At 41.3% G+C, this 72,089-nt stretch overlaps 1 protein-coding gene across 5 annotated transcripts; it reads right to left on the bottom strand.

Moving 5' to 3' along the window:
* Positions 1 to 36,134: 36,134 nt before the first annotated feature.
* Positions 36,135 to 66,119, bottom strand: SPATA18 (spermatogenesis associated 18). 5 transcript variants are annotated; one of them, XM_019927996.3, is made up of 13 exons: positions 65,779 to 66,119; positions 57,530 to 57,635; positions 57,295 to 57,410; positions 55,769 to 55,881; positions 50,502 to 50,597; positions 48,639 to 48,893; positions 46,653 to 46,953; positions 44,998 to 45,156; positions 43,993 to 44,168; positions 41,408 to 41,531; positions 39,535 to 39,618; positions 36,664 to 36,709; positions 36,135 to 36,364 (listed from the first exon to the last, which is right to left on the bottom strand). In XM_019927996.3, exons 1-13 carry the CDS (start codon positions 65,863 to 65,865, stop codon positions 36,357 to 36,359), a joined length of 1,671 nt encoding a protein of 556 aa, XP_019783555.2. In that variant the 5' UTR covers positions 65,866 to 66,119; the 3' UTR covers positions 36,135 to 36,356. The 5 variants fall into 5 exon arrangements, 3 of the variants coding, with proteins under 3 accessions (XP_019783555.2, XP_073661342.1, XP_073661343.1); XR_012331997.1 differs by lacking the exon at positions 50,502 to 50,597 and having other exon boundaries at positions 41,358 to 41,531; XR_012331998.1 differs by lacking the exon at positions 50,502 to 50,597 and having other exon boundaries at positions 41,403 to 41,531.
* Between the last annotated feature and the right edge of the window lie 5,970 nt (positions 66,120 to 72,089).

The raw sequence follows: 72,089 nt of genomic DNA, 5'->3' as shown, positions 1-72,089 counted from the left end.
GAGTGGGGATAAGACCAATATGGTATATGTGCTTATTATACAAATGAGTACTTTATAATACATGGTTATTATATTTACGTGGAAATTGTGGCACATATGGTTTACCTAAAACCTTGTAACTTTGAGTGGTGTGATAACAGAATAGCATAGTAAGAGATTTGTAGTCAGAAGACATGAGTTTGCGTTCTAGCTCTCTGTCAGATGTGTGCTCACAGACAAGCTTTGAGCTCCTCTTTCGCTACGTGTAAAAGGGAAATAATACTACCTATTCCTCCTAACTTACAGATTTCTTGAAGAAATAAATAAGATGGCATATGTAGAAGCACCTGTAAACTCTATATAGATATAGGAAGATTCATTTTATCTTTATCAATGAGGCATACGTCCCCTGGCTTTGTTATTATCTAGGGACAGCATGTTGAGGTGATAAATTAGGGCTTTTCTCTTCCAGATTTTAGGATACCAGTACTAGCCCAGCATCCTTTAACATGAAGCTGCTTTTCCTTTTTTTTTAAATTAATTAATTTATTTATTTTTGGCTGCGTTGGGTCTTCGTTGCTGCGCACGGACTTTCTTTAGTTGTGGTGAGCGCGGGCTACTCTTCCTTGCAGTGTGCAGACTTCTCATTGCGGTGGCTTCTCTTGTTGCAGAGCACGGGCTCTAGGCGCACGGGCTTCAGTAGTTGTGGCACATGGGTTCAGTAGTTGTGGCTCACAGGCTCCAGAGCGCAGGCTCAGTAGTTGCGGCGCACGGGCTTAGTTGCTCTGCAGCATATTGGAATTTCGCGGACCAGGGCACAAACCCGTGTCCCCTGCATTGGCAGGCAGATTCTTAACCACTGCACAGCAAGGGAAGCCCCTGCTTTTCCTTTATGTGGCCCATAAAATCTGAACCCTTGGGGAAGGCCTGACTTTAGCATATGGCTCGAAACCAAAAGATGGGGAAGATGGGGCCAAAGGCAGTCAGGGAGCATGGAGACTCGGTGTCCCTTTACAGCATCACCGCTTGCCAGGAGGGCAGGTGTGGTGTCCCCTGGGGCCCAGGTGAGGGTCTGAGACTCTGGAAGAGGAGGTGCAGGAGTAGAGGGGAACGTGAACACCAGGCAGGTCCCAGCTGGGAAATAAAATGGGTCAAACCAGGAGCACTTCTTACTCACAAATCAAAGGGAAAGTCTCGGTGGGCAAGTCACCAGGAGCGTGCTGGCCGCCCGTCAAAGGAAAAACGGAAAGGCTTATAGACTTCCATGAAAACACATGCCCAGGGCTTCCCTGGTGGCGCAGTGGTTGAGAGTCCGCCTGCCGATGCAGGAGACACGGGTTCGTGCCCCGGTCCTGGAAGATTCCGCATGCCGCGGAGCGGCTGGGCCCGTGAGCCATGGCCACTGAGCCTGCGCGTCCGGAGCCTGTGCTCCGTAACGGGAGAGGCCACAACAGTGAAACGCCCGTGTACCGCAAAAAAAAAGAGAGAAAAAAAAACACATGCCCAGAAGTAAGCAGAGTTGTTTTCCCTGATGAGAAGATGGGAGAAGGAGGCAGTGCTGCCTCTGTTCCCTCAGGAGCATCTCACTCATTGTAGCACATTCTGCAGGGCAACAGTGTCTCATCACACATGCCTTGCAGCTCCAAGCATAACAGCTCATACTTGTTGTAAGATTTGAACTGAATCAAACTCAAGGTGAACAAAAAGAAATCAATTCATAACTGTTTTCTGAGCACACAACATGTACAACGAACTCTGTCGAGTGTGTCCAAGGTGAGACTGTAAAGAAAGGAGGATGTAATATATTTTATTTAATACGTTGTTCATTGATTTATACCTTATTTATAATTTTTCAATATTTAGACATATGGTACTGGGTCTCCATCTGTACCCTTACCACAAGTCCTGCAATGGTGAAGAGAAAACTTGGCCTCAGAGAATTATTTTAAGTAGCACCATGATAAATTAGTGCTAGCGAGAGAAGTTCCACAATCTAGCAGGCTTACTAATTGCGTCCTTAATGTATATTGGTGAATTAAGTGTTTAGAAGCCAATATTTATGATAGCCTTTTTCTGACAAAATGCCCATTAACAGAATGGGAATTTATAGAAAGTACTTTTTCTTTTAAAATATTTAGATATTCAATAAAGGTTTCTTGATATCGCCATTAAAAAAAAAAAAGCAAAGAAAAGGCTAGGCCTTTGGTGCTAGAGGCAGAGAAACAGGCAAGGCCTCACCAGATCATTTGGGGCACAGTTTGCCAAAATTCTCTACCTGCTTAATGCCCCTGCTGCGCACGCTCTAAGCCTCATTCTCTCACCTTGCCAGCAATTGTCTTTCAGCAATGTTGTCTTTTGCTTAAATCGGTCAGAATTCATGTCGGTGGCATGCAACTAAGTACACTTAATGCAGAAAAGACTCTTCAGCGGCCTGTGAGTTAGCCGAATGGCACGGAACCATCTCAATAAAATAAAGCTCCTTCGTCTGCTAGCAGCTTCTATTCAGGATCCTGATTCTCAGTTTATGAAAGCTGCAGCCTTTCCAGGGCTCGCATGATCCAGGGAGAGTAAACTGCTCTCTGTAATCAGAGGCACAGTCAGAGGCCTCTGGGGATTGGAACCTGCACAGCTGTGGGTCTGGGAAATATTGTTCTGGCTGTTTCCAGCTAAGGCCTTAAGCCTGAGTCACCTTTGGGACTTATATGCAAAGGATCACTCTCTAGTCACAGGTTCAGACATCCCATCTCTGGGAGGTCTCAAAAGTGAAAAGTTGGAGAGACTTAGACCCAGAAGAAAAAACAATTGACAAGAGCGTACCATGCCTTGGTAGGGCCTCTCTCACCCAGATTTCAACTAAGGTCTTCCCCATCTTGTGCCATGATCCCAAATACATTAGGGATCCCTATCTTATGGCATTATAAACTATTCTAGAACTGTACATAAAAACACACACACTCTTAAATACACCCCACTCCACACACACACACACACACACACACACACACACACACACATACATTTTATTTACATAAGAGGAAGGCAAAGACCATCAGGAAAGTCGCCCATATGTTCCTTGTGATTATTGATTAGTGGTAAGATTATAGGTGATTTTTTTTTCTCCGCTTATTTGTACTTCCTACCTTTTCAACAATAAACAGATTGTATTTATGTAAAAGTCAAGAAGCATGAAAAAGAGAAAAGGGAAAAGGGAGGAGTTCAAATCCTACAACTGAGAGTTTAAGATTTACACATGAGCACTAGATTAACACTCATGAGTCTCCTCAACTGATAAACTCGGGCAAAATCTTATTAGTTCCATGTGTTGAGAACTTCAGCATTCTAACAGACTCAAAGTTGCCCTGGAATCACCCCCTTGATTATGTGTCAATATTTCCCTCAAAAACATAGTTAATAATCTTGTCTCTATCATTGTGCCAATTGTGTTGACTTGTACGTGTTTTCATTCTACGGAGCTTTATTGAGGATTCTTGGACGCATTATAAACATGCATCACTCGATCTCCCATACAGAAGCCTTTTTTTCTCACTCTTTATTAATCTGAAGAATATTAGAGGCCCTTTGTCTTCAGCTAGAAATTATTTATCAGGTTGCAGAACAAGCAGAGAATCCTCACTTGGTGTGTTCTCACCTAAAGTTTGGAAGCTAACTTGAAATTCAGGCCTCAGTCTTCCTTCCATTCAACTTCAGGGACATCCTCATGGCTCTCAGAGAGATTTTTTTCTCCCCTTCTATTTCAAAGAAGTTTGTAATCATTTGCCAAAGCTAATATGTTTATGATGGAAACATATTATAAGTTCTCAACCTAAATTTGCCTCATTGTTTGTAGGGACAAAAAGTCAAGATGCCAAATAAGCTGGTATTCTATACTAAAAGGAAATCTGAAATCAGTCTCTACAGTTATGGAGCCTGTAGAGTTCTCCATGTGGGGCTCAGAGGGAGAATGAAAAGTCCAGAAGAATAAGTATCTGCAGAAGGTGGGCACAGGAAGAGGCAAATCATTTTTCACAGTTTCATTTAAGCAGCAAGAGCTAGATGTAGGAAGTATGGGAGGAGACTGGTTACAAGCATGATTCTGGCAATCAAACAGATCTGGATGCAAAATCCAATCCCACCGTACATCAGCCTTATGATCTTGAAGAAAGTACTTCATCTCTCTGTGCCCGGACTTCCTCATCTATAAAAAGGGAATTCTAATAGTATCTGTTTCAGAGTTCTTTTTTTTCCTGTTTGCTTTTACACCTTTGTTTTGTTCTGTTTTATTTTTAAGGATGCACTAAGACATACCACATAGAGTACCAAGCACCAGATCGTAGTTCTCAATGAACATTGGTCTTTCAAACTCTATCTGGGGGATACTTCCAGTCGTCATGGATTAACAGGAATCAGGTTTACCCTCCTGCCTGGACAACTTAAAAACCAGTCAAAATTTTTTTCTTTTGTTTTTTTGCGGTACGCGGGCCTCTCACTGCTGTGGCCTCTCCCGTTGCGGAGCACAGGCTCAGGACGCACCGGCTCAGCGGCCATGGCTCACGGGCCCAGCCGCTCCGCGCCATGTGGGATCTTCCCAGACCGGGGCACTAACCCGCGTCCCCTGCATCGGCAGGAGGACTCTCAACCACTGCGCCACCAGGGAAGCCCCCAGACAAAATTTTTGAAGCAAAACTTTCAAGACATTGGACACAAAGCAACAAAGGACAATGATCCCTAATTTGATCATTCCAATCAAATTTCCCAGGTGTTTTTTTTTTTGTTGTTGTTGTTAAAATTTACAAACTGATTCTCAAATTCACATAGAAATAACTTTGACAAAGAAAAATAAATTTGGAAGACTTCTATTACGTTAAGACTTATTTAAAAGCTACAGTAATTAAAACTGTATATTATTGGTGTCCAAGTAAACAAAGATCAATGTAACAAAATATAGAGTACAGAAATAGACCCACACATGTATGGTCAACTGGTTTTTTTTACAAAGGCACAAGGGAAATTCAGTCTGGAAAGAATAGTATTTTCAACAGATATTTTGGCGTCAAGTGGATATCCATATGCCAAAAAAAAAAGCTAACTTGAATTCATATCAAATCTCACACCAAATACAGAAATTAACTCAAAATGGATCATAGATCCAAGTGTAAAACCTAAAACTAAAATTTCTAGAAGAATACATAGGAAAAAATATTTGTAACCATGAGTTAGGCAACAATTTCTTAGGTAACATCAAAAGCAAGAGCCTTAAATGAATAAAAATGTATAATTTTTTTGATCTGCATCAAAATTAGGAATGTCTCTCCTTTGAAAGACACTGTTATGAGAATAAAAAGAAAATTCACAGATTAAGAGAAAATATTTGCAAATCATATATCTGATAAAGAGTTTACATCCACAATTTGTAAAGAATCTTCTAAACTAAATAGTAAAAAAATAAGCAATCAAATAAAAAGTCAACAAAGAAACCAAGAAACTTCATCAAAGAAGATATATGGATGCAATAAAAAGAAAGAAGAAAGAAGAGCATATCCTCAGCATCCTTTGTCATTAGTGAAATGTGAATTAAAACCATGGTGAGATACCACCACTACATACCTACTAGAATAAGAAAGACTGACCTTACCAAGAGTTGGTAAGAATATGGAGCAACCAAAACTCTCATACACTGCTCAAGGAATGTAAGACGGTATAACATTTTGGAAAGTAGTTTGTTAGTTTCTTAAAAATTTAACCATCCAGCTACCATATGACCCAGACATCTCACGCCTAAGTATTTACCCAAGAGAAATGAAAGCATATGTTCACAACAAAGACTTGTACACAAATGTTTATAGCGTTATTTGTAATAGCCCAAGACTGGAAACAATCCAAATGTCTAATAAGTGAATGGATAAACAAATTGTGGTATATCCATACAATGGTATACTACTCAGCAATAAAAAGGAATGCACTATTGATATACACAAAGGATGAATCACAAAATAATTATACTGAGTAAAATAAGCTATACCAATAAAAGAGAGAGAGAGAAAGATGCTGTATGATTCCATATATATAAAACTCTAGAAATTTAAATGAATTTATGACAGAAAGCAGATAAGTGATTGCCTGGGGGCATGGAGAGTGCTGTGATGGAGGGATTATAAAGGAGCACAAGGACACTTTGGGGATTTGTAGACATGTTTATGATTTTGATTGTAATGATAGTCTCATGGGGATTTACATATGTCAAAAACTCATCAAAAGAGGGAAGAGATATGGGGATATATGTATAGCTGATTCACTTGGTTGTAAAGCAGAAACTAACACACCATTGTAAAGCAATTATACTCCAATAAAGATGTTAAAAAAATTTTAAAAATTTTAAAAATGAAGCAACATGGTAAAGAAAAAAAACTCATCAAATTGTACACTTTAAATAACTTTGTTCATAGTTAGTTATATCTCAATGAAGATTTTTTTTTAAACTCGTCTAATCATTTTTTAAAAGTCTGTGAAACGATGACTGTGCAATTTATTCACTGTAGCATTATTTTTAATAGAAAATTGAAAACGATCCATACCATTAATAAAGTTCTGGATAAATATGTTATGGGGCATCTATAAAGATCTCCAAGATGCTCTGATAAGGGCAAAAGACAAGGTCAGAAGATTCTTCTAGAGCTCTGATCTTGAGTAGACATTCACACTCCCTTCCATGAGTACTGAATGGGGAAGTCTGGAGGCTCCAGAATACTAGGGAACTATATTCAAGTGTTTATTTAAAGAAGCCCATTGATTTGGGATCCTGACTTTTGTCCTCTGCAATTTAAATTAAAAGTTTATATTTACATGTGTGTGTTTAAATGTTAGAGATAAGAATCTGTATTCATTACCAATATATTCGATATATTATATATTTGCTCATATATATATAAAGATATTCTAGAAGGATTCCAAAAAGTGGAAAACCATGGAAAAGAAATAGGCAGATGGAATAAGTACAGCAAGGAGCTTTTAAAAATTAACTTGATAATCTATATCAAAATCTTTCTGAATCTTTAAAAAAATAGAAAACTTCTGCCTAGGGACTGAGGAAAAGGAGAATTTCTAATGAAAACTCTGAAAAGGTATATTTATTCAGAAATCTGGAACTAAGACCTCACAGCTTCCTCATCCAAGAGAAAAAGTACATAAAATAACGAGACTTCAAAGATGCAGAATCTTTTTTGGGACTTTTCCGCCTAGTTTCTTAGACCTTTTACTGAATTTCACAAAGCTTATTTCAGTTCCAGTTTTCTGATATAGCCTGCTGAAATTTTAGTCTTGTAATACCTTCATAAAATGGATTAAAAGTGCTAACCACTTCATAGTTATTGGTATATTCCTAATAGATAATGACCAATATTCAAGACGTTTATCTGTTCTTCTCTTTTTCTGTTTCTCCCCCTCTTGCCAGCCCCTGTCTTACTTTCTTGTAGGTCAGATATTAAACAGTCAATGTCAAAAGTTACTTGCAGGCAAATAAGGAAATAAAATCATTGTTATTTTTTTCAAACAATTGTTTAGTTCCAGAATCCATACGAAAATGAGCGGTCAACTGTGCTTAACCTTATTAAATGAAAAAAGAAAGGATAATGCAAGCATCACACACACAAAAATAAAGGAATTATTAAATCTCATTTATAGTACCATGAAATCTATACAATTCAGCTGAAAAACATTTGCCCACGGATGGCTGCCTCATTGTGAGCAGATGTTGCCTTCAAAGAATTTTAGACAACAGTGCGTGAAGAGCTTTCCAAATACAATTTAAATGTATACATCTATATTTATATGTTACCCAATGTCCAGTGGCATAGATACATTTTTTTATCTGGGATTCAATTTCTTCATGATTGCCTTGATCTGTGTAATAAGTTTCAAGTAATTGTGACCTTCACCATATCCCAAAACTAAAAGGATTTGGCAAGAAATAAATAAAAGTTTGATTTTTCTCTTCATTCATCACTCATCAAGGTTATTATTTGCAATTTGTTTGGTTCTTTATTTCTTTGGCTCAACATCTGTTTTATTGGAAAGACATATGTGATGTAGAGAAAATTAAACCAGGATTATTTCCTGGCAATCAACAACCAAGAGTGAATACTAAATTTGTTGGTCGTTAAAGCCTTAAAGAGTATTTGGAGGAAGGAGTATTTCTTTCTCTTATTTCATTTACAGTGGAAAATCAAAAAGTGGATTCTGAAGGAATCATCTCCTAATGATTTTTTTTTTTTTATGTTTTTATTTTCTCTGTGAATCTAGTGGAGACTGCACATTTCAGCAGAGATGGCCAACACACTGAGTTTTATAAAGGGACAATTCGGAGTTTATTTTCTTAAATGGGTTTATACTTCATATATAGTCCCCCTTTTTCTTTTAAGAAAACAAATGTCATTGGCTTTTGCCCATGTAGGAAAGTGTATAAGTTTATTTTGTACATAGGTTTTTTCTGAAACCTAGTTTCTATAACTTGGTTCCAGAGCCAGCTTCATGGGTGTGTGATCTGTCCAGTAACACAGGGCCCCTCACTCTGAAGGGCCCAATGCTTGAGTTAATGCTCTGCTGTCGCCATCTTAGTACTCTTAATAATTAGAACAAGGGACCTCACATTTTCATCTTGAGCTGGGCCCCCCAAATGATGTAGCAGGCATGCTCAGTTCATGTAAACAATCATCAAAGTTCTAGTGAAAGAGTATCCTGGGCCTTATGAAGTAAAATAGAGGACATTTATTGAGCATTAGGTGCTGTTCTAAGAACTTTATGGGTATTAATTAATTTGAGCCTTAAGAAAACCACTACAAGGCACCTGTGATTGTAGGCATCATTTTACAGATGCAGAAACTGAAACACAGAGGTTCATGAAATTAATCACTTGCTGAGTAAATTGAGGGGCCAGAATTAGATCCCAGACAGCCTGACTCCAGAGCCTGCTATGTTAAAAGTAGTGAGAGCAGTTAAAGATCATTTCAGAATCATGTGGCTTCCGTAACAGAGTGCCAATCTTGTTTTGTGCCTCTATTTCCCATTTCCCTAGTTTCAGACTTTATCTGGGTAACCAGTATGCTGTAGATGTTTGATTTAGCAGAATTTATAGGATGCCCCCATTTCTTTGATCCATGAAGGATCCCACCTGGAAGTATATCCACAGACCAAAGGATCACATTCTAATTCTTTTGGGAGCACCCATGTTACCATCAAAGCACCTGGGGTGTTTAAGGTTAACTTCCTAATTCACATATTTGCTAATCCAGAAGATATTCTTACTTTTTACTTCTTATTTAAGATGGACTCAGTTCTTTGGCTGAACTAAAAATGCATATTGCCCCATAAAACTTGCTTCAGCAGACTTCTAATTAGTTTGCCTTCTGTCAGCAATGGGGAAACCAGCTTCTGGACACTAATATTTTTCAGGCAGGGAAGGTAATAAAATCTGGCAGTCAGCAACTATGAATAAAAACAAAGAAAGCAGAAAGGAAGTCCCATTTTGTGAGACATGGCAACTCAAGGCCAAAACATCCATGTGGTAAGGGATTTACTTAAAAGTATTTTCTAACAAAGAAAAGAAGATGTAACATAAATACCTCACTGGAGGGAACATGATTGAAGGTGATAAAAAAGATTGCCAACATACATCCAGTGAAGGCAATGAGAAGAGTTTAGCCTGGTGGCTATGAACTCTATAGCCTTAAGACCCGGCTTTAAATCCTGGCTTTATCACTTAATAGAAAGTGAAATCTTAGACAAGGTTTTATTTTTTTTGGCTGTGTTGGGTCTTCTTTGCTGCACGGTCTTACTCTAGTTGCCGTGAGCAGGGGCTACTCTTCATTGCAGTGCGTGGGCTTCTCACTGCGGTGGCTTCTCTTGTTGTGGCATGCGGGCTCTAGGGCACTCGGTCTTCAGTAGTTGTGGCACGCGGGCTTCAGTAGTTGTGGCTCGAGGGGTCTAGAATTCAGGCTCAGTAGCTATGGTGCACGGGCTTAGTTGCTCCATGGCATGTGGGATCTTCCTGGACCAGGGCTCGAACCCGTGTCCCCTGCATTGGCAGGCGAATTCTCAACCACTGCACCACCAGGGAAGTCCCGGCAAGGTTTTCTTTTATGTAAAATGAACACCTACTATGTGCCAAGAGTTGTGCAAGTGTCAGAAAAGAAAAAGCAACCCAACATGTTGCCTGCTTTTAAGACGTTTCCATCTAGAGTGATACTAGTAGAATACTACTATTGCACATATATACAATATGTATAGAAGATGGTGAGTTCTAGCATCACTCAGTAGTCCACCTCTCTGAGGAACTGGTTATAACCTTGCCGAGGGTTAATAGAACGACTTGCAGTGGGATGTCCATTTCTGGCTTCTGAGACCTCACTTCCAATGACACAAAGAGCTCATTCTGCTTAAACACTCCTCAGGAGTGCTTACCAGGGCAGTGGTAGACCCGACACTGGGCTTCAGCAGCTAATGGTGTTTAGGGTTCTTCCCTTGAAGCATCTGAAGTACGGGGTTCATGAAGATGATGCTAAATATTCTCTTAGGGCTAAGACCATAAATTCAACTACAAAACTGGAACATTTTCAACCCTATTTCCCCATAATGTGAGTGTTTGGGGTTTTTTTAAAGTACTTTTCCAGTAAATTGCACACTGCTTGTCCACAGAAGTAAACAGCAGCTCAAGGGCAAATGATGAGCACCCGTGGCCTTCGGTGCATAAGTTGTAAGAACACTTCCCCCTCAAATGTCACCGAATTTCTGCAGCCAAGTTAAGCACCATATGTGTGCCACATTTATTCCCAGGGCAGCTGTTACTCTTATTGCCCCCAGCAAAGGTTATGAGTCACGTTTGGGTGACTCAGGGCTTCACAAATTGTGGTAAATGGAGTCAAATTTTCTTTTTCCTATGTGATTGAGCAACAAAAATCACTGTTCTTGATAACACAAACATGAGTGTTATGACATATGTTCACAGGGCCTCGAATAGGTTAATAGGTCCCTTTCAGGACATCTCCCATATTTTAAGGTCCATGTTTTTTCCAGCACTGACTTGGGTACCAGGCTTGAGTGATTTTTGTATTCCCTTGGTCTCTCCGCATTAAAATCTTAGGCTCTGGTCAAGTTCAGCTTTCCAATCCAAACCTCCAGCTAGATAAAAGAAAATGTGCTAGAGATGTAGCTAACCAAATCTGGAAAAGGGGTCTTAGGAGTGTGGATGAGGGGTGACCTCACTGGGATGGGTAAGAAGAAAATCTTCTTTATCATCGGTTTGGTGGATGTCTGGAAAACAAAAGGGCTGCAGTTATTCCCCTCCCTGCATCCAGGCCCTTTGCAATGTGATGCTGCAGCTCCTGCCATCATCAAGATACAGCCTGTTTCCCCAGTCCTTGGATCTGACCTGGCCTTGTAACTTGCTTTGGCCAATAGAATGTGGAAGAAGTGACAGTGTACAAGGACCTGCACTCTCCCCCTCTCCTTGACCTTGTGAACAAACCAGGGCAAACCTGCTAGAGAATGAAAGACCACTTGGTCCATGGTCAGCTGACTTGATTTACCAACTGTAATCCCAGCTGGTACCTATGGTACACATGGTACAGGGTCCAAGAGCCCCATGTGACAAAGTCCAGCCAAGATGAGCTTATTCATCTGCAGCTGACTCTGTACAGGCATGAGCAAGACCAGCTGACATCAACCAACCCTGGCCCAAATCATCAGAACCACACAGGTGCCCCACTGACCTGTGGGCAATAATATGTAGTTATTATCTTAAACTATGGAGGTTTGTTGTGGCTTGGTATACAGCAGTAACTACCTGATACAAGCATAATCACCACAATCATCTACATCATCAATAACCATCATTCATTTTCACATTTTTTTCCATATACCTTCTCATCCCACCCCCAGTTTCCCTTATTATTAACATCTGACATTAGTGTGGCACATTTGTTACAATGATGAGCTAATATTAATACATTATTATTAACTAAAGTCCATAGTTACATTAGGGTTCACTGTATTGCACCTTCTACAAGTTTTGACTAATGTATGATGACATGTATTTCCCATTATGGTATCATACAGGGTAATTTCACTGCCCTGAAAATCCCCTGTGCTCCTATTCATTCCTCCTTTCCTCCCCCACTGAGTCGCTGGCAACCACTGACCTTTTTACTGTCTCCATAGTTTTGTCTTTTCCAGAATGTCATGTAACTGGAATCATACAGTATGTAACCTTTTCAGATTGGCTCATTTGAACAGTTTCTATTTGTCTTGCACTGTGTTACTTTTCCTAAATGATCTCATTTAACCCCGGAGGGTGCTATTATTATGCTTAGTTTACAGAGGAGAGAACTGAACTCACAGATGAGTTAACTGGCCCAAGGACACACAGCTAATAAGTGCTGAGGCTCCAGAAACCCCATCCTTTCTGATTTTCGAGCCTAAACTCTTAATTATTACAGGAAAAGTTGCAAAGTGATGATCCAGAGGCCACATTCAGCCTACGGTTTTGTTTCATTTGGCTCACCTGCTGTGTTAAATACCAGAAAATGTCAGCTTTTCTTTTAAATATTGTAGGGTGTGGCAATTTTAGGCCTGAGTTCTCACACTGCAGTTGTCTCAGCTTGGACTGGGTGGTTTAAACAACATTTATTCCTCACAGTTCCGGAGGCCAGAAGTCCGAGATCAATCAAGGGGCCAGCAGACTGAGAAGCGAGAGCTCTCTTCCTTGTAAGGAGGATGGTCTGCCTAAAGGATGACAATTTCACTCAGCCAAACACCTTGATGGATTCTGGTCCTGAGAAAATGGGCCTGGGGGTACATTGGGAATAGGGGCTGGAGGGAACAGAGCTAGAGGAGCATGGAGTCCCTATGGGTACCTTGGGCCATATGCTGGTGAAGGAGAAAGAAAGGAAATTGAGAGAGAGGAAGAGCTAGCAAAGTGGCATGAAGCCTAGGCATTATATGGTGCGGCAGAGCTAATGAGAGGTGCTGGTGGTGATAGGTGTCTTAAAACATCTAAGACCAAGTGCTGGCAAGGATGTGGAGAAATTGAAACCCTTGCACACTTTAGTGGGAACTCAGAATGGTGCAGTATATAGAAATATAGAAAGCAATATGGGAGTTCTCAAAAATTAAAAAATAGAACTACCATATGACCCAGCAACCCCACTTCTGGGTGTATATCCAAAAGAATTGAAATCAGGATCTCAAAGAGATATCTATACCCCCACGTTCACTGCAGCATGATTGACAATAGCCAAGATATAGAGACAGCCCAAATGGCCAGATGAATGGATAAAGAAAATGTTTATATATATATATATATATATATATATATATATATATATATATACACACACACACACACACACACACACACACACACATACACGTACATAATGGAATATTATTCAGCCTTAAAAAACAAAGGAAATCCCACCATTTGTGACAACACGGATGAAACTAGAGGACATTACGCTAAGTGAAATAAGCCAATCATAGGACAAATGTGCATGATACCACCTATGTGAGGTATCTAAAAATAGTTAAATTTTTAAATCAACTATACTCCCATAGAAATTTTTTTTAAAAAAAGTTGTCAACCTCACAGAAACCAAGAATAGAATGGTAGTTGTCAGGGGCTAGGGAAGAGGGAAATGGAGAATTGTTTCTCAAAAGGTATAAAGTTTCTGTTATGCAAGATGAATAAGTTCTAGATATCTGCTGTACAGTACAGTATCTATAGCTAACGACACGGTATTGTGCACTTTCAAAATATGTTAATAGGATAGATCTCATGAAGTATTCCTACCAGAAAAAATAAAATGCAAAAGAACAAAGGAAATTTTTGGAGGTGAAACATATTTAGTACCTTGTTTGTGGTGATGATATCACAGGTGTATGCATATGTCCAAATTCATCAAGATATATACATTAAATGTATGCAATTTTTTGTATACCAATTATACCCCAATAAAGTTTAAAAAAAAGAATAAAACTATTTAATATGCAATTTCACACTGATTACTGTGCAGTGTGGTGTTATGGAACTCCCTCATACTAATTCATAGACCTTTAGTGAAAGTTCTATTACAGTCCACAGCTGTGTATTCACAATCGTTTGGGGAAGAGACATCAAGAGGAAGATTCTAAGTTTGGAGTAAAATGGGGCAAAGAAAATAGAAATAACACTAAGAGTCAGAATGTAAAACAAGACTTCAGAGGACACAGGAAATCAGAAGGAGAGACAATGAATTTCAGAATGTTGGGTGGACATTGAACTTTAGCTGAGGTCTTTATTTGCGGGCTCAGGCTATTTCTGTCTAGATCATAAGGGCTCAGGAGACTTCAGATGATATCTGAGTTACACAACCATTGTGTTTAATCAAGAATTTCCCACTGAAATCTCCCAGCTGGTTCCATTTGCCCTGCCCCAGGCAAATGCAAACCACAGGTATTTGACTCTAGCTGGGGAGCAGAGTGTCCAGACAGAATAAATGCATGGGCCTTGATAGTGTATTTTCCCAACAATCTCTGCAATTAAAGAAGTTTGTAATCCAAGATTTGAATAAGTAGTTGTATGAGAGAAGATGGAATCTGTCTGAGGTTTCTAGATGAAGTATAAATAACAGAAATCCTTAAATTGCACTGAGCTTTTTACTTTTAAAAGTATGTCTTCAGAGTACAGGACATTTTGCTATCTTGACCTAGTGGAAATTTTTATCCCAAGCTCTTGATACTAAAGACTATTTCTGCTCATGGAACATTCTCCAGGATAGATCATCTCTTGGGTCACAAATCAAGCCTTGGTAAATTTAAGAAAATTGAAATCGTATCAAATATCTTTTCTGACCACAACGCTATGAGACTAGATATCAATTACAGGAAAAAATCTGTAAAAAATACAAACACATGGAGGCTAAACAATACACTACTAAATAACCAAGAGATCACTGAAGAAATCAAAGAGGAAATAAAAAAATACCTAGAAACAAATGACAATGAAAACATGATGACCCAAAACCTATGGGATGCAGCAAAAGCAGTTCTCAGAGGGAAGTTTATAGCAATAAAATCCTACCTCAAGAAACAAGAAACATCTCAAATAAAAAACCTAACCTTACACTAAAACAATTAGAGAAAGAAGAACAAAAAACCCCAAAGTTAGCAGAAGGAAAGAAATCATAAAGATCAAATCAGAAATAAATGAAAAAAATGAAGGAAACAAGAGCAAAGATCAATAAAACTAAAAACTAGTTCTTTGAGAAGATAAACAAAATTGATAAACTATTAGCCAGACTGGTCAAGAAAAAAAGGGAGAAGACTCAAATCAATAGAATTAGAAATGAAAACGGAAAAGTAACAACTGACACTGCAGAAATACAAAGGATCATGAGAGGTTACTACAAGCAACTATATGCCAATAAAATGGACAACCTGGAAGAAATGGACAAATTCTTAAAAGCACAACCTTCTGAGACTGAACCAGGAAGAAATATAAACAGACCAATCAAAAGCACTGAAATTGAGACTGTGATTAAAAATCTTCCAACAAACAAAAGTCCAGGACCAGATGGCTTCACAGGAAAATTCTATCAAACATTTAGAGGAGAGCTAACACCTATCCTTCTCTAACTCTTCCAAAATATAGCAGAGGGAGGAACACTCCCAAACTCATTCTATGAAGCCACCATCACCCTGATACCAAAACCAGACAAAGATGTCACAGAGAAGAACTCTACAGGCCAATATCACTGATAAACATAAATGCAAAAATCCTCAGCAAAACACTAGCAAACAGAATCCAACAGCACATTTAAAGGATCATACACCATGATCAAGTGGGGTGTAACCCAGGAATGCAAGGATTCTTCAATATACACAAATCAATCAATGTGATACACCATATTAACAAATTGAAGGAGAAAAACCATATGATCATCTCAATAGATGCAGAAAATGCTTTTGACAAAATTTAACACCCATTTATGATAAAAACTCTTCAGAAAGTAGGCATAGAGGGAACTTACCTCAACATAATAAAGGCTATATATGACAAACCCACAGCCAACATCATTCTCAATGGTGAAAAACTGAAACCATTTTCACTAAGATCATGAACAAGACAAGGTTGCCCACTCTAACCACTATTATTCAACATAGTTTTGGAGGTTTTAGCCACAGCAATCAGAGAAGAAAAAGAAATAAAAGAAATCTAAATCAGAAAAGAAGAAATAAAGCTATCACTGTTTGCAGATGGCATGATACTATACTTAGAGAATCCTAAAGATGCTACCAGAAAACTACTAGAGCTAATCAATGAATTTGGTGAAGTAGCAGGATACAAAATTAATGCACAGAAATCTCTTGCATTCCTATATACTAATGATGAAAAACCTGAAAGAGAAATTAAGGAAACACTCCCATTTACCACTGCAACAAAAAGAATAAAATACCTAGGAATAAACATACCTAAGGAGACAAAAGACCTGTATGCAGAAAACTATAAGACACTGATGAAGGAAATTAAAGATAGTACAAACAGATGGAGAGATATACCATGTTCTTGGATTGGAAGAATCAAAGTTGTGAAAATGACTCTACTACTCAAAGCAATCTACAGATTCAATGCAATCCCTATCAAACTACCAATGGCATTTATCACAGAACTAGGACAAAAAATTTCACAATTTGTATGGAAACACAAAAGACCCCGAATAACCAAAGCAATCTTGAGAAAGAAAAACGGAGCTGGAGGAATCAGGCTCCCTGACTTCAGACTACACTACAAAGCTAGAGTAATCAAGACAGTATGGTACTGGCACAGAAACAGAAATATAGATCAATGGAAAAGGATAGAAAGCCCAGAGATTAACCCACACACCTATGGTCACCTTATTTTTGATAAAGGAGGTGAGAGTATACAATGGAGAAAAGACAGTGGTGCTGGGAAAGCTGGACAGCTACATGTAAAAGAGTGAAATTAGAACACTCCCTAACACCATACACAGAAATAAACTCCAAATGGATTAAAGACCTAAATGTAAGGCCAAACACTGTAAAACTCTTAGAGGAAAACATAGGCAGAACACTCTATGACATAAATCACAGCAAGATCCTTTTTGACCCACCTCCCAGAGAAATAGAAATAAAAACAAAAATAAACAAATGGGACCTAATGAAACTTAAAAGCTTTTGCACAGCAAAGGAAAACATAAACAAGACGAAAAGACAACCCTCAGAATGGGAGAAAATATTTGCAAATGAAGCAACTGACAAAGGATTAATCTCCAAAATTTACAATTAGCTCATGCAGCTCAATATCACAAAAACAGACAACCCAAACCAAAAATGGGCAGAAGACCTAAATAGACATTTCTCCAAGGAAGATATACAGATTGGCAACAAACACATGAAAGGATGCTCAACATCACTAATAATTAGAGAAAGGCAAATCAAAACTACAATTAGATAGCACCTCACACCAGTCAGAATGGCCATCATCAAAAAATCTACAAACAATAAATGCTGGAGAGGATGTGGAGAAAAGGCAACACTCTTGCACTGTTGGTGGGAATGTAAATTGATACAGCCACTATGGAGAACAGTATGGTATGGAGGTTCCTTAAAAAACTAAAACTAGAACTACCATATGACCCAGCAATCCCACTACTGGGCATATACCCTGAGAAAACCATAATTCAAAAAACGTCATGTACCACAATGTTCATTGCAGCTCTATTTCCAATAGCCAGGACATGGAAGCAACCTAAGTGTCCATCGATAGATGAATGGATAAAGAAGATGTGGCACATATATACAATGGAATATTACTCAGCCATAAAAAGAAACGAAATTGAGTTATTCGTAGTGAGGTGGATGCACCTAGAGTCTGTCATACAGAGTGAAGTAAGTCAGAAAGAGAAAAACAAATACCGTATGCTAACACATATATATGGAACCTAAAAAAAAAAAGGTTCTGAAGAACCTAGGAGCAGGACAAGAATAAAGACGCAGACATAGAGAATGGACTTGAGGACACAGGGAGGGGGAAGGGTAAGCTGGGACGAAGTGAGAGAGTGGTATGGACTTATATACACTACCAAATGTAAAACAGATAGCTAGTGGGAAGCAGCCGCATAGCACAGGGAGATCAGCTCGGTGCTTTGCGACCACCTAGAGGGGTGGGTCGGGGGAGTGGGAGGGAGATGCAAGAGGGAGGGGATATGGGGATATATGTATATGTATAGCTGATTCACTTTGTTATAAAGCAGAAACTAACACACCACTGTAAAGCAATTATACTCCAATAAAGATTTAAATAATAAAGACTATTTCTCTATACGTTTCAATCAGAATGATACGAATATTGATAAATTTCCATATACTTGTTTCAGAAAATATAATTATCAGTTAGGCATTATATTCAGCTGTGAGTAAACTGATACCTGAAAAAAACTAGTGTATTGATCACACAAGAATGTATTCTCTTTTGTAGAAGAAGTCTGGAGTGAGGCCCTCCAGGGATCACATGGTGATTCAGAGTTTATCGCTTCCATATAAATACAGGAGCTTCCTTTGCATATCAGACTAAGAAGAGGCCTTTTGTGACTTCACCAGAACTGCTGAACACTTTAATAATCTAAGGGTCCAATGTTCTGCCTCCTTCCATAACTGCTGTCTCATGCGAGTCTCTCCTGAGGTAGGTCTGGAGACATTATTACCTCCCTCGCACAAACCATGAAAGATAAAGGATGTGGGTCATGAACCAGGAAGTGGCAGTTCTCTTTCCACCGAGTGAATGAGTATGAAAAGCTCCAGATTTGCCACCAAAGACTGGACAAACAGCTTCTCTGGGACAATGGACACATCATGGGCACTGCTCTCAGGACACACTGAGGTTTCTCACTTCAACCAAACAGTAAGTTCCTGGGCAGAGAATGCCCCCATCCAGGCCAAGCAAGGCCTGGGAGAAAGAACCCAGCTGGCCTGGGTCTCAGTGTTCTATTCCCCCTAAGCGTCCACAACCCTGTTAAAGCTCCAGACCCCACTTCTTATTTCATTGTGTGGCAAGGACAATTTATTTGCAGCTTTCTCAACTCTCACAAGGCCTCACTGTAGCTCTGTTGATCTGATTTAATTAAAATAAATTCCTGAGAAAACTCATACAAAGAACTTGACCTATAACAATATGCATTGTTCTCTTTTGCTAATTTACTGGAAAAACGTACTTAAACCCATTGAACCCGACAGATTGCAGATCCAAGTGTATGATCATCCAAAACTTTATTTCTCACTTCCTAAACTAGTTATATAGTCAGGTTCAGGTTCACAGGAAACCCCCAGATCTCATGCAACTTTTTCAGAGTCCAGAGATGTGAGCTGTGTTCCCTTTAAGATGGACTGGAAATCTAGCATGGAAATGATGTTTCTAAATCAGATTCTCTCACTCTGTGGGCTCCAGCTGCTCAAATTTCATGAGGATGACTTCTCAGGGCCTTCAGATCTCATTTCACATCAAGCAAAATCTGGTCTTGATTAAAGTAGCAGTGAGGAAAGCATACGGCAGTCAGAGATGCAGAGACTGAGCAATCAGCCCCTACAGGTTCACACTGAAGAAAGTAAGAGCCCATAAACTGTCTGCATTGAAGTTGGGCTCTGAATGAAACATGAGCTTGCACAGTCCCTGTGTTTATATATTTGAGTTAATTGAGTTTTTAATTATTAAAAGTGAGTCGAGCCAGGCAAGGGATTTAGTGAGCTCAGTATTACAATAACACATAGAGGCAAACTTTGTCTCTGAGGGTCGGGACTCTCTGTTGTCACGTATTTTAATAGGAAAAGAAGGGGTTGGAGCTGAGACCATGCACAAGTTACTAAGCTTTTGCATCTGCAGAGTGGAAGGAATAATGCCTTTAGCTTTCGAATTCCGTTAGGACTAGACAAAACACTGCTTCCGGGAAACGCTGCAAGAACTAGCCATGCAAAGAGGAAATGGAGCTTCTCTTCCTGTCGTCAAAGCTACAGGCCAGACCAGACCAGAAATTACACTGGTTACTTCTACAGACATGGCATGGGGAGAGCATTTGCGGAGAGGTCTCATTACAGAAGGAATCGATTCACAGGTCTTGTCCTAAATGTTCAGAGTTCTTTACGCTCAGGAGAAAAGCTTTAGAGGTGAAGTTCCCCAGCTTCATAAATTGTTTGCTTTTTTATTTTAATGGTGTAGAATATTTCAAAACAGTACGATAGTATTGCAGCAGGGTGCTCCTGTTTTTTAAGATGTCTGCATCCTTTCCTGCCAAAACAATGTGCTATTCAGTCCTCTCTCTTATGCACAATCCTTAACTATTCTCAAAAATATTAATTCTTTCTAAAGAAACAGCGGTAATGTTTTTTCACCAAAGCCCAGAGCAGAACCATGTTTGCCCTGGCCGCCTGTATACTCTACAGTGGGTTTTCCTTGGCAAACAGTATCCTGCCTTCACTGACAGCTTCTCACAAGTAATATCCCAGGATTCCTAGAAGTGACCCTGCCTGGGAACGAAAACCAGAAAACTGAGAGCCTGGGAATCAGAGAAAGGGGCCGCAGCACTGGGGAAGAAAGGGACGGGGCTGGAGTGGGGTGTGCGGAGACGGAATGCTGAGCGTCGTCAGCAAGAGACAGCTTAACTTCTCCAGCTGCTTCTTCAATGTTCTACGGAGGTTTGGGTCCTCAACACATTTATCTAGTACCTGTTCTGCATTGTTTCAAATTTAGTTCTTAAAATATCCCATTTTATCCATCAAGAAAGTGCGTCTCTGGGAAGTTAAGTGAATTGCCCGAGTTCACAAAGGAAACCACAGGCAGCATAGGGATTCCCACCGCCAAAGAACTGATGCCAAGCCCTGGGCACTAGTTCCACAGACCAAACAACCTGGAAATGCTGCCCAGAGGGTCAAGAATTGGTTCCCATTGAGTCATGGAGCTATGGAAGGCTCAGCAGTTCTGGGGGATGGAGTGAGGGGAGGTAACAAGAGGGAGTGGACAGTTTGCTGTCAACTCAGAGGGAGCCGTACATGCTGAGACCTCCAGACCTACCCAGTAGTCTGCCACTCCTTTTATCCATGATTTTTATCCTACCAGTTTCTCTCCCTACCCCTCTCTCTCTGTGCTGGCTTCAAATACATCTCTTTCATCCACCCAAATCACTCTCTCCCTCCTCCTGGCGCCCAAAGGGAACTCCCACCTACTGGTAGGAAAGTCTTGTTGCAGCCAAGGATTCTTCTTAGTTAGGGTGAAGAAGGAGAGGGAGAAGAGGGAAGAAAGGAAAGGAGAGAAGGTAAGGAACCCAAACTGACGCCACATTTCTTCAAGATGGTACCTCCGCAGGGGCCACCATCAGGGAGTCCCTTCTTGTCTTCCTTCTGTATTCTCTTGTTCCTGACAGATCTCCCTGCAAGGCCCGGCATTCCTCAACAGAAACCAGGCCCTGCACAGCTCTAGCTAGTGACCATCCTCCAGCCCCAACATAATTGCAGGAGGAGCCACCTGTGGATGAGGTCATTCCTCTAACACACCCTGTGGGGCAATGGTGGAAGTTCTCATCCATCCAATGTCTCCAGGCTGGAGACTCGGATCCTTGGGGTGAAGTCTCCCACCTCCCTGAGATGTGGGGTTGGCCTGAGACCTGTCAGAAACCTCCCAAGCTCTGGACAGGGCTGCCTGAGTACAACATGGTCCCTGAGCAAACCTCTACTTGCAGCTGTGTGAGGCCCCGTGTCACTTCTCCCATGCTCCCAGGAGGAAGAGAACCACCAAGGACAGGCCTCAGAAAGCTAGAACACCCCCAGACACTTCATTTGACTTTGAGAGGGCAAACTCCTGGGAAGACTTTTTTCTCTCACAGGAATCATTGCAACCCACTTCTGAAGTTTCTGGACTGACAGTTATCTAAAAACTGGCATCAACTCAATTCTCATGCTACTCTCAGTAAGAGCAAATACTTTACTTCATGAGACATGAGTGAATTTTTTTTCAAAGAGTCATGGCCTGGGGTAGACTTTCTCTGGACACTTCCTCTCTGAGGCAGGGTCCCAGCAGGCAGACTTTACATATTCAGAGTAAAATTGCCCCCAGCCAAGACTCCAGCCTTTATCAGCACACGTTTGCATGCAGTACAGGGTGTGTGTCCATGTGTTTGTGAGCAGTTGACAGAATCTCTCACTCGGCTGGCTCTGGAATGCCTGTCTCTGAGTCATATACCAGCAGAGGAAGCAGCCCAGTGAAAAAGTATTGTCCTCACGTCACCTCCCAACCTCCCTCGGTCACTCTGGCCCTGCGTTTTGCACAGGGCATCGGCAGTCTGCTGCGCTCAAAGCTGAGCCCGAGGAAAAGTGATGGAGTGGATAACCCAGCTCTCTTCTCTCAGTAAAACCTGGAGAAGTATTCTATTTATGCAAACAGTGCCACACTAGTCCCCATTCAGTGTCCACATTCGTTGGTGTGGCTCCCGCAAGGCTCAGAGACACCGTGTGCAAAGCTGCCTCTGTGGCTAGAATTCCCTCCTCAGACAAATGCTGTGGGGTTGAGGCTGGTACTGAAGTGAGTTCCCTGCCAGGGGTCCTGTGGAGAGGGCTTCTGCTGGCAGCCAGGACCATCACATGGGCAGTAAAGAGCAAGAGGAAAGGGAATTGTCCAGACATCGAGAACTTCTTTTCCGGTCAGAGTTTCTAGTAACAAAACCAGTCCCCTCCCATGTGGGAAATTCTGAAGAGAGGCGAGCACAGTAGCTGTGGGAAACGTGCAAGCTGACCATCTTCTCGAAAAGCCTCAGTGGACAGATGGGCTTCATGTTTTGCCCCGTACATGTTATTTTTTCTTCAAAGACCTTAAACTTTGAAGAAATTATGACGCATCCCCTCCACCCATTTACAATTCAATTTTTTTCACAGTCTAAAAGCTTGAGGAAGTCCAACAAAATTCTGATTTTTTTTCCCTAAAGCTACTTATAATGCTTTTTGAAAGTAACAGACACTAAGTTATTTTACTTGGGAGGTGACCTTGTTCTGCTGATACCCTAGTTCATGGTCAGTCTGACTAGCAGCAGCCCAGGATTGGTCCTGGTCCTCTACTTCCAAATATAAAAATCAAAACAGGGTTTCCCTGGTGGCGCAGTGGTTGAGGGTCCGCCTGCCAATGCAGGGGACACGGGTTCATGCCCTGGTCCGGGAAGATCCCACATGCCGCGGAGTGGCTGAGCCCGTGAGCCATGGCCGCTGAGCGGGCGCGTCCGGAGCCTGTGCTCCGCAAGGGGAGAGGCCCACGTACCGCAAAAAAAAAAAAAAAAGAAAGAAAACAGAGCATTCTTGTTGTCCCTCGGGGTTTTAAGCAAACATAGATCTGCAGGTTCATAAGAAGAAGGAAAGAATAAGCTTTCTTTTGTTTTCAATGACTCTATTGTCATAATTAAGAATATTTAGAAATTAACAAGTTCATTTAAATTTATTTGTGGCTCTGGGGAAAGGGGTGTTCCAAGAGAGGAGGCTTAGCGGGACATGGGTATTATCTCCAGAGGGAATGACTTTCCAAAGTTTCTTTATGAAGTTCTTATTGTTCTTCAAAGCAGAGATCACTCAAGTGCTAGTGTACTCTGCACCATCCTGTAATTGACGGAGGGCTAACTCTTCTTAAGGCAACTCTCCAGTCCACAGAGACTAAAGCCAAACAAGATAAGTATTTCAGAAAACCCCATCAAAGAACAGACAATGGGATTACATCCAGTAATTAACAACTCCCCCTCATCTTTGACTTTTCCAAGGAAATGTCTCTCTTCCTGACACAAGATGTTCTCGTTCAGTGTGAAGGTCAGAGATTATATTTTGCTCAAATAACAGTTTCTAAGTTGTTAAATGTCTTTAAATTTTTATTCACTGTACTCTTGACTAGAAATGCCTTTTAGGTCCACCAGTACGGATGTCCACACATCAGACGGGCACCTCCATCCCAATGTCCATGTTGGTCTGAAATACGCCTAGGATTAAAAGGAAGTGTATTGATCAGACCTGTGTAACAAAGTTCATGTGATCAGAAACTGAAATTGGGCAAACCCTCATTATTTCTTAGATCTAGCATTTTTTATTTTTGTGGCTACAGAGAAAAGTTGCTGATAAATGCAGTTTCATGTGTTCCAAGAGACCTGTTATTTTTGGTCTTGTTTTGTTTCCAAACTGATTTCTTGAACAGATACAGATCACAATGAGATTCTCTCATCAAAGCCCAGAGATACTAGCCATATTGAATTAATCTGCAGACAATTCAAAGCATGCATTCAGAATTCAAAAGAATGTATTATCAATATCATCCCTATCTTTATTTAAAGTGCAAGTTCTTTGTTCGTCATGGATTTTTTTCATTAACTTTGACTTTTTTTTAATATTGCATTAAAATGTTATTTTATTACTGAGTTTTTGGTACCCAGTGCAACGGCTTGCCTCACCCTAGTCCAGATCCTGTGCATACTTCTCTTCCTAAAGCATCTCAGAAGAAAGGGAGAAGCCCCGTTTGAAGAATATGGTTTATTTCCCCTCAGCAGGGGAACAGCAAAAATGGTTCTGATAATCTCTTCTATATGAGGCCTTCCAGGAACTTTGAAGATGCTACTAAACCAATACTAGAGCCACTTTCTCTTATGCAAGTTTGCTGGATAAGGTTCACTGTTGGGCAATGCACAATTCTAGGGAACACTGCTCTCATCAGAGTCTAATCGGTGCTGCTCAGGACTGCTATCAGCCCACAAGCTATTGATTTTAGGTCCACCATTAAATAAGGAGCTTGCATCAGAATTTAAATCAACTCTATCCCTAAGCATGCTGTTTAGTGCAGCTTTTTTTTTTTTTTTTTTTTTCCCATAGCAAAACTTTCTCAACAAAGGAAGCAGTTCATTGATTTACAATCAGGTCCCAGCTCCTTGTTGATTGGCACTTTGAATAGCAGTGATCCAAGTGAGAGGAGCTCCCTGGGGTTGGGAAAAGCAAAATCTGCACCACTGAACGCCGACATCCTGTTTTCACCTCTCCTCGACTTCTTGGTAGACACAGCTCCAGAAGCAAAACTAGTAACAAAGAGATGTCCTTGGAAACAGACCCCCTTCAACTTCTTCTTTAATCCTAACCCCTTTTCCTTATATCTTTAACACTCAGAACTTTTCCTTTCCATTTCCTGGATTGACTCTGGGGCAAAGTCACTATTACACTATTCTGGTTTAAGAGAGATAGGTACCTTACCCACAGTGACTTCTGTCCTCCTGGGACCATGCACAATGTCTGTTTATTAAAATTAAATACTAAGTAGATGGATGCTCTGTTGTTAAAACTAAATACAAATAAGCTCTTGGCTTCCTGATGGCTTGTAGCATCAATTAACAGCATCCTTGTTATTGATAATAAACGCACACCAAGGAAGAGTTTCCTTTCCCAGCCATCAGTGACAATATCCTGAAACTGTTATATCTCTGAGGATAGCGGAAAAATTGGGGATTTGATCCCCTCACCCAAAAGTCTGACCCAGGTGATACAGAGCCTAAAGACCTGGATTAAAGCCTCAGTGAAGGAGGGGGATGTATAAAATCCTTTGTAAAATTTTGTTTGGAGACTAGAATTTTCACTTAAACTTAGGTGTGTGGTCATTGGCAGAAGGAATATTTAACTGATACATTCACTGACCTTAAAGACATAAATTTTAAGATCAATGCTCTCAGAAAAAATTATGTTAAAAAAGAAAATAGAAAAAAAATACCAAAGCGCGTCTAGAGAAGCTAAAATGCAAATCTACATTTTTTAATTGAAGTATAGTTAATTTACAGTGTTGTGTTAGTATAGTTAATTTACAGTGTTGTGTTAGTATAGTTAATTTACAGTGTTGTGTTAGTTTCAAGTATACAGCAAGGTGATTCAGTTATGCGTATATATTCTTTTTCGGATTCTTTTCCACTATAAATTATTACAAGATATTGAGTATATTTCCCTGTGCTATACAGTAGGTCCTGGTTTATTTTATATGTAGTAGTATGTATATGTTAATCCCAAACTCCTAACTTATCTCCTCCCACCCCCCATCCTGGAAATCTACATTTTTGACAGGAAACATTTCTGCTTCTTCAAAATTTATTTTTTAAGTAAATAGTTTTAATTAATGCTATAGAATTTTCTTCCTTTCATTTGTGACCTTTTTCAAACGCTCCCATATTATTCTTGTGAGTCCCTGTAATTTCTTAAGAGAGTTTCTCAGCAATATTATTCCATCTTCCAGGTGAAAACTGAAATATTTGCTTGGAATAACCCTAAGGGTCTCTGAAACTGACCTCCCTGCTCAGGACAGACCTGGGGAGTTTGGGCCATGGGAAAAGCTAACAATCTGAAAAAGTTTGGAAACCTTCAAGGATGATTAAACCTTCAGTTTCTCCTATTCCATGTTTAAAAGCAAAGAACTATATTCAAAATATTTATTAACAAACTGAGTCATGCCTCATTAAGAACTCCAAGCTAACAAGATGGTGGTGGTAGGTTGCATAAGGAAATTTAAAAATTAACACACAGAAAGCTTTGTTTTAGCAGAGGAATTTCTTCCCAGGCCTTGGGGATCAAATACATAAATACTTTATTAGGTATAATGATAGCTATTTAACACTTCACATTTTCTATCACACTTTTTGTATTTTATGCATGGCCATCCTCCATCAATTTAACTTATTCTCTAAATTTATGGAGAGCAGTAAAACTGGTCATTGTTATAGATTTTACCTAAGGAATCGCTATTTCCCAGTTTGTCTTAGTACTGAGGGAGAGTGGCCTATTTCTTAAGCAACATTGCCATCTGGTGGCTGTTCATACATTTCCCAGGCCTACGCGAACTAAAGAGACCTCAAGATTGGAATTGATTTATGTCCCACAATTTCCTTTAATTGTGGATCAAATTGGTTAAGGACAAAGGGATTACCCTGCCCCCCCCAAATATTGCAACTTTTATTTCCAATAATCAGTGTTGTTTTGTTTTACAAGGCCACTTCTAGCTATTCAATGAAGAAAAGCTGAACCAAACAAGGAAAACATTAAGAAAAAATTTTAAAATCTATCATTATTTCCACGAAAGCACCATGTATTTCAAATACTGGCATATTCAATTTGAAGTTACATTTAGCCCCTCTGTATCAATATCTCTTTCTTGGAGCTTTTGAGAACCTAATTTTCAACACTAAGACACTGGTGATGAGAGATTATATTGCGCTCTGAAAACAGAAAAAGTGCTTTAGATTTTACGAATAGAAACTGAAACAGGTTCATTTCCAATCTTCTCTTTGGAACATTTGGTGAGTAAACAGAAAAAGCCAAATGTCTCTCCTCTATTTAATGTTTGGGAAAATTCCAGTTGAGGTGGGCCACCTGTGAGGTCTAATACTTGGATGTCAGTTTCACTCTATTTTAGATTTTCTCTAGAGATTCATGTGAATAATCATAAAACTGTTCCAAAGTCTGAATCATCCAGGTGACAAGCTCCATTTGGCAGACAACCACGAGTAGGCAAACTGTGGCCAATGGGGACTCGTTATTCCGTGTTTCTAACACAGTTTAGAAACTGTGTTTCTAACAGGTAGAAGGGAATGACTTATGAAATACACATTCCGACAGCTCAACAAAGAGGCTATCCAAATACGAAACACAAGAAAGGACATTTTTTAACCTCTAGGGAAGAAAAATAAAATTTCTATTCTTTTTTGTCCTCCTCTTTCTTTTATTGAAAATCTAATTATATAGCAATCTTTTTATATGTATGTACACAGATCAAGAATACATATACTAAATTTTCAGTAACTTACCTATTACTGGAGTAGGGCAAATAATATTCTCAGAGGCTTTGAAATTAATATATTATTTTCCATTTAGAAATTTAAGGACAGCATAATACATGCAATAAATTACTTCTGCAATATTCTGCTTGTGAGTCATTAAATCCAGATCGAGGGCAGTGCTTTTCAAACTTGTCTGCCAATGTTAAAAATACAGATGCCCCTGGAGATTCTGATTCAGTATGCTTGGAGTAGAGTCCAAGAATCTATCTTTGATAAGTATGCCAAGTGATTTTCATCATCAAACAAATTGGGGAAATATTAATCAACATTTTTATTGAAGTGACTTAAGATGTAAGTATAATCACAACTCAGACTTATTGGAAGTTACACATAAGTTAAGAATTGTCATTTTTAATAACCCAAATATGCAAAAGTTTAGAAAATAGTTATTTTAAAATTTCATAAAATGCATGCATTATATGAATCAGGATACAAATTCATCTTTATAGGGAATGCTATTCAGTGGGTTCTAATTTTGAATAATATCCATTTGTCTCTTTCACTGATTCATAATTACATTAAAGGTTAGGTACCTGTTTTTAAGAAATGTAAATAGATTTACATTAGAGAGACTAACTAGGAAAACAAAACCCTGATAAAGCAGAAGAGAATAAGAAAGAGAAAATAGAAGTAAAGATGCAAAGGCATAACATGTGAGGAACTGAAGGAGAAACATGAATGCTGGAAAAGCAACACTGACATAAATACTGGGTTCAAGGGAATTTTATTTTATGATACACTTGATAGAAGGGTGAAGCAAATAAGGCAAAAGGGAAAGATAAGCAGAAGTATAAAGAATAGGGATAAATAAGAGATTTCCATTTTGAGCCTTTTATTCCATAATGAATTTATTGAGTGAAAAGTCTGTTTATCAGAGTCAGAATTCTTTGTTCACTTGTAAAAGTTCATAAAATCTAACTCCCAGTGGTGAGCAGCATCTGTAATTCTAGAAAACCAATAGGTCTTAGGAAGAGTTTCCTGAAACAGGTCTTCTAGAACCGTACTTCTTCAAGAATTCCATGAAAAAAAAGGTTTCCATGGCAAAATAAATTTGGAGAGTCTGCACATGACATTCTCCTTGAAGTTCCCCACAAACAGTAGATTAAAGGCTCTGAAGTCCTATAGAGATTTGTTCGAATCACACTTAACACATTATTTTCCAAACTTAGTTGGCCACAGGACACATTTTTTCAGTTCACATCTTATTAACATTCTGTAGAATCAGGGAGAAGAGGGTGGGGTTCAACATCAGAAAACCTGGGTTGAACTTTTGCTCCAATATTTACGTGCTTCGTGACCTGGGTCAGGTTACTTAATAACTTAACCTTAGCTTCCCCATCTGTAAAATGGGTTTAATAATGCTTAGCACAACATCTGGCACATAAAAAATGTTGGATTAAGTACTAGTTACTTGTATTCTGCAAAGGCTATTCTGAGAAACATCTTAAGCTTTCTGTCAAATTATCAATATGAAGCATATGTATTAAAGGATGCCATCACTCTTCTTAACATCAGAAGAAATTTATTTTTCCAATGAAAGAAAACCTGAAAATTTTTCTTTTATTTTTCCTCCCTCCACCCCCAACCCTTTTTATTTTCAGTTAGGCAATTTCAAATCAAACCAAGAAAGGTCAGAAATCAGTGACATCACATCCAGGCCAGTGATATACAGCAGAGAGTTGTCATAAACAACAGGATAGAATGGATACAAACGGGTCTTAGATAAAGATAACCATTATCTTAGTCTGTTCAGGCTGCCATAACAAAAATAGCATAGAGTGGGAGCTTACTCAACATTTATTTCTCACAGTTCTGGAGGCTGGGTTGTCCAAAATCAAGGTGTCACTAGCTTCAGTGTCTGGTGAGAACCCGCTTTTGGGTTCATAGACGGTCATCTTCTTGCTGTGTCCTTACATGGCAGAAGGGCTGAGGGAGCTCGAGTGGGTCTCTTTTATAAAGGCACTAATCACATTCATGAAGGCTCCACCCTCATGACCTAATCACCTCCCAAAGCCCCCATCTCCAAACACCATCACATTGGGGTTTAGGTTTCAACATATGGATTTTGCGGGGACACAAATATCCAGTCTAAAGCAACCATTTCTAAGATGAAGCCGCCTTCTGGAAACACAGATTCCTGCCTAGTAAAACTCTACTGGTGCCAAACTCAAGAGTGTAATAGGTGTAACTTGGTTTTCATGCCCTTGACCATCCCATTCAAAGGGTAAAATTCCATTATATATCCTGCCAACCCTAATCACATGCTAAAGGCCCTAATAGTCCTTCATCTCCCTCTCCATCCATATGACTTCTTGAAAAGACTCCAAAACCTCCTAACACCATGACTGGAACATCATTTAACACACATCAAGGGACTTCCCTGGTGGCGCAGTCGTTAAGAATCCGCTTGCCAATGCTGGGGACATGGGTTCAGTCCCTAGTCTGGGAAGATCCCACGTGCCATGGAGCAACTAAGCACGACTACTGAAGCCCACATACTTAGAGCCCATGCTCCGCAACCAGAGAAGCCACCGCAATGAGAAGCCCACGCACAACAAAGAAGAGTAGCCCCTGCTCACTGCAACTAGAGAAAGCCCGCATGCAGCAACAGAGACCCAATGCAGCCAAAAATAAATAAATTTTTTTTAAAAAAAAGCATAGACAAATGCTTCCTAAATGAATCAATGATGAATGAACGAATAACTGTTTCCATTCTCATTTCAACTTTGTGACCCACAGAGCCAGGCCAATCCTAAAGTCTGTTATTCTGAAGACACAGCTCTGAACTTTGTTCCCTGGTCTAAGATAGAAGCAAGTAAGAGGGGTGTATAATGCCACATCTGCCCAGCATCCCAACATCAGAAATTAATTGTGAAAGGGTCCAATTCATCAAATGGCATTCAAGAGCTTCTGACAATTATCCGATTACTACCTTTTCCAAAATATATTTCACATCACATTTCAAGACATTATTTTGGTTGTATCCTAAAATTATGGCTTAAACTATATTGAAATAAAGCTATAACATGCCCATTTATCATATTTTTTGTTGCTCACCCAATAACAAATAGAGTTACCTGCCTGGTTTTTTTGTTTGTTTTTTGGGTTTTTTAACATCTTTATTGGAATATAATTGCTTTACAATGGTGTGTTAGTTTCTGCTTTATAACAAAGTGAATCCGATATACGTATACACATATCCCCATATCCCCTCCCTCTTGCGTCTCCCTCCCACCCTCCCTATCCCACTCTTCTAGATGGACACAAAGCACCGAGCTGATCTCCCTGTGCTATGCAGCTGCTTCCCACTAGCTATCTATTTTATATTTGGTAGTGTATATATGTCCATGCCACTCTCTCACTTCGTCCCAGCTTACCCTTCCCCCTCCCCGTATCCTTAAGTCCATTCTCTACGTCTGCGTCTTTATTCCTGTCCTGACCCTAAGTTCTTCAGAACCTTTTTTTTTTTTAGATTCCATATATATGTGTTAGCATATGGTATTTGTTTTTCTCTTTCTGACTTACTTCACTCTGTATGACAGTCTCTAGGTCCATCCACCTAACTACGAATAACTCAATTTCGTTTCTTTTTATGGCTGAGTAATATTCCATTGTATATATGTGCCACATCTTCTTTATCCATTCATCTGTTGATGGACACTTAGGTTGCTTCCATGTCCTGGCTATTGTAAATAGTGCTGCAATGAACATTTTGGTACATGACTCTTTTTGAATTATGGTTTTCTCAGGGTATATGCCCAATAGTGGGATTTCTGAGTCATATGGTAGTTCTATTTTTAGTTTTTTAAGGAACCTCCATACCGTTTTCCATAGTGGCTGTATCCATTTACATTCCCACCAACAGTGCAAGAGGGTTCCCTTTTCTCCACGTCCTCTCCAGCATTTATTGTTTGTAGATTTTTTTGATGATGGCCATTCTGACTGGTGTGAGGTGATATCTAATTGTAGTTTTGATTTTCATTTCTCTAATGATTAGTGATGTTGAGCATCCTTCCATGTGTTTGTTGGCTGCCTGGTTTTGATACACGAATTGCCAGTAATACTATGGAAAGTATGATGTTCATGCTGGCACCCAGGGGGCAATTTTTATTTTTTATTTTTTTATTTTTTTGCGGTACGCAGGCCTCTCACTGTTGTGGCCTCTCCCGTTGCGGAGCACAGGCACCGGACGCGCAGGCTCAGTGGCCATGGCTCACGGGCCCAGCCGCTCCGCGGCATGTGGGATCTTCCCGGACCGGGGCATGAACCCGTGTCCGCTGCATCGGCAGGCAGACTCTCAACCACCGCGCCACCAGGGAAGCCCATGGGGGTCAATATTTAAGCGTGAAATTATCGCATCACACTGCATTTGAAAGAAAATTAGTTCCTGCTTCATTTTCGATGCCCCTATTCACTCAATGTATTAAGGCCAACAGCCTTCACCGTTTTGGTATTTAAATGGCATATGCGGAATGTCACTTACCCGTATGGTTCCTGGGCTCACATTTCAATGACCTAATGCAGTTTGGAATGCTAGCTTCTTAAAATCTCCATAACACATTACCCTTAACTATAGGTATGATATTATTCAAAGCCATACTACTAAGAAGTCTTCCATTCAACCCAAACTTTATAGAACACTATTGGCAGCAATCTGCCTTGTGAAGGATTTGCAGGTGCCTAAAAGTGAATTATAATGCTCTGCAACTTGCCATTTCTTAGGAATATGGCAGGTGGAGGACACACTGCGGTAATTGGAAGTATTAGCTGGATCTCTGGGCCCCTCCCCCCACACTCATTTTATGGTTGATGATGATCTTAGGATTATAGTTTCAGTAGATACTTGTAAAAAGACTGAGTAATTCACCTGTGGATGACATAACTGAGTTACATTCTTTTGTGGAGTTCACCATATTTCTCCCATTGTCTTGCATAACTTTCTTATATATAGGTATTTGCCCCCCAAATGAATTCTTCAATTGATATGTGGCACTCTCTCTTTTAAATTTGCTCTACTGGCTGTATTTTTTTTTTCTTTCTTCCATCATATATGCTCTCTACGACAGGAAAAACACAAAGGAATGCAACTGGACATGACATTAAGCTCCAGGAGAGCCCGAACCGTGTCCATCACTACATCCCTAGCAGTACATACTGTATCTAGCACACGGGAGGTGCTCAATGAACTTGTGAATGTATGAATGAATGAAGGAACGAACAAACCAATAAACAAATGAACTGATGCTATAGGCCATGGAGGAACAAAAGAAAACAGGAGAGAATGTTATTCTGAAATAAAAAGGCTTGGAAGAAGACCACATGGTGTATTGGAGGAACAGGTTCCTAACCTATTTTACACTGAAGACAACCTGGATTTCTCGTGGGGAGAAACTGAAATAATGTACATAAAAACAGTATAGAACTCCTCAGAGAGTGTCTTGACTATGAAGACAATGAATTGTGAATAAAATAACCTGAAGCTGATGATTAAGCTGCAGCACGGAATCACAGCATCATGGAGTCAACCCCAGAGCAGAGGCACCATTGATATTTATTGAGGGAATTTGTGGCCCTGGTTCAGACCTCAGAAAATGGAGATGGGTGAAGGGAGTCTGCAAGGAAAGCAGTTCATTGCAAAGAACCTACAAGTACAGAAGCACTTTTTTTCTTAATTTCATGATTAGATGTTAAACTGATAATACAAAAACGAACATGTATCCAGGTTACAAAGAAAGAGTTTATCACTTGTCAAAGTCACCAAGGTTAAGGTGCACACCCTGATGAAATGAGTAGAGGTCAGCCTCCCTTGGTTTTGTGGATCCTTTCCAAGAATTAGTCTAGACTAACTGCCATGGCCTGTGCAATTACGGATCAAATCAGAGACTTGAGAAATGGCAAGTGGCCAGACAGGGTACAAAGCAAATAAACGGAGTACATGTGACCTTTTTCCCAATCAGATGCATTCCCATATTTCACTCCTAAAAAATTCTGATATGTAGGCATTCTCATTATTTAGTGAGATTTTAGAAAAGACCTTTTAACATATAACACATTCTATGGTTTTAATATACACCAGCTTCTCCAGGAATGCATTTACTATGTAAATTAAGGCACAGCTGTAAGTTTTTGTTCAAAACTTTACCAAGAGTTTTTCACCATTTCAGAAAACCCATGACATTAGTGTTTATGATATTGCCAGTACAACACACATTGATCTGCACTTGTAGCTAGTAATTCTACATAAAGGCGTAAGCGTCTGATGACTTTATCTTCCGGGATAGTCATACCCAAGCATTTTTGTTGAAATACGTTCTATTTTATTAAAAACTGCTTTCCTTTTTTCCGATTTATATTACAGTTCAAGTACTATATTCATTGTTTAAAAGTATATATGCCTATAAATCATATTAACTTTGAACATCATTTCAGAATAGCCAAAATAAAATATTTGTTATGAAAGAGGGCGTGAGTCCGGGAGGGTTGAGAGAACCACTGATCCCATCCACCCTCGCTATGCAGTGAAACTGAGGCTCAGAGAGACGCAGTAACTTGCTTAAGGCCACCAAGCCAGCTGATGACCAAGTCAGAACTGGAGTTACCTGGGCACTGGGTTCTCCTTCCAGCACGCGGCCCTGCCTCAAAGTGATGATTACATAAACGCAGAGGGAGAACAATTAAGTTCACGCTTCAGAATGCATTGGTGACCATTAGACCCAAAGGGTGGAGACTGGGGAGGTCTCTCCCCGTCCCTGTGTCCCAGCACAAGAGGCAAGATGCTTTAGAGAAGATTTTTTTTGTTTTTTTGGGGGGTTTTTGGTTTGTTTGTTTTCACCTAAAAAGCCCCAGGTGCTGGTCCTGGTGCTGAGATTACACAAACTGAGCTGTGACCAGTTCAGCGCTTCTCTCTAAAAGGTACACAGCAAAAGCTGTCATTTGCAAAGCTTGTGTTTAAAACCAGCATTAAAGTGAAAAGAATTTAAAAAAAAAAAACAAAAACAGAAAGAACAGTATTCATCTTGAGAAAGCAACATTCCATTATAATCTTGAATGTGAACTTTTTCAACAGTACTTCACAGTGAAGAAATCAAGGGGTAGACATTCAATTTAAAATCCATAAATGGTACCCTTAGCTTTTAGCCTTGAGTTTAAGTGTTTTTAGTCAGATGGAGTTCTTACGCGGTCTGAGTTTGTAAACAACCAGGTGGAATAGGTAAAGGGTGTGTCCCAGGAAGCTTTTATATTTCACACGTACATTAAAACTGCCCGGGGCTTCCCTGGTGGCGCAGTGGTTGAGAGTCCGCCTGCCGATGCAGGGGACACGGGTTCGTGCCCCGGTCCGGGAAGATCCCACATGCCGCGGAGCGGCTGGGCCCGTGAGCCATGGCCGCTGGGCCTGCGCGTCCGAAGCCTGTGCTCCGCAGCGGGAGAGGCCACAACAGTGAGAGGCCCGCGTACCGCAAAAAAAAAAAAAAAAAAAAAAAAAACTGCCCGAAATATTCCCGGGAGAGAAACACAAGGTAATTAACATTTATCTCCAAACTGGCTTCTATCCAAATCACAGCTCAGCATTTATGAAGCAAGAGAATTCTCTCAAGTAAGTAGCTTCAACAAACAGTGCTCAACTCAGCCACACTGGGCACTTCACAGTAAGAAAAGAGAAGCAGGCCAATGAACTATATTCTCCTAAATCATCATCACCTACCTTTAGCCTGAAGTCACTGCTATGCTATAAGTTCCCCAACCTGAGACTAGGGCTGTCTTCCAAACCCCCAAAGAAAATTAAAACACCCCAGATTGTTTTCCAGTTAAAGCTAAAACCAGCAATTATAATATTTATGATCAGTTTATAAACTGAAATGACTCCTCTTGTCTTTTGGACTCAGCACGGTAAAGATTTTCCACTTTAGTTCTTGTAGTTGCTATAAAAGAGCCTCGTATTTCAGGATGAGAATCCTGAACCTGTGTAATGGACTTTGCTTCAAATGAATATGATCCTAAATACCTAGGCAATTGTGTTTTTTTGTTGTTTTTTTGTTTTTTGCTGTACGTGGGCCTTTCACTGTTGTGGCCTCTCCCATTGCGGAGCACAGGCTCCGGACGCATAGGCCCAGCGGCCATGGTTCACGGGCCCAGCCGCTCCGCGGCATGTGGGATCCTCCCGGACCGGGGCACGAACCCGTGTCCCCTGCATCAGCAGGAGGACTCTCAACCACTGTGCCACCAGGGAAGCCCTAGGCAATTGTTTTTTATCAAATTAATGGAATCTGTATCTATAAAATAAAATAAAATGCTATATATCTGTACAAATGCGCTAAGCCAAAACATTTAACTCTCTGTGTGAAGTGATACACAGAATTGCCTTTTCACATTATTTTAGTGAGGTCTGAGGCAGACAGCAGGCAGGTGCAGGCACTGGGTAAGTTGGCCGTTGCAGACGTCCTGGGCAGAGGAACATGGCTGGTGGTTTTAAAACCCTAGGGAGAAAAGTAAACCGTTCATTATTATGGCCCATTTCTTTTGGGAAGACCTAAAAGAAAGGTGGATGGTTAATCTAAGTTTACATCAATCAAATCTCTCCATGAGAGCCTCTTTCGGTGTCACCCACAGCACCTGCTGTGGTACCATCCGCAAGAAGGCCCAGAAATAAAAGGTGTGAAGTGGAGGTGAGAAATGTTCTCCAAGGAGCAAAACATTCACTTTACTGCACGATGTTGAGCTCGAAAAGCAACAATAAAAAGCAGAAACTTTGTTCCATCTAGACCATCCGACTTACTTGGCAATCCACACCTTATTGGAGAAGGACTCCGGCTTCGAGATATCTGGAAAATATAAAAATGTAGTGCGAATGACACAGTAGATGGAGCTCAAAGAAAGAATCCTTTTGATGTTTTTTTCCTAAGACCACCTAAGAGTTTATCTGAAGCAGTTTAGAACTATGATGGTTTCCCCCTAAGGTTGAGCGCTGTGATTCCTTTTATACTTCCTGAAGTAAATGGACACTCAACTGAGCTTAAATTATATTATTAACTAAAAGCTGAGCTCCGTGGCCTAGTTGTTTATTGGTTTTTGTTGCTGTGGTTGTTTTTAGTGGTTTCTAAACACTTTGAGACTGGATGCTCACTGGCCATACTGAAGTCTATGCTTTCAGAAAATACTTATTATTATTATTTATTAAAGCTAAAATGATCCAATACTCTCTGGCACATCCTTTATATGAATTATGTCATGTGTCCAAAATGCTGTCCTATTAAGGAGGGTCACTGGGAAGCCAGAAAAGAGCCATTTTTCAAACCTCACCTTTGCTTTCACTGAGGAAAACCTACCCCCATACCTACAAGCCTGCGATGGCTCGGAAATAACTGACCACAATTATCATTCTTGCTGTGAGCTTTCAAGCACTTTAGATAAATAGACATTAACAAAGATGGAAGCTGTTCTGGATATGAGGTCTCAAACAAGTCAACCAGATTAACCAAAAATGTTTGTACCAGGGGCTTCCCTGGTGGCACAGTGGTTGAGAGTCCGCCTGCTGATGCAGGGGACACGGGTTCGTGCCCCGGTCCGGGAGGATCCCGCGTGCCGCGGAGCGGCTAGGACCGTGAGCCATGGCCGCTGAGTCTGCGCGTCCGGAGCCTGTGCTCCGCAACGGGAGAGGCCACAACAGTGAGAGGCCCGCGTACCGGAAAAAAAAAAAAAAGTTTGTACCGAGCTCGTCGTAAAGAGATGATGCTGGAAAGGGACAGGATTTGGGCAGCAGCTTCACCTTTGAGCATCTACTTTAGTCTATCAAAAGCTTAAGTTTGCTCTCCCTGGGCACAAAGTAGGAAAAAGAGAGGATGGGTTCAAACATATACAGGTACTTATTCCAGAGGGACATTGCCCATTGCTAAGCTTTCCAGTGATGGTCCAGAGTTAAAACTTGCCACGGCTGTGAGTGCAACAGGTGTCTAATATGGCTCTTTCTTCTGACAGAACACTTCCTCTTAGAATGAGTATTGTGATTCTTCCAGGATAAAACTCACAATATGTCTTTTTCATTTATCAGCCCATTAAATGTACTGTCCTTTCGCTTTTTCCTACTGTGAATACCTATTTGGCAATAAGGATGATTAAGTTATATTAAAATCAGCAAGAGCTAAAGAACTGTGTCTGACACATGGCTTTCCATTCTCAGGCCATTTCTTTCATGGGGATAGTCGTCCCCAGTTTCCCAGCCCACAAAAATTCTGCCAGATCACATAACAACTCCACCGTGACCTAAAGCCAGAGGGAATCTCTACCTCCTCCGACAGCTGTAACATTCAGTTACTTTGTTGAAATCATACTGATCTTCCTATATTGAAACACATTCAGGGAGGAAACCATGTTTTAGTCATTTCTGTATCGCCCACACACACATACACACTAGCATCCATCCGATAACGGAAAAAATGTTTGATAAGAACATTATCAGGGCTTCCCTGGTGGCACAGTGGTTAAGAATCCGCCTGCCAATGCAGGGGACACGGGTTCGAGCCCTGGTCCAGGAAGATCCCACATGCTACAGAGCAACTAAGCCCGTGTGCTACAACTACTGAGCCTGCACTCTAGAGTCCACGAGCCACAACTACTGAGCCCGTGTGCTACAACTACTGAAGCCCGCATGCCTAGAGCCCGTGCTCCACAACAAGGGAAGCCACTGCAATGAGAAGCCTGTGCACTGCAACGAAGAGTAGCCCCTGCTTGTCCCAACTAGAGAAAGCCCGCATGCAGCAACGAAGACACAATGCAGCCAAAAATAAATAAATTTATAAAAAAAAAAAAAGAATGTTATCAAACATAATGTTTTGTTGAGAGGGGTTTAGAAGTCTAGGGCTAGAGTTGCATCGCTAGAGATAATTTCAGAGAAGTTGCCTTCTCTACCACTCTCCCTAAAACAAGTTTGAACAAATATTTAAAGAATTTTTATTTGGAGGAGCAGCAAATTGTTAGCCTATCTGGTATCTTAACATGTCTTGGTCTAGATCTCTATTCAAAAGGCATTGACTAAATATTATGTGTTGAATGAATGAACAGTGGTGAATCATAATAATGTTAGTTTTTAGGGATATTATAACCACAGTTTTCAGAGATGTTTTTGCTGTTATTTTTTTCTTTGATATATGTGTTAGTAATCCTAAGAATGAATACACAGAGACTAATCTTAATTCTTCCTACTTTGAAGTTTGGAGGAAAATTAAGACCTGCAATGCCCTTTATACAGTATTAAAATCCAGACCATTTGAGCAATTTCTCCAAACTCATACAAGAAGTTCTAGAGATACCAGAGACTGATGTGTGCAGAGATCAGTTGACTAAGATGTCCTAGTCTCTGCTCAGGACACTCATAGCTAATAGCCCATTTTCATTTAAAGATAAAAATAAAACACGAAATAACTAAAGTCTATTATTCTTTCAACTAATGGAAAAAAACTACTTCTACTTCCTTCTTTCTAGACTGATAAATTCCTTAGCCAAGGTAGTATAAAAATCCATCTGGGGTGATTGTAGTAGGTTCTCTTTCTACCTACAAACTTATCCTCGCCTCTTTTATAGGTGACTGTGGACAAAAAAACCCGTCAACCATAAGATGATTTTGTGTAAAAATGATTAGACAGATACATACCGTGCTTAAACTAACACGGCTACGAGGGCAGATGGGACTTAAACTCCTGCTTCGACATCGACTTAGAGATCGCACTGAATTCCACTAGAAAAAGAGAAAGAGAAAAATAGTCAATAGTTTGTGAAAGCCCAGGTGGCTTAAAACAATACTCATATCCCATAGAACGAACAAGAGGTTTTCCTGATATGATTACACTTGCCCGTTACTGGTCGCCAGTATAAGTACACTCATTTGCTATAGCTGCCCAATATTTGACAGTAGCTCTAGGGTACTTCTCAAATAAAATCCCATTACAATGAACTTTGGGATATTCAAATTCATGATGCTAGGGGAACTTTGTTTTGATGAGTAAACTGTTAGAAATTACATTCAAGTTTGCAAGTGTTGGAGAACGTAAGCTCCATCTGGTCAGGAATTTGTGTTTGTTTTGTTCGTTGCTGAATCCCCAGCGCCTAAACACAGAGCTTGGGTCATAAATAACTATTGAATAAAATGAATTAATGAATAAGTGAGTGAATGAATCACTACTGTGGCCCACCTACTGTCCAACTAAGTTAATGAACAAAAAGAAAATTTTATTTCCTATAATGAGATTTTACTAGTCAAAGTCTTCTCATCAATTCCCGTCATTCAACCCTTTCCCAGGTTCTTGCTTTTAGGGCATTTTCTTTGTTTTAGGAGTCTAAGCTTGGGTGAATATTGGTGACACACTGGAGGGGAGAGAAGAAGGAAGTTAAAGGCAATTTGCTATTTGATGGAGAACATAAGAATAGCGGCTATTTCCTCTCCCTCCCCTCCAAATTGCACTGCAGACAGTTTACAAGAGTTCCTTAACAGAGGGTAATTGTTGTAAGGGCAAAGAAGCACGTTTTATGAGTTCATTCATTGTAGAGCACGTGCGATTGCCAAGTCAACGCAACCCAGTTTCTATGGGCTCAACTCTTACAGCACAGAATATTTTCATTGAGATACTTTATGCTACAGTGGGATGTTTAAGCTTAAGTTCTTTTAAATACACTACTCCGCTTCTCCACTTCATGTGTGAAAAGCTGCCATGAAGCACTTCCCCTATCCTCCAGGTCAAAGAGAACAGGAACTGAGACCACCCAGATGGTGGCTTTGCTCTGGACCTGGGAGCTCCTCTCCTGAATTCACTTAACTTCTAGGAAGGGCAGGGTAAAACTCCATAATGGGAACACAATATAGACTATCCAAGCACCCGTAGCAACCAGTTCCAACATCCTCTCCCCACCTTAACACACACACTTACACACTTGCATACCTAAGACTCCATTCTGAAGGCTGTCCAATTATTTAACATGTTCAAAACATTCTACAGCCAATGTATATAGGAAGCAACCCTCCAAAACTGATTGGCTCTTCTCTCCCCACCTCCTCCGCCCTCTTTTTCTCCATCCCTCCCCTCCCTACACATCGTACCAAGGAGAGAAAAACACGACACATTCATCATATCCCAAAATACAGAACTATCAGTAAAAATCGGGCCAATTGTTTTCTGATAGTTAATCGATCACTTTTAAATGCTTAGAACTGTAGAGGGCCTCTAAAAGTTGAGCTCAAGGGGCTTTGCCCTTATAATAGCATAATATTTCTAAGACAGAGGAGGCAAATAGGACCAGTTCTATCTTGTAAATAAAGCAATAAACAAAGAAATGACTGCCAGGAAATGATGAAGAAGAATCAAAGAAAAGAATCTGTTCTTTCCCAGCCAGTCCCTTTCCTCTCCTTTGTACGAAATCTTATCAAATAACCCTTTATGCACTTCTTTTATAGAATCTCTGGGTTTATAAATGTTCTCGAACTTGTGAATCAAACACTTGGGCTGAATTGTCATTATGCAAGGGCACCATACAAAAGCCCCTCTCCTGGTGACAGCTTCTCCCTTCATAATGACACAGTCATTCTCCATGAGAGCAGGCCACACGTGATAGAAGACCAAGGGAGCCGTGAAATCGGAGTCATAGCTTCGACGGTACCTATTTTAAACACGCAAAAGAACAAGAAAGAGAAGATAAGCAGTTATGTAACCTAACTGGGAGGGAAGCGGACATCAGTGTAAATTCTCATCTTTTATTCTGCTCACACTTAGATAAATATGGATCCTGATTCTATTATTAAAGAGATAGTTGTGGGCTCCTAGAATAGGAACCACTGATAACAAGGACCCGACATGGGCTCACTAAAAACAAGTCATGTCATAGAGAACAGACTGGTGGTTGCCGTGGGGGAAGGGTTGTGGGAGGGATGGACTGGAAGGTTGGGGTTAGCAGATGCAAACTAGTATATTTATTTATTTTTTATTTTATTTTATTTATTTATTTATTTATTTTTTGCAGTATGTGGGCCTCTTACTGTTGTGGCCTCTCCCGTTGCGGAGCACAGGCTCTGGACGCGCAGGCCCAGCGGCCATGGCTCACGGGCCCAGCCGCTCCACGGCATGTGGGATCCTCCCGGACCGGGGCACGAACCCGTGTCCCCTGCATCGGCAGGCGGACTCTCAACCACTGTGCCACCAGGGAAGCCCCAAACTAGTATATTTAGATGGATAAACAACAAGGTCCCACTGTAGAGCACAGAGAACTATACACAATATCCTATGATAAACCATAATGAAAAAGAATATTTTAAAAAGAATGTATATAGAGATATGCATATGTGTAACTGAATCACGTTGCTGTAGAGCAGAAATTAACACAGCATTGTAGAAGTGCAACGTGCTATCACTGCACAATGGAGCCACCCCAACACAATACTGTAAATCAATTATACTTCAATTTTTTTAAACTGACAAAAAAAAAAAGTCATGTCAGACTAGTCTTGTTCCTTCTCAGGATTACAAGAATTGTAATTCAGGGAAATGCTAGAGACAGAGACCATCTAAGTCCCAAAGGCAACCTATAGATTTCTCATGCTGGGGACTTCCCTGATGGCACAGTGGTTAAGAATCCGCCTGCCGGTGCAGGGAACACGGGTTCGAGCCCTGGTCCGGGAAGATCCCACATGCCGCGGAGCAACTAAGCCCGTGCGCCACAACTGCTGAGCCTGCGCTCTAGAGTCCGTGAGCCACAATTACTAAGCCCGCGAGCCACAGCTACTGAGCCCGCGTGCCGCAACTACTGAAGCCCGCGTGCCTAGAGCCCATGCTCTGCAACAAGAGAAGCCACCATAATGAGAAGCCCGTGCACCGCAACGAACATTAGCCCCCGCTCACCGCAACTAGAGAAAGCCCGCCCGCACGCAGCAGCGAAGACCCAAAGCAGCCAAAAATAAATAAATAAATAGATTTATTTTAAAAAGCAATTAAAAACAGAATTACCATATGATCCAGCAGTTCCACTTCTAGGTATTTATCCAAAGAAAACTAAACACTAATTTGAAAAGATATATACACCCCCATGTTCATTGCGGCTTTATTTACAATAGCCAAGATGGACATCTAAGTGTTCATTGATGGATTAATGGTTTAAAAAGTTGTGGTATCTATACAATGGGATACTATTTTGCTATTTAAAGAAAAGAGAATGAAATCTTGTCAAGTGAGACAACGTGGATGGACCTCGAGGGCATTATGAAATAAGTCAGACAGAGAAAGACAAATGCCATACAATCTCACTTATATGTGGACTCCAAAGCAAACAAACAAACAAAAACCAAGCTCACAGATACAGAAAACAGATTAGTGATTGCTGGACATGGGGGCAAAACGGGTTAGGGAAGTCAAAAGGTACAAACTTCCGGTTACAAAAGAAATGTTATGCAGACGTATAACTGTTAACAATATAGTTAATAATACTGTATTGCAAATTTGAAAGTTGCTTAGAGAATAGATCTTAAAAGTTCTCATTGGAAGAAAAAAAAGTTTTGTAACTATATATGGTGACTGATGGTGATAATCATTTCACAATATATACAAATGTAGAATCATTATTGTTGTAGACGTGAAACTAATACAATCTTATATGTCAGTTTTACCTCAATGAAAAAAATTTTAAACAATAAAAAGCAATATATGTCTGTATTTCTATAGCACTTTTTTTTAACATCTTTGTTGGAGTACAACTGCTTTATAATGGTGTGTTAGTTTCTGCTTTATAACAAAGTGAATCAGCTATACATATATCCCCATACCTCCTCCCTAGCACTTTTATTTTAAAGAGTTCCAAACAGACTCCAGGTACTCATTAGTTCTCCCCAGGACCAATATGTTCAATGGAAATCATAACATCACCTCTGAAGCACATTTGATGTAGAAGGAAAATGACCCCAGAAGAGGGCCCTGCCCTGTAGTACAGAGAAGTATATGGCTGGGCCTGAAAATCAGGTAATGTCTGTTGATTTCCCCACCCAGAGCTCTTTTCCCTAAATTGTTCCCAGAGAATACAGACAAGATAATTTATTTATAAAGAATCCCTTAGCTTCTGCTCCTATGTCTCTTACTTGCAATCATTAAAAACTTCTCCATCGGCCCCAACTGCAATGTCGAGGGGTGGGTCTAAAGTCTGCATTGCAAACGCAATGCAACATATCTCCTGGATGAAGTTACTGAGGAGGCGAAAATCAACTTCAGGAGGGAATGAAATCTTGGGATTGACATTCATGGCTCGGATCACATCCTGAAAAACAAAAAGATGGCATCACCTTGTTACCAACCTGTGAAATACACACTGAAAATCCTAAGGACGTTATGACTGCTGGGAGGGGGAAAGAGCATGTGAGTGAAAACAAGGTAAACTAGAAGAGAAGTGCATGTGCTGAAACAGAGAAGGAGGAAAGATGACAGAGAACAAATGACATACTAAAGGCCAAGAAAGTCTCCATAAACAAAAAACTAAAGCAAAAACCCTTAGTAGCTTTTATTTATTATTTCCTTATTTTTCTATTCTGAGCAAGTTATATAATCGCCAACACAGGACTCTGACTTGTTCATAAACTATAATAATAATTATAATAGCTTGCTCTTATTGAGAGTTTACTCTGTGCCAACTCTTGTGCTAAGCAAATTACCTGCTTCCTTTCATTTAATCCTCTCAAAAACTCTATGGGGTCATGACCATTGTTGCTCCCATTTTAAGATTAGAAAACTAAAGCACAGAGAGGTTAAATAAATGTGCAAGGTCACACAGCTAGTAAGTGGCAGAACCAGGATGCAAATCCATAGCTATCTTTCCCAAAATCATTGCTCCTAAGCACTATGGTATTCTATCTTCCAATCTTAAGAGCCTGTCTGAAGAATAAAACTAGAAAGCTCAAAATATTTTCCCCATAATATGTCTAAGAAAGAAAGAGCCAATAATGACTGGTTCTACAAAATATATTGGATACTCATTCCCGCTCTTCCATTACATAGATGCGACACTAAGCTGGATGGATTTCTGAGTTATTAGTATTCATTATAAACAGCAGCAGCAGCAAACCAGTCCCAATAAAAGACCCAACACTTACATTAACACTGCTTTGCGAATCATATAGATCAAGATGACAAACGATATAATCCAAGACATCATCCTCAAAGTCGTTTGACCCTGCATAAGACGATGTCAGCGATTTCCTCACACGGATCTTAAAGTGTCTGAATGCCGTTTTAGCTACATGGAACGCCTCCTGAACATAAAAGTACAGCAAATTTATCTGGTGGGAGGAGGGGGGTAAAGAGGTCCAAAGCAAGGAATGAAGAAAGAATGCCCAACAAAAATTCAACATCATATTGGACTTCTGGTAACTAAATCCAGCGGTCAAAACTACTTTTAATCTGGGAGAAAATACATATCTAAATCTTGGAAAGTACATAAATACATATAAGACTACCCATATTCACTAATTTCAAGACAGTTGACCACTGTTCTGGTAATCCTGATTGCAAGGAGCAGGACGATGCAGGCACTCAAGGAAATAAAATCACCTGTGGTTACATAAATACTTGAAATATGCTAGTTGATGCTTTGATCCCACAGCAATATCATACTACTGGTCAAGAAATAAGAGAAAATTATCAATCTAGTGGTCACGTCATACATAGACACATATCAAGCGTCTGACATGTTTCCTGGCATATATTAATTCAACAAATATTTATTAAATGCTTGTAATATAGCAGGCACGGGGAAAACTCAGTTATGCATGAAAGATATAGCCTCTACAATTACAGAACTTTAACCAACTCAGTACATGATTCTTATATAAATTATATATAAATTAAATAATTCTTAATGATATAAATTCTTTTTTCTGTAAAAAGCCAGATAGTAAATATTTTAGGCTTTGCCGGTCACATAATTGTCTCTGTCATTTTTTTTTTTTACAACGCTTTAAAATGTAAAACCATTCGTATATGTTAGCTCTTGGGTGGTATTTCTCTTAGAATTACAGATCAGGGCCAGATATGGCCCAGGGGTCACAGTTTGCTGACTCCCGATATAAATGAATAAATATAGGATAAAGTCCGGTAGATTCTGATAATTCCGCTCTCACACCAATATTTTGTTTTGTTTGTTAATATTTAGCTGTTCTCATTACAGACTCTTAGTATCTCCGTATGGTACCCACAGAATAAATGCATTTGCTTTGGATTTTGAGATTATATATGAGCACTTTTTAATCTTGCCATACTCAAGTAGTTAGCAGTTCTAGTGACTACTCTTAGTTAAATAAACAGAAGAGTGAACACAATCACAGCCTTTTGATTTTTCTAAGAAGAGAAGGTAACCAATCAAATGATAGCCCTTAGCAATAATATATCCATTGTGCGTACATATACCCATATTACAATAGAAGATCCAGCGCGAATCAACTTCGTATATACCCATCTGAGATAGTCCTACATTTATGGATGCTTCAACAAATGTCTGGTCAAAATAGATATTAACATATATGAATAGTTATTGAGTGTGAAAAATAATTCAGCGCAAATATCTGTAATGGAAGGCAGGCAGGGAGGGAGGGAGGGAGGGAGGAGACAGATGGAAACCCACCCTCCTTCAGTGACCTCAGGCCCTACCAAGTCTTTTTTAAGCCGTCTTGTTCAGTTTACCCAAGCACTGCCTGGCCGCAGCGCCCTTGGACCGCGGAAGTGCAGCGGCGCGCGCGCGAGGCTCACGTACCACTGCCGCGATGTAGATGATCCGCTGCACCGTCTCAGCGTTGTGGATGCAGCGCCGCAGCAGGCACTGCGCATCCAGGCGGGTCTGGGAATAGACGTCGCTGAACCGGGACAGCAGGGCGGCCTTGCGCGCCACGCTGGACAGTTTGGCGCGACTCGGAGACGGGCTCCTGACCTTCGCGACCGCGGTGGAGGGGCTGGTGGACCGTCTGCGGCTGCGGCTGTGACTGCGGCTGCGGCTGTGACTGCGGCTGCGGCCGCGGCTGCGAGGGTCAGGGCTCGGAGACCGGATTCTGGCGGACCTGTTGGTGAACAGGAATCAGGCAGGGAAGCGCTCTGATTCCCTTCACTCTCTTGTTCCTAGACTCGGCTGCTTCTCTCCCCATAAACCAGAAGCCATGGGAACAGGGAGACCAGCTCCCTGTGAGAGGCACTGTGTCACCATAAGGCCTCAAATAGGACCACAAACAAAAAACAATACTCTATATTTGCCTGGTGCATTAGAATTTATAACACACGTTCACTCACTCAGCACATCAATTTATCCTTCAAGCAGCCAGGTAAGGTTAGCATTGATTGTTGGCCCTTTTACAGATGAAGAAGTTGAGGCTCAGAAATGCTAAGAAGGCTATCCTAGAGTAACACAGCTAGCAAGAGCGAGAGTTAAATAAAAAGTCAGATTTTCAGTATTTCTTACCCCAACCTTGGGCCACTAACACATCACTGAGCTTTCTGGTATAAAATGAGATGAACACTGATTGAACAATGAGAAAGAAATTCTGTGTTCCCCTTCCATAGCAATGGAACCATTTGCAGTCATTTTCTCCTCCGCAGGTCCTCCATTTTCACCTACATAATTTGTGCCCTATTTCGGGATGGTGGGGAGGTTATCAAGTGAGCTAATACATGTGGAAGTACTTGGTGAATCGAAAAGCATTCCGTCAGTGAAACGTATATTGCTACCAAGTACAAAGTAAATGATCAGACTAGCTAGTCCAAAGGGAATGGGCCACCAAAAAGAGAAGTTTTGTAGAAGGAACTGTGGGGCAAAAGGCAGTACAAAGCAGACTCTCCGAAGGTGGAAAGGGAAAAAAAGCCCTCATTTATAGTGTTCGCCAGTTTCCATGATGCAACAAATACTCTCACCATAGACAATTTCAAACTATCAATGTGCCGTCGCTGAAACCAGAGTTAGGTAGAAATGCACAGAATCAGTTCCCAGAGCCAGTACAAGCTGAAACTCGCACAGCACTGATGGAGTGACTCCCCAAAATGAAAGCCTAAGGTGACATTTAGGGGAATGGAGAACAGGGTTAGGGGTGGCTTTGATAGCCTGAATCTGGGCACACTGTGGGGCTGGGGGTGGGGGGAAGAGGGGAAGTGTTAGAAAGAACAAGGAAAATGCAGAAACTCCAAAGAGAGAAACAATCTACTTTGTCCTCACTTAACACTGTCTGAATGACCTGTCTTAACGTTCTCTCCATCAGTAGAAGGGAATTTCACATTCCCTTACCTACTCATTCCATCAAACAAAGTGAGATGTAAAAAAGGCAATACCCTGTGAAATGACAGTTGGTCATCCTGGCGAGAGAACTCCTAGAACTCAGAGAACAGGACCCTCCCCCTATCATGGAACAGTCTTTCAACATGGGTACCGCCTTTTGCATTATAGGCGCTCAAATCTGGTAACAAGACAAAGAACCTTCCTTTGGCACGTCTTAGTTTCATTCCTTAAGCTTCAATGTCAGTTCGAAATTAATTAGTGCCCAAGTATTGTCAATCCACGAGGTATTTTCTCTATGGAAGGGTGAAGTTAGAGAAAACAATCCCTCTACGGTTCAAAGTTTTCCATATTATTGGGGTTCGCGCTCAGGATATCATTTTATTTTTCTTTTTTATTTTTCTTTTTTCCTTTTCCAAGCCAGGCTTTTATCACTAACTCAACAAAAGGAGCTTAAATGAAAAGATCTGTGAGAATTTGTCAGACCTTCCTTGGAGTACAGATTTTTCAGCAGACAGAACAGCTATCTCGTCCTTCAGCATTCGGAGCTGTTTCTCATAATCGCATATCTCTTCTGCCTTCCGCTGGTCTACGCTCCACCTGTCCGCGCCCATCTGCTCCGAGCCCTGGGGCTCCGAGCCCCGCAGCTCCTCTCTCCTACGCTCGGAGCCCCGCTTCTCTGAGCTCCTATGTTCTGAGTGTCTGTGGCGAGATTCCTCCTGGGCTTGAAGAGATGTAAGCCTGAACAGAAAAAAAGGTTTGAAAGAAAAGAGAGAAAGGGAGGGATGGAGGAAAGGTAATAAACGGCAATTGGCCTACTTAAGGAGGCTGCTTTATTTAGTGTGCAGTTATTGCCCTGGGAAACTCGGATGGAAATACATAGGATCAAACACAAATGAACAAAGAGCAGAATTGCCAGGGTCAGGGTGCCACTTCATGCCTGTAGCTTGCATGGAAAAAGGCTCCTGAAGAAAAGATAGGCATGCAAATCCTCTAGCCAAAGCAGAATGGGCAGAGTCATGAAGTCTTTGCAGAGGCAAAGCAGAGACATACTATTCTACGTTGGACGGCTTCACTGCATAAAACTCTGGAAGCCTGTGATCTCCAAAACCTAGTCCAGAAGCTGGTCAAAGAGATAATCTATTCTCACTAGCTCTTCTATTCTCTGAACAGATGGAACGTGGGGGGAAACTGCAGTGGAAATTGAGTAACATCCACAACACTAAGCAGAAGTGTGGACCTATGAAAATAATGTACTACTATGGAAAGGAGTAAAGCTTTAGAAATAAAACTGGCATCCTCATTAATAAAAAGAAGTATGGCCATGATACAAGGGAGCAAAAGCCATAAGAAGAGAACATGCTGTGATGAAAATAACAATGGTGTAAGAAGAAAAGGGAAGGTGTAAGATTAAGAAGGATGTAGAAAAGCTAAAAAATGCAATAGCAGAATTCAAAGCTGCCCTAGAAACAGTAAAGAACAGAACTGGTACGATAGGGAATTGCTGAGTAATATGATCAAAGAATTTGAGAAGCTATATCAACTAGGAGATGAGATAGTGTTCCAAGCTAAAATTCATGGATGTTCCTGAAGAAATCAGAACAATTGGAACATGTATGAAGGCAATAGAAAGGTATGTATGTTCATATGTGTATATATATATGTATATATATATATATATATATATACATATATATATATATATATTTTTTTTTTTTTTTTTACTGCAACTCCCATTTGCTCTTTTTTGGGGAAAGAAAAATCAAAGTTAAGATTGAAAAAAGTATACCCTTAAAGGATCAGTGTTTATTTTCCCCTTCTAGAAATTTATCTTCAGAGGATAATCTGAAATTTAAACTAAGATTGGCCACAAAAAAATTATTTCCAATGTTGAAAATTGGCATCAAAGTAAATATTCCATGTTAGGGAAATACCCAAATGAGGAAATATGATGTACCTATTTAAGACTAAGCTCTGCTTTATTTTTTCTTAGTAATAGAAAAAAATAATGTTAAATGAAAAAATGGGGTCCACAATTGTATACTTACATTTTGTTGTCTTAACTTTATTTTTAATGTACTAATTGACAGAAATAGAAAATGGTGACAGTAACTGGCTCTGGAATTATGAGGGCTAAGGTTCCTTTCTACCATGTTGTACTTTGAAGATTTTCTATAGTGGATAAGTACTGTTTTGTAGTAAGAAAAATATATAAAACATTAATAAAAACATTGCTGCCTTTCCTCTTTATGGACAGATTCTTTCGTATTGTAATGGAGCACCAAAAAAAGCTAAATTCAAAGGTTAATCAGCAGCCTGCAATAATCCTGTCATTTTTTTTTTTCTTACTGCTTTCTTAGCTGATTTATTTCCCCCTCTGCAGTCAGAAGGGATATGGCCGATCTGTTCTTGGTTTCTTTAAGAGTCTTTTCAGTTTCAGCCATACTGTAAGAGAAATCAGTAACTAAAGACAGATTTTCCAAAATTGGCAGACTTTCTAAATCAAGGCATAGGTTCTCTTGGGAACTTTTGCCGTATGATATAAATTCAATATAAACAACATCGAATTATAAGACATCTGCATTCAATTAGATGATATTACAAATATCATGGCACACTAGTATGCAAAAACATGCTAGCATCTTTCCTCGATGTCAAACACAAAGAAATTACAGAGCTACTACCTCTAAAAGGCTAGGTAATAATTACTGTTATTAGAATGTAAAAGACAAACTTGTTCAGTTTCTCCTTCTCACCCTCCTAATTCATCTGCTCTAATTACACCGAATCCCCAGGTTGCCTCTCTATAAAATCTCCATTTTTCTGTAATATACTAATACCTATTCTTATTACTTTGCACTGTAGAGTTGCATTTGACTTAATTTTCCCAGATTTGCTAAATATAGAAAAATTATTTGCCCGCCTATAAAAAAGTCCTCCACAATTACACTCGACTACCAAGTACTTCGTGTCTTCCTGCCTCTGACTTCCACCACTAATTGAGCACAGTTTTCCTGAGTTTTCAACTAGCTTAGTCCTTGTTAGTTTCAAGGACTCTCCTCGTTGTAGACAAATCATAATAAATCGTACTATTTCTTTAGGAAATGAGAATGTGATGGATGCCACTGGATGAAGACCAATGGTTCTCAATGAGGTTGTCCTAGTACAGTGAGAGATTGCGGATTGGCAAAGGTTTTGGGACTTCTCTGACCTTGCATCCCTGGAGCACCAAGTATCTTTCATCACAGTAGTTCTGTAGCTAAGAGATTGCAACTGTTATCCAAACTCACACCGGTCTTCCTCCCTACACTTGGATGGAAGCATGGAAGGTCAAACACTGGCCTCCCCTATACAGTGAAGCAGATTGAGAAATAATGGGACAGCAGGATCCCTATCAATTCCGCACAGATCCGATGAGGCAATGCAGGAGGTGGTGTGCGTTTCCCCAAATTCCATCTCATCCCCTTCTCCTCTAACAAACGCCCACTCATCCAATGAGTGCCTCTCCAAAGGCCACACCTGACTCTCAAGAAAAGTTTGTCTTCCCTTCTCCTGAGCTCCTCCAACACTTGTTCACATCTGTAATCTCATTACAAACACACTGTGAACTACTTGAAGGCAAAGATTTCATTTTATTCATCTCTTTATCCCCAGCTCCTAAAACAGTACCTGTCATATAGATTTTTTTAAAAAACGGAAAAACTGAATGAATGAATGCATGAATGAAATGTCTGAAGTCTAAAATAAAACCAGAGGAGCAATAACTTCACGATAGGGATGCTGGCTATTGTAAGGAAATTGCTGTGATTTAATTTCAATGTGAATATGTTATAGATTTTTTAAAGTATATATGGGAAAATGAACATTTTTATCAAGAGAAAACTGTGGAAAATTAAAAGAAGAAAATAGACCAAGAAAGAAACAAGAGTGTGAACAGTAATCAGGTTTTTTTCTCTCGAGACATGGCATACATGCGTGAGCACATATATATACAAGCAAATATATATGCGAACTTGGCCCCCTTGGATGATATACAGAGAGAAGAAAGGAGATACCTTCATGTGACAAGCATTGTTTTAAGCAGGCTAACATATTTATTTTTTGTTATGGATTTATTCATTCATTGAGCAAGTTATAGAGAATTTACGATGCTAGATGCTGGAGATACAAGTGTCAGAATAGCGATACAGGACAGTAACCCTTTGGAGCTTCCAGTCTACTGGATCATAAATATTCACACAAATTTTTCAAAGTTCCAACTTGCAATAAGTGCTATTCTTAGATGATTGTGAAAGAGAATTAGAGGAGAGGGAGAGGAAAGACCATTCAATGTATAGGGGTCGCAGACTCTGAGAAAGTCACATTTAAGCTGAGACCTAAAGGACAAGAAAAAGCCAGCCATGCCAAGAGCCAGCAGACGACTTCCATTTCTCTGAAAAAGCACAGGCAAAGGCCTCGAGGTGAGGAAGTAGACAGAAGACTAGGTGAGGGGAACTTGGCATGAGATGAGGGTGGAGCAAGAGGTAGGGTCAGATCACGCAGGGCTGGGAGAGCCCTGGGAAGGAATTTAGAATTTTTTTCTAAGTACTAAAAGAAGCAACTAACAGCTTTTAAGCCAGGGGATGACTTGCTACAATAAAAGTATATCTATATTTGCTGTGTGGAAAATGAGTTGTAGTACAGCAAGAATGGACCCAGGGAAGCCAGCTGGAAGGCAACTGACTAAGGCAAAAGGTAACAGCGACTTGAATGAGGGCAGTGGTAGTAGAATAGAAAGGAGCATGTGTGGGAGACGTTTAGGAGGCAGATTCCACTGGATGTTCTAATAGATTGGATATAGGAAATGAGGACAGGTGAGATTTCTAACCAGAGTCCCAACATAAAATCCAGCAGTCTTCCCTTGTCTAGGGCTCGTCAAACCTGAGCAGACCTGTCCCCATTCAGCACTCTATTGGAATTTGCACCTTTGCAACTGAGTCACAGCTAAACTGGTCTCCACGGGGTTAGACATGGGAACCTCCTGGGGTGGGACCCTCATTCCACATTAGGTAGCACCCTGGATTTAGAGACAGGTAGGCAGAGTAGTGGAGGAGAGAGCTGGCTACCATAGAATGTGGGGAACAGCCTCCATCATTTCTGATGCCTTAAAAAATGGAACATGAACCACACGTGGGTTAAAAAACAAAAAGAGGGAAAAGCAAAAGGGAAAAGCACCTTCCTGTGTGCAACTTTCAAATGGCGGAGGGCAGTGTGTATACAGATAGGGAAAGTATACATACAAATGATAAAGCAGGGACTTCTGTGATGGCGCAGTGGTTAAGAATCCGCCTGCCAGTGCAGGGGAAACAGGTTCGAGCCCTGGTCCGGGAAGATCGTACGTGCTGCGGAGCAACTAAGCCTGTGTGCCACAACTCCTAAGCCCGTGCACCACTACTGAAGCCCGCATGCCTAGACCCCGTGCTCCTCAACAAGAGAAGCCACCACAATGGAAAGCACGCACACTGCAACGAAGAGTAGCCCCCGCTTGCTGCAACTAGAGAAAGCCTGCATGCAGCAACGAAGACCCAACACAGCCAAAAATAAATAAATTAATTAATTAATTAAAAATGATAAAGCAAACAGGACAAGGGGCATGTGAAAGGGTATATGGGTGTTCTTAGTACTATTCTTGCAAATTTTCTGTATTTGAAATTATTTCCAAATAAAAAGCTTTTTTTAAAAAAGCATGCAGGGCTTCCCTGGTGGCTCAGTGGTTGAGAGTCTGCCTGCCGATGCAGGGGACATGGGTTCGTGCCCCGGTCCGGGAAAATCCCACGTGCTGCGGAGCGGCTGGGCCCGTGAGCCATGGCCACTGAGCCTGTGCGTCCGGAGGCTGTGCTCCACAACGGGAGAGGTCACAACAGTGAGAGGCCCGCGTACCGCAAAAAAAAAAAAAAGCGTTTAGTCATCATTTTTGGTCCATGATGCCCCTGATGGGTAACTACACAGCCATAGTGACAAGAGAGGCAGGTAGGAATTCCTGGCTCCTACGGATTCTGACAGAAGACAAGAATCAGCAAAGTCGCGAAGCTTTGCCTCACAACCAGAGGCAAATGGAGGCAGCAGCAGGGGCCAGCGAATGCGTGAGGAAACTTAACCAGATGAGCCACAACTCAGCGCCCATCAGCACAAGACTCCAGTGCCCAGGTAGAACCAAGGCAGCAAGAACCCAGAGGGCAGTACAAGACAAAAAGCCCCTCTCCTCCATCACCAGGAGAGCACGGAAACAGCCCTTCACCCCTAGACGCCTGTCTAAGGAAGGAGGAGGACAATGAGACCCCTTGAAAGGGCAAACACAGCCCCGAACAGAGCTTGGAATTAACTGCATATTTACACAAAACGAACTACGATAAACCAGAAAAGAAGTGGCAGATTTAAGGTTCCTTCTTACCCTTCTCCAAATCAGTTGACGTTAGTTGAAATAAGTCATACGAATTCAGAGGAATTAGGCATCTTGCACAGTTCATTTGTAAATTTTGACTGCTGCAGCTGTAAAACTACACACTGACAGTGGTTCCAGTTGGAAAAATGAATGGGAGTGTGTAGAGGTAACCCTGTTACCGTGTGTGTGTGTGAGAAAGGAAAAATGTCTGGAGTAAAATATGCCAAAATGTTAACAGGCATGAACTAACAGTTGATTTTCATCTTTATACTTTTATTTGTTATATGCATTCTGACAAAGGAAATGTGTATTACTTTTATAATCGGACAAAATTAAATCAATCAATAGAGATGTTTTCCTTAGAAGGAAATCTAATCAGAGAACAAGGCAGAATGCCATACCCTATTCCATCACAAGCCTTAACTAGTGACAAAAGAATCCCTTGCCATCCTCTACATGTCAGCCATGGAGCAATGCTGTGGTAGGAGAAACACCTTACTGATGGATTTTTATTAGATATGTTAAAAGCAGCTGCATCACATCTGTCTATCTCCATCAAGTACAACCCAAAGTTTGCAATTTTCTTTGCAGTGATTCCTTGAACTTGCTATCCTGGCTTTGCACACAGCATACATCTGAGATCTGTTACTGCCAGACATTGCTTAACTTTTTAAAAATACATTTTTATATCTAAAAGTTATTCCAAAATCTTGAATGGTTCTCAGCTAGGCGTGTATAACCTCTAACTGACAGATAGATGAAGGCTGCTTCATCTTACTTTTTCTCTCTTTCTCTTAATTTTTCTCTTTACCTGATCTTTCACTCTCTTTAACCCTTCCTCTTCTGCCTCTTTTCTTATTTTCCTCCCCAAAGTTAGATTTTCATGCAACAATCTTTCTCTTTCATACATATGGACTGATAGTGGGCCTATGGAAAAGGAGGAGCCCCAGGAATGAAGCCAAGGGGACCAGGGTCTTAGGGATCATAATGTAATATAGGAATCCTGTCCCCAAATTCAAAGACACTGCCTCCCAACTCATACACACACACACACACACACACACACACATATACACACATCATATGACTTATTTGCAAATGTCTACATTTTACATGAGCCAGTATTCTCCTTTCAAACTTAAAAATTAAGAACAGGCAATTCTTTTTGGAAGAAAATAACTTGCATTCCTCTTACTCGTCTTGAACCTGGTTGAGTTGATTACGAGTTGCATTCAAATCAGCATCTAATTGTTGTATGTCCCGATCCCGAGCGCCAAACTCTTTACGTCCGTCCTTATCAAACGTGTCCTGGAATGGTACACAAATCAAAACAGAGTCTGGATACATGAAACCGCATGGGCAGATTGCAAAAACACTACGCTGGAAAAAAGAAGTCAAGTACAAAAGGGACGTAATGTATAGTTCCATCTTCATGAATTTCCCATGCAGGCAAAATTAATGGAGAGTGATAAAAATCAGAAGAGTGGTTGCCCTGAGGGTGGAAGGAGGGGACTGGGAAGTGGCATAAGGGAATGCTCTGAAGTGATGGAAATGTTCACTATCTCGATAGTGGTGTGACTTACAAGAATATATCCATTTGTCAAAATTCACCAACCTACGGTTTTCACTACCGGTAAATGATACCTCAGATTTTTAAAAAAGACAGTGAAATATCATCCTACACCTTTATACCCAAAATAACATCCACAGGGGGTAAAAATCTAAGAGGCATATGAAAATCCCCACATAAAAATTTGTTTAACAACAGCTGATGTCTCCAGAGCCCTTACTACATGGAAGTTGTTTCGCAGGTTTATCACGTTTAACTCTCACAGTGACCCTGTTAGGTCAGCAAAAGCATTGTTTCCATATAACAGATGAGGAAACTGAGACCTAGCAGGTTGGACAACCTACACAGGACCATAGAAGATAGACTAGGATTCTGTCCAGTGATCTCTAAGCAGGAGTGCTTTGGCCACTACCTCATAAGGCCCTCTTGCTTAGAACGGCCTGCTCTAAATGGTTCAGTTTTTGAAAGGATTTTATGTAAATCCATATAAACATTTAAGATCAAGGTTACAAATGTTTTGCCTATCCAGACATAGTGATACCAGCGCCTTCAGCAAAGCATGCGTTGTCTTTCCAGTCTGGTCCTCAACTGTTTAAACACTGCCACTGTCGCATGGAAACCACCAATATCAACCACGAATGATGACACTCATGATCGATCTACCAGAATTGAGTTTTCTTCTTATCTTGGAAGTTTCCAAGTAGTTTTGTTTTACTCTTTCAGAATACTGAGCTTTCCCCCATCTAATGATCTCTTTCTCTTCTGACTCCGCCCGGTGGTACCCTGTCTGGGTGGCTAACTTGTTTAAAAGTTACTATTTAGTGCCTAATGTGGGCCCAGCAATGTCCCAGATGCAGATCATCACCAGGACCTTTTCACAGCTGAGGAAGCAGGGGCTTATTGAGTTGCCTGAAGCCATACCACCAGTAAGTAGGCAAGGCTGAGATTTTAATGCCGATCTGTCTTAGGAGAAAGCTTAATCCACTATGCCACGTATTACTGTATATAGAAACTCACCTTTTCAACCCATGTCTCAATTCACTAACTAGAGTTGAGCCCCTCACTAGGTAAAAACCATGTCTTACATATGTTTGAGTCCCCAGAGCCTGATCAGGTGCTGAACACCTAGGAGGATCCTTTAGCATCCCTACCTGTAGAGAGGGGACCTTGCTGTCGACAGGTTTTCCTAGGGAAGCGGCAGTAAAGGAGGCCTCCAGCCAAGGCAAAAGGCGCGATTTGATTGTTTCCACACCATCATAACGTCCTCCTAGAAGAATCCACAAATCAGGTCAGTGAGAGAAATCCAACCACAGCAACCCAGTCAGAGAGCACAGAGAAGGGACAAAGAAAAGAAAGCAAAGACGGGGATGCATGGGCCATTCTCACCTTCTTGGGCTGCTGTAGCGAAGATCCCAAAGAGTTGTCCCTGCACTTTGGCGACTTGTTCAATGAGTTCAAGGCAATGATTTAGATTTTGATCACATGAGTTCTTCTGCAAAGCCAGAACAGTAGACATCAGTGCAATTTCCTTATTCTGGGACCCACTGCAGGTCATCAAGCACTTCACTTTACACAGGGCCAGCTGGCTCTGGTGTGCTCCCAGGGCAGAGACTGCTGTGTGCTCACAAAACACACTTCCCTCTCCTCCTGGGCACCCACTAGACTGCTTTCCCCAGCTTCCCTAGCGGTCGGTGCAGCTGTGTAAACCAGTCCCTGTTAGGGATGGGAAGTCATGTGATTGTCCTCAATGATTGTCTTCTTCCTCTCTCCCCACGTCTACTAGCCAAATGCAGAGGACCCCAAGGGCATAAGGGATGGTGGACCACAGGATTTAGAAGGTTGCTAACTGAACACTTGAATTGAACTGTCACATCACTGAGAAAGTTTTTTGGTGGGCAATAAGCCACTGAAACTTGGGGGTTGTTTCTATAGCAATAACCCTGACTCCCTACTCAATGGAACCCTGAAAAAACTTCTTTTAAAAGTAAATAGTCCTTTTGTAACACAATTTAAATCACTGCCTCCTAATTTACCCACTTTACTGGTTCTTACCCTCTACCTAAGTTCAATACGTGCATAAAGGGCACTACTTGCTAACAATAAGAAGGTATTGCTGGTTTGAGGATACAATGGAGAATAAGACCAAAAAGATGGCCCAGGCCATACGGTGAGCCAGACAAGTGGGAGAGAGAGCAGAGTAGACAAGTTACCCTGCAGTGGAATGAAGTCTTACTATAGGGATGAGCACAAGGTCTATTCAAGAGCCCATTGTCTTAGAAAGTCAGGGAAGGCTTCCAAGACAAAGTGAAATCTAGGTGAGAAGAAATTAGGCAGACTTGGGGAAAGTCTGTCCCCAGAAAGAAGAAGCTAAGAGGTAGACCTCTCAGCTCTTTTTCTGCTTTTCTCATCTCCTTGGTGACCTTTCACCAATTCCTCGTTAGCCAAACCTCTAACTGATTCTAACTCCAAAGGAATGAACGCAACTACAAGCAACAAATTGTGTGGGTATAAAAATGCATAGATTTATGTGTGACCTCAAGCCATAATAAGGCGCTAGCAGGGGGTACCTTCCGGGTACTACGAATTCCGAGGCAGGAAGTGGGAACTAGAAACTGGAATGAAGGGGAAAGGTTCAGATGACCTCTAGGTAAAAGTTTACAAGTAAAATGCAGATCTGTGTCAACAAGGGAAATGGTGCAGACAGGCAGTAAGCTCTTGTGGACAGAGGATATGCCTGGCCTGTCCACTGTTGCATTCCCAGCCCTGCATTCTATTGTCTGTCTGTATTCAAACTCAATATGTATTGGGTTGAGGAATGAAAATGAGGCGATTCACTCACTGTGTCTTTATTACATCCCCCCCTAAATGCCAGGCACTGTTACTGCTTTACATACGTAAACTCAATTAACCCCACTGTAGTACTCTAGGAGATTTGGAGGGCCTTTGTCATCATCCCCATTTTCAGATGAGAAAACTGAGACCCAGAGAGGTTAAATAACATGGCCAAGGTTACTTTAGTAAAATGCTGGAACTGAGACAGGGTTTCAGAGCCCATGCTCTTAACTACTAAACTATAGTGACTTTTGGATCATGATTCGTGCCGGGAGGAAGAGGAGAAGGACTGGGTGATGTGACAAAGTGTGAATGAGGAGGGCGCTCAGGGAGGCCTCTCTGAGGACGAGACACTGGAGCTAAGTTCCGGATGCAGAACACCAGGGAAAGAGCAGGCCGGGCTGTGGGAACAGCAAGGGCAAAGGCCCAACGGCAGGAAGGAGCCTGGCAAACTTGAACCAGAAGTAGGTACACGTGGCAGAGGACAGGTGGTCAGAGAGGTTGGCAGGACAGATCCTGGAGGGCCCAGGAGGCCTGGTAAGCAGTCCAGGTGGAATGGACTCGTTGTAACTGAGAGGAAGCTGCTGGTTTACCTTCCATGCCTGGTTAACGGTACCTGGGGACTAGCTCTGTTGTAGCATTGATTTCTGTTGTAGCCATTTCTTCTTCTGTCTCATCCTTCTATCCCCTTTTCCTTACAAGACTAAGTATTTTTGTTTGGGTTTGGTTTGGGTTGGGGTTCTTTTGTTTGTTTATTGTTTGGCCTCGCTGCACAGTCTGTGGGCTCTTAGTTCCCCGAACAGGGATCGAACCTGGGCCCCCTGTAGTGGAAGTGTGCTGGACTGCCAGGGAATTCCCTGGTTTGGTTTTGACTGAGTTTTTTTTAAAGACTTTGTCTTTCTCATGTTTGTATCAATCATCACTAGTATCCATAGCAAATCGAAGGGCTCAAAATATTAGATGAATGAGTGAGCAAGTGAGTGACTTATCATAATATTGACATGATCAGAACATATGGAATCCACAGTCTGAACAGCTCTCTCCATTCCTTCCTCATTGAACCAGCAGCTCCTTGCCCTTGCTGTTTTATCCCTGCACTTACCACAGTGAACTTCAATTCCCCACTTACAGCCATTTGCCCTCTGGCTAGATCATGCCATGTGCTAAGTGGACAGAGAAGGGGCTTGGGAGTCAAGCAGACCTGAGTACCTCAGCTCTGCTACCTGCCACAGTCCTGTGTGATCCTGCACAGGTTATTTAACCTCTCTGATCCCATTTCCTATCCAGGAAAATGGGATAAAGCCTTGCGGAGTGTTAAGAGAATTAAATAAAAAAAAATGCACGTTCCGCACCTTAAAGGCAAAAGTTGTTCAACAGTTGGTACCTGCGAGTCACTACACAGAACTGAGTGGAGCAATGAACTGAGTAATAGGGCAGACCATGGTTCAGATCTAGTTCTCCACTTATTAGCTTTTTCTCCTAGAAAGGACCTTTTAAATATGAACTTCCATTTACTCGTATTTAGAAGGTGGTTGATCTCACCAGCTTACTTAGGTGCAGAGTAGAGGAGGTATGTAATAGTTAGCATTATGGTAGTATTATTACTATATGTTCCTGTGCTATGCCCAATGCCTGATACAAAGCAGGGGTTCAGTGTTTGTCAAATGAGTTTGTACACACGACTTAAATAACAGAAGAGAATATACCACGTCAGACAGTTCCTGATCCCAAGACATGTTACAACATGCTGCTGTTTCTAACACAAAGCATTGCACAAGACACTCAACCTGCAATAGAGTCACAGTATTCTACCAAACAATTACTCCCACAAGATAAATAGAGCAAGGATATGAACTAATTATATTGTCTCCTAATTCCAAAGCTCATTCATTCATAAATCACTGAGTTCCTTTCATTTGTAAGCTTTGGGCTGGCAGCTCAGGAAACAAAACTACATTAAAAAATAAAAAGTTGCCTGCTCTCAATGAGCTCACCAGCTGGTGAAGCCAGGATGGAGAATGGGAAACACACAGAAGATAAATAATTCCCTTAGGGCTTCCTGGTGGCGCAGTGGTTGAGAGTCCGCCTGCCGATGCAGGGGACGCGGGTTCGTGCCCCAGTCCGGGAAGATCCCACATGCTGCGGAGTGACTGGGCCCGTGAGCCATGGCCGCTGAGCCTGCGTGTCTGGAGCCTGTGCTCCGCAACGGGAGAGGCCACAGCAGTGAGAGGCCCGCGTACCGCAAAAAAAAATAATAATAATTCCCTCAGTGTTTATTAAATGCTCTAGGAAGACAATGAGCTGTAGAGGGAGCAAGATACACTCTGGTGAGGGGTGAGGGTAAGAGGTTAGGACACTTCAAAACGAAAAACAACAGGTACCAAGGCAAGAAACAGTAAGGCATACTATACAGGAGAAGGGAATGCAGGGTCCAGCGACCAGGTAATGAAGGACTTTATTTGCCACATGAAGGGCTTTGGGCTTTATCCCATCACTGAAAAGTTTAATGGAGCAAGTGGAAGATTTGCTTTGATTTTACAAGAATTACTCTGGCAGAAACAGACCAGATAATTTGGATTAGAGAGCGAGTCCTGTGAGACGGTAGTAGCTGTCTGGCTGAGAGATGCTGAGAGCTGTGGCAATGACAAGGGTCCCCTAAGAGTCCTTCCCAGCCCCCAAATTACATCTGTATCAGGCAAGGTCCCACTGATTCTAGCATTACCTGAGGAGGAAGTCAGGATGTTTGGAAACAGGTAAGAGGTATGAGAGGGAAGATACTGTTTTCAGACAGTTTAAAGGGTTTGAAGGAGCTCCAGATAGAGAAGTCCAGTGAGAGTATGTAACCATTACTGAGCACCTACCCTTTGCCAGCCAGGCACTGTGCTAAGAGCTTTAAATACATGTTTAAACGTTTCATTTAATCCTCAAAGCAACCCTACAAATTGGACACCGTCCATCATCTCAAATTCACTAATGAGGAAGACAAAGCTCTTAAGTAATTTGGAAGACATGGTGGTTCAGCTGGAACCTAAACCCATCCTTGCAGCTTCTGGAACTGGAGCCGAGCTCTCTAACACGAAGCTTTACCAGAAGCCGTTGGAAAGTCATCTGGATCTCAGAAAAGAGGTGACGGTTAGAGGTGCGGCTCTGGAAGCCTCCAGCAGAGGAAGAATGGAAGCCACATGCACAGAGGAGGGCCCATCGAGAGGGGAGAGTGGGGAGGGGGCTGAGGGCGGGGCAGAGGGCAATTTGACTGTTTCAGAAGTGGGCTGAGGAAGAGGGGCCAGTGAATGAAAAACAAAGCAAGAGCAGTAAGAAATAAGAGGACACCCAGAAAGAAGGATGAAGAACGAGGAAGCCAAAGACGATGGTTTACTCTCTGCTTCACTCATGCATTTACGTTCTCAACAAATCTTTATGGAGGAGGCTACGGTGTGCTGGGTGCTAGGGACCCAAGACAGTCTCGTGCCCCCAAGGAACTTATAGTCTCAGATAAACATGTAAACGAATGCAAAATCGAGTACTGCCTGCTATAATAAAGGTAGGTCCAGAATTCAGAGGTGAGGCTCAAAGGAGGAAGTGGTAAGAAGCCAGGAAGATTCAGGAAAGCCTTCACCCGAGGAGCCTTGTGGGCTCCCACTCTTAAAAATTCTAACTGCTCTAGTGTGGGATCTGGGCATTAGAAAGCTTAAAAAGTTTTCTAGATGATTTGTAGGTGTAACCAAGACCACAACGTTAATGGGAAGTGATATTGATTTAGTGAGTCTCGTTCAGCTCTCCCTAAAAAAATTAATGAAAAAGAAAACAGAGTATATCACAATTACTAAAGAGAAGAACTATTTATGAACCTCTACTTCAGTTATATAAGGGTGTATGTGTGCTATGTCGTGATGTAAAATGCATTCATGTTTTAAAAACACTGTCCCAGGGCATAGGGCTTTGCCTGCGTTGAGAACCACTGGTATGGGGAATGAGGAGCCCCCGCAAAACGATCCCCTGTACAGCTGTATAAAAGTTGGACTGGAGGGCTTCCCTGGTGGCGCAGTGGTTGAGAGTCCGCCTGCTGATGCGGGGGACATGGGTTCGTGTCCCGGTCTGGGAAGATCCCACATGCCGCAGAGCGGCTGGGCCTGTGAGCCATGGCCGCTGAGCCTGCGCGTCCAGAGCCTGTGCTCTGCAATGGGAGAGGCCACAACAGTGAGAGGCCCGCGTACCGCAAAAAAAAAAAAAAAAAAATTCAGTTCCTCAGTTTGCACTTGCCAGAGTTCAAGTGCCCAATGACCACCATATTGGACAGTGCAGGTATAGGTATAGATATAGATATAGATATAGATATAGATACAGAACACGTCTGTCATCATAGAAAGTTCTGTTGGACAGCTTTGCTCTAAGACTGCCAGTATTGCTGGAGTGGTTGAGCAAGGGAGAGGGTAAGAGATGACATCACAGAATTTAAAGGACCACAGTTGTATAGGAGCTTGATGGCCATTGTAGGAACTCTTTTTCTGAGACAGGAAGTTTGGAGAGTTTTGCCAGAGGAGTAACCTGATCTGACTTGACATTTAGAAGAATCACTTTGGGTTATTTTTTTAATGATCCAAATAAAAGATGACCAAAGGTGGACAAGGGTGGCAGCAGCAGGGGTGGTGGAAAGTGATCAGGTTCTGCACGAATTTACAACTGGTACCCACAGATTCTGCTGGTGAGAAGAAAGTGGAGTATGTCATGATAAAGACTATTAAGTTAGGAAAGAAGTTGGTGTTTGGGGCATGGGAGAGGCTAGGGTCAGTCTCAGGCTGATTTGACTTTGAGATGACAATAGCACAACTGAAAATGTCCAATGTACAGTTGGAGAAGAGAGAGCTCAGATGAGAATAGGACCTGAATATAGATATGAGATGATCAGCATAGGAGTAAGAGATGAAGCAGGAATGGAGGTAGAAGAGAAGATTTCTAAAGTCTGGCCCTTGAAGAACAGTTACAAGGGGGGAGTGGGTGAGGCAAGGAGACAAATTATTAGAGCCTTAGAAGAATAGGTGTGTTGAGAGTCAAATGTGACAGAGACGCCAAAGAGTTGAGAAGAAATGATGTTGCCCAGGGAATGGCCACAAAATTTGGAAAGCCATTTATCTCTTAGAGTGCAGTCTCTACTATTCATGTGTGTGTGTGTGTGTGTGTGTGTGTGTGTGTGTGTGTGTGTGTTTTAGGGGGCGGGGTGGGACAGGTGAAGAATCTAGATTAAAATGGTCTCAGTGAGAACAGAGGAATGGGATGCACCAGTGTCAGTGAGAAGGGAAAGTGCAATAAACTTTGGCATTTCTCAGTACTTACAGGTATTTTCAAAGCAATCATTTAATTTGGTCCAGCCACTACTAGTATCATTTGTGTTAAATATTGTCTAGTGACAAACTGAATACACTTTTTAATATTCAGAGTTAATTTAGACCACAAGCAAGAAAAACATTTTTTCTTGTAAGAGGGAGTTTTAAGAAGGGTGAATACATGTATAGGACTTGTTATTCTCAACCTTCTGAGACTAGGTAACAAGTAGCCACTTTTAAAGGTAGGTGCTAAGGGGAATCCAAGGCTTTGTGCTAGAGGTGAATTTTAGTTTTCCTGCAATCTCGGTGGAGAAGGAATAATCAGTGCTCGTTCTTTAAATGTGCACGAAGGGGGTAAACCCTAGGAAGGAAGGCTAAGAAGAAAGCTGTAGCTATGCTTTGAGCTCCCCTCCTCCCAGGAGCCCTGGTTAGAGGGTGGATAGGAAAGCCCAGGGACTCATGACAGCAACCAGTTGCATTTTTCCTGGTAGAATTTCAGAAACAAGCTGATCTAGACTCAAAAATTTGAGATCTAAAAAGGAACTTTACCTATCATCTAATTCCAGTCTCCCATTTAGCAGGGGAGGTACTGAGACCCAGAGGTTAAATAAGTTGATTCAGCTAGTTCTATGCAGAGCCAGACCTAGGAGCTAGGGGGACTGATTCCGTGTCCCCAGCTCTCTCTGCCTCCCTGTTCTACTTACTGTGTGAAAATAGGACTCCCCTTTTTAAGACAGACCAACCGAAGCAAAATTCAGCACTGGAGTTCTACTCTCTGGGTGGTGGAGATTAACTGGAACTGGAGTGGGAGTGGGGATTAAGGAGATTTGAAGAACCCTTCTGGGTTTGATGAGAGAATATGGGCTTACACATGCCTTGGCAACAGGCCTTCTGAAATCTGCCCTGGTGTTGAAACTGTGCCTTACTTGCCATGCTGGCCAGAACACAAGTGAAACCCGCAACAGTAACAACTGCCCGTTTCACTGATTTCTGGGTACTAACTCCTGGGTGTATTTTTATAAAAATCCATCCTGATACAACCACAAGTTATCCCCAGAGTGGGAGACTTGAGGAAAGGCAAGAGGAGGGATGTAGTAAAAATAATAATAATAATTCGAGTCGCGGGTATGAGGGTAGACTGCTGGCGGAGGGGATAGGTGGGAGAGTGGCAGTCTTGACCAGACCCCGGCGGCTCGCAGGGCTTTCGCGTTGCTAGGGCCGCCAGCGTCCTTGGCTACTGCTGGGTAAAATGCGTGCTCTCTTCCCAGACTCCGAGTCCCGCGCTCCGCACGGAGAAAGGGGAACCCGCACTTTCCTTCCTTCCCGGCGATGCGGGTCCGATGCTGGGCCCTAGTTAGGCATCACAACCGCGGGACTTGGCAAAGCGGCCACCCGGAGACCAGTGCTAAGAAGTCCCCGCCGAGGGTCGTGCGAGGAACTAGAGGGAGGGGTGAGCCCCGGGGGTCTCCCACCCTGACTCACGTTGTACTGCCTCAGCCAGGACTCTAGCTGGTTCTGCATCGATCTTAAAGATTCGTTGGAGACCAGTTTCCTCAGGTTATCCGCCATTGCTCGTTTTTCCGCTCGGCCCCGCTCTGGGAGATGGACTCGTGGACCGCGAGCCGATGTGGCGGGAAAAGTGTTATCTTCTGGAGGGGCTCAGAGCGCGGCTGGTGTTTCCATCCTCCCTCTCCGGTCGGACGGGGCAGGGTTCGGGAAGCCGGAGGGAGGTGCCCTGGGCCACAGCCGCCGCAGCTCATACGCCGCCCCGCGCGGTCTCCAGGCTCCCCTGCGGCTGCCCGGAGCCCCGGCCAGAACACCCGGGTGATTGTGAAACAAACCTTGACGTGAGCGCGCGGCTGTTAGGTACGCGCGCCGCCCAGCCCCAGCCGCGCCCTCCGCCCGCCTGCAGCCCAGGCGCCCTCCCTCCGACCCCGGGGGTCCCGGGCACCCCGCGCGATGCCGCCGTTCCTCCCGATGCTGGTGGTGCTGCTGGTGGTCGAAAGCGAGGGTGCCCAAAGCCAGTGAGACTCCGGGTTGGGCCGGGGGCTGGAAGACGCTAAGACTACGGACGGCGGCTGCCCTACCCGCTGATGGGCTGAGACGCGCCCGCAGTGTAAGATGGGGGTCAGCTGGAGGCCTCTTGTCTAGAAAAGCAAAGGTCGTTTCCCCCTAGACGTCTTTGGTTAGGCTCTGAAGAAAGCACCTGTTTGGGTCCTTCCTTTATTCTTTCATTTCTCAAGGCTTTAATTCTTCATTTGTTAACACCTAGGGTTTTGTGGGTGCCCAGGTAAATAGATGTTAGCTCCAGGATGTTCACAAATTAATCAGGTTTAAACAAGATTTGGTCTATTTTTAGAATCACTAACACTCTAAAGCTTCATTTAATTATGAATTCTCTAATTGAGACTTTGTTCAAGTTCAGGGCCGGTTTGGCGCTATTTCAAAAGGGTGTATTAAGCCACAGTGACAGTTTGAACTACTTAAGAAATGAAACCATTTCAACCATCATTAAGCATTTTAGAACCCTTATTTTCTATGCCATCAAATGATGTGCAGATTGCAAATCATCCTTATCTATTCATTAAAACAGTGTGGGTGGAGCAGGGCCTCAACTAGCTAGTTTAATTCAGTTCCTTTTCTTCAGGTATATGAGAATATATGAACATTGCACATGTCCACCTACCGTAAAATTCAGAATTTTTGCCCCTCCCCTTTTTTCCTCTTAATTACAATGGTTTTAATGTCCTCTAATAAAAATGAAAGGCTCATTTCTGGAGCCTATGTTCTTACTATCTTCTATAGACCACAAAATAAGAACTATAAAAGTTCTCATCACAAGAAAAAAAAAAACCAAACTTGTAACTATGTGTGGTGATGGATGTTAATTAGATTTATTGTGGTGATCGTTTCACAGAATATACAAATATTGAATCATACATAATGTATTCTTTTGATTATATCGCTACAAAAAGAGAAAAACTAAGGAATATAAAAAGAACACACATTATTTTATCATGGTGCAATAACAGTTACTAAACTAAAAAAACCACTATTCATTAGAGACTTTCTTCCTTTAAAAAATTATAAAGAAGGAGGAAGGGAATGGAGAAGAATCTCATAGGTTTCTTAATTTAGGGCCAGTAACTGCACACTTTAATAGGCAATTGGAATCTTTGAACAGTCGGATTTACTTATTAATAAAAACCAAGTTGGAATATTTGCTTATATTAGACTGTGTTAAATCCTCTTCCTTGCTATGGACACTTTAATTAACTGCTAATCCTTGTTTATATCATCTTACAATAGTTCTTACTTCACAGGAATATTACAGACTAAATAAGATCATTCATGTGAAGTATACTTAGCACAGTGCTTGGCATATATTATAGCAAGTGCTTCCTAAATGCTATGATCACTATTACGACGAATGTAGATCACAGTATTATATTAAACAGAGAAAACTAGGTTGGAAACAATGTAAATCAATGATAGGGTAATGACTGAGCAAACCATTCAATGAAATTTTCACACTAGAAATCTTGTTATTGAGGAATATCTAGTATCTAGGAATTCTTACTACATAATGTTAAGTGAAAAAAGCCAGACACTAAATTATATATATTGTGTTACATTATACAACGTGAAACCAAGGCATGACTATGGATGATTTTAATTTGCTCCTTTATACTTCTCTGATTTTCCAAATTTCTACCATGAACACAAACTGCTTTTATGAAAACTTACTCAGAAACAAAGTTACCCAAAAACTTTACCACCTTCAGAAAAATGTTAGTCAAAATATCAATATTTAAGCCAACTCAAAACAGAATATGCTTTGACCAAATAGACCAAATAAGTCTATTAAATTAGACTTTGACCAAGTCTAATTTAATAGACTTATAGAGTCTTAGGATAAAATGGGTCTTTGAAATCACTTTACAATATGCTACCTGATGTTATTTATCTCTACAGTACTGGAGCCCCACAGCTAGATTCAAGACCCTTCAGGCCTCCAGTCATTTCATACACTTCTTGGTTTCTGTAGAATTCTGGAGCATGGCTGCCCATAGCAGGAACTTGATGCTCACTAACAACAAGCATAGTTCTTAAGGACTCAAAACAAAGGAAATGCATACTTATTCATTATTTATCCCCCCAAAACTTCCAAAAGAGGATCTGAGATGGCTTACAGTAAAAGGCTTGTGGAAAATATCATTGTTAGATTTAGAAATCTGTGTGTGTGTGTGTGGTACGCAGGCCTCTCACTGTTGTGGCCTCTCCCGTTGCGGAGCACAGGCTCCGGACGCGCAGGCTCAGTGGCCATGGCTCACGGGCCCAGCCGCTCCAAAGCATGTGGGATCTTCCCAGACCGGGGCACGAACCCATGTCCCCTGCATAGGCAGGCGGACTCTCAACCACTGCACCACCAGGGAAGCCCCCTAGAAATTTTTTTAATGGAAAAAATATGCCCCCAATTTAAGCTTATGTACTAAGATTGAGCCTTATTTTACATTTATTTCTGGGCTTTGTAGTAGTCAAGGCAAAAAGGAAAATGGGCGGTATGATTAGTACTATTTGATTTTAAAAGTATACATACTAATTTTTTGAATGAAAACACATTTTTCTGGTACCAGTTCTAAAATATGTTTATTCTTTTCCAAAGAGTATAGAACAACATAGATGAAGCTGTCCTTAATAACCCCCCCTTTTTTTTTAGAAAATATAGAAACAATCTTAATTTGATTGTTTCTTGCAGTCACCTTTGATCAATGCTAAGGGGGTAAAACTAGAACACATGCCATCAAAGAGAGAGCCAAGCAATTGACACCCCATTTCTTAGCTCTCTGGTGATGTTACTTGATACAAGCTTAGAATTTCCATACGTGTAGGAATAAGTGGATATCCTCATAAGTGCCCTTAATGATGATCTCCTCCTCAGAGCTTTTTATGGGTGTAGGATGGTAATCAATTTAAGAGAGAGCTAGAGTCTGGAATGCAAACAGTCGATTTTGCTGATTAAAGAGGAATCCATATGCTTCAAACTACAAGTATGCACTCAACAAGTTTGAGATTCTGCTTTAAAAGTCTATTTTAGGGCTTCCCTGGTGGCGCAGTGGTTGAGAGTCCACCTGCCGGTGCAGGGGACACGGGTTCGTGCCCCGGTCCGGGAAGATCCCACGTGCCACGCAGCGGCTGGGCCCGTGAGCCATGGCCGCTGAGCGTGCACGTCCGGAGCCTGTGCTCCGCAACGGGAGAGGCCACAACAGTGAGAGGCCCGCGTACCGCAAAAAAATTTAAAAAAAATAAATAAAAGTCTATTTTATGTGTATATATGAAAGAAAATATCAGTTAAGTAAAGGTACTATTCGGAGAATCTTTTGATGCTCTAAATTTTGTTCCAATTTGATTATTTTAGGATATTATCAAGTAGGCAATTATTTGGGAAGAAAAGATAAAAATCAAATCTTTCTTTTTGGTACACTATCAGGTAACATGGAGAAGTTGAAAGAACAATGAACTTGGAACATGGATACTCTTGCTTTATCTCACACTCTGCCAGTTAGTGGCTTCTCACGACTTTACATAAGTCTTTAATCATTCTGAACCTCATGTTTTTTCCATCCTATATAATGAAAAACATGGACTAGATGAGCTCTAAGATCTCTTACAGTTCTCACATTCTTTAATGCTATTTTTCCTTTTTTTTTCCTTTTAACATATTGGTTATGGTTCGTATTGAGCAAATCTTGCCCTTTGTTTCAGTTTTTGGTTCACAGTTCAGTTGAGGTCAAGCCTTGATTCTGAGAGCATTAGCCAATAAGCAAAAGTTGAGCCTCTTTCTTGCATACAACTTAATCTGCAGACTTTCTGGAATAACTAATATACCTAACCTCCAGGAAATAAACAAGTGGGTTCACTAGAGTTGCACTTTTTGTGTGTGTGTGTGTGTGTGTGTGTGTGGTACGCGGGCCTCTCACTGTTGTGGCCTCTCCCATTGCAGAGCACAGGCTACGGACGCGCAGGCTCAGCGGCCATGGCTCACGGGCCCAGCTGCTCCGCGGCATGTGGGCTCTTCCTGGACCGGGGCACAAACCCGTGTCCCCTGCATCGGCAGGCGGACTCTCAACCACCGCGCCACCAGGGAAGCCCTAGTTGCACTTTTAATTAATTTAAATCCAGCTCAAACTGACAAAATCTTCCTAACTCCTCCAACCCCACAAAGCTCATTACTCTCTTCTTTATACTTTCTCTCTCTAACTTTAGACATGTTGATACTTTTAAAGTTATCATACTATATTAAACTTATTTGTCTGCATCCTATATAAACTTGTGAGCTTCTTAAAGAAAAGGGCAAAGGTTTATTTAGCTTAATTTCCTCAGCACAGCAAGTGACACTTTCTAAGCCCTCTATAAATGTTCGATAAACTGAATTGTTAACAAAAAGATACAGAAGTAAAAGAAAGAAAAGAGGAAAGAAGGTAGGAAGGAGATGATTGGCTGCTTCATATCTGATGTCATAATCCCATTGAGGTAGAAGAAAAGCAAATGTAATAGCCAGTTGGTTGTTCTTAGAGCATCATAATTCTACCATCCAGCCAGGAGCCATTTGATCTAGAGAAGTGTAAGAGTCAAACATCTGGGTGGAATAGGCTTTCTGAAAGTCCTTAATTGTGTCTGGTTCATATTTTACCTACATCAGTTAGCTGGAGATATTTTGAATTTGGGATTTTAAGAAGCCAACAAAAGACTGACAGAACCCACTCTCAGTATAGTGAGAGCTGTGTGTGTTTTTCACGCTTGTGTGTAAGAAACCTGTATGCAAGAAGCTACAAGGATATACAGTGGGATCTTCATCATAATTTCCAGTGTTCCCTCACTAGGGACAGTTGCAAACCCTTAGCCAGTGTGGCTAAAGGCATAATCTGTTCTGCTCTGGCCAGGATTCTTTTTCAGGCACCCCAGTCCTCTTCTGTGTGTGCCATGCTATTCTTATCCTATGGCTGTCCGTGTCAGAATCTCAGTCCTTTGGGTCAGGGCCTATATTACCATTTGAAGAAAATCTTTTAACCTTTGCTGACCCGATTGCATGAAGTGTCCTTTAAATTCAATTTGTATTGGTAGTATTGCCAAAGCACTTTGTCTCTACTCGTAGGTAGAAAACACTAATTTGTCCATTCACTCAGCATTCTGTAACCTGAATGCTCTGTGTTCTCATACTATCAACTTCATTTGGATCTTTTTGTTCTCTGCCACACTGGAAAGAAGCTTCCCCCCGCTGGACAGAAGCAGGGATGCTGTTTTCTGTATAATACCAACAAGCATTCCCTACTCAGTGCAACAGTTCAGAATTTTTCTGTAAAATTATTTCATGCCCACTATTGATTAAACTACAAAAATGAGGAAAATTTTAATATATCACAACTGTATCACCTTAGCATGTAAATAAACTATTGATACTATAGGACATTTGTAGCAAATACAGATTAGAAGAGGGGGGAAGGTAGATGTGGTGTGATTTTTGAGGGTTACAAGATACCCCTCCTATCTCAACCCAGGATTCCATCATTTTAGTTAGTTCAAAAAAGAAAGCATCCTTGCCCTCAAGCTTTTCAGCTTTGCTCGCTAGACTCTTGGCAAATACTTGGCTCTGAGAAAATGGTCATTGAAGGTATGAGCTTAGGACACATTAAGCTGATGCAAAGGTGCAGTGGGTATAATCTACATTATAAGATACCCTTAAACACCTGAGGAGAGGGACGTGGGACAGCATGAGAACAGTCTCTAGGATG

Source organism: Tursiops truncatus, chromosome 5 (genome assembly GCF_011762595.2).
Source record: "Tursiops truncatus isolate mTurTru1 chromosome 5, mTurTru1.mat.Y, whole genome shotgun sequence".
NCBI lineage: Eukaryota > Metazoa > Chordata > Mammalia > Artiodactyla > Delphinidae > Tursiops > Tursiops truncatus.
Note: the sequence above shows the minus strand (reverse complement) of the source record. Positions and strands in the feature narration are given on the sequence as shown.

Excerpts from the sequence above, each read along its gene's own strand:
- SPATA18 (XM_019927996.3), bottom strand. The coding sequence starts at position 65,865 with ATGGCGGATAACCTGAGGAAACTGGTCTCCAACGAATCTTTAAGATCG. Across the intron at positions 48,894-50,501 it reads ATAAATCAGCTAAGAAAGCA|GCTTACATCTCTTCAAGCCC; the intron begins GTAAGAAAAAAA and ends TTTTCTGTTCAG. Across the intron at positions 45,157-46,652 it reads TCATCTACATCGCGGCAGTG|GAGGCGTTCCATGTAGCTAA; the intron begins GTACGTGAGCCT and ends TTTTATGTTCAG.